We start from the raw sequence: 72,089 nt of genomic DNA on the forward strand, positions 1-72,089 counted from the left end.
ATATTTCTGTGTCCTAGAAAAAATTCTCCTTGCAATGGTCAAATAACCAATTTTTCCATACATGTCTATGAGTGTGTTGGCTACTGAGACATTTTCATCCATAGAAACCTTAATTATAAAGCAATGAAGTGATCGGCCAAGATGGATTGCTCCCGTCTGAAAACACGAACAAATCACAGATATCAAGCCATTCAAATCAGCTCCAATGCTTTGATGTTTCATCTTCCTAAACAGTTCTATGCATTTTGTATGCTGTCCCATCTTACCATAGCCATAAAGCATAGTGTAACAAGACTCTTTGCTCTGGTGCTGCATTCCGCTAAAGAGCTTCTCTGCAAGAGTCAACAACTCAAACTTGCAGTACAGGGACAGTAGTTCACTATGAATATTCTGACTCAATGCATAATTTTGCCTCATGACTAATCCTAGGAAGGCCTTTCCTTCATTGACATTGGATGAATTTCTAAACCCTGAAAGCACGCAACTGACAACAATTTCATCTGGATATATATCACTATCGTGCATTTCCCGAAACAAACTTAAGCATTCAGTCATTAACCCAGATCTAGCATAAACACCAATAACTGACGTCCAAGATATAACATCTTTATTTTCTACATCACAAAATGAAAGATAAGATTCTTCAGGTGTCCCGCATCTGGAATACATGGACAAAAGCAAAGATTTAACATCTCCAGAACACCCAGTCCCACTTTTCACTACAAAACCATGCAAGCATCTACCTTCTACTAAAGCACCCAGGTCCCCACAAGCTTGGAGCCCAACTTCTAACGTTCTGAAATTTGGCCTCTCACCAATGCTACCAACCCTATGCATCTCACAAAGATACTCCAAACCCTTCTCGCCCTCATCATTCTGCACATACCCAATTATAAGCGCGGTCCAACAAACCACATCTCTCACAGTAATTTCATCAAACATAAGAGATGCATCCTCCATTCGACCACACTTTGAATACATATACACAAAAGAAGACCCAACTGCCGAATTACCCGCGAAGTTCCCGAGTTTCTTAGCCAACCCATGAACACTGCTACCATGGTCAAGCAACATCAACTCGGCACACGAGGCAACCACCATCGGAAGAGTAAATTGGTTAGGAGAAAAATCCGAACACCGCATTTGGAAAAAGAAATCGAGGGCTTTCGAGTAATTGGCATTTGAGAAATGGGTTTTGATTATGGAGTTCCAAAGAAAGGTATCTTTGGGAGAAACTGAAGCAAATAATTTGGTGGAGAACGTGGGTCTGGAGAGAGACGCATAGAGAGAGATGAGCTTTGCGGCAATGAAGATGTTGTTTGAGTTTCCAGACGATACAATGAGAGCGTGGGACTGAGAGAGATGCTGCAAAGTTGGAAGTTGGTCAGACAGGAAAGAATCGAGATGGCGGTTAAGGTAGTTAGAAGAAGAGAAAGAACAAAATGGAAGAGAGAAGGAGGGAAGGCGTTCGAACAAGTAGAGGGGTTTATGTCTGAGCACGAACATGGGATTCTCTAAGAGCAACTCCAGCCATCCTTGTTGCTCGGGGGACAGGCTCCAGGAAAGGGCCTGAGGGCTGGTGGGAGGAGGTCCAGCGGTGAAGGGCCCGAGTGAGGGTGGGAGCCCGAGTTGCAGGCCCGTGGAAAATTGACAGGCCTGGTTCCCGAGCCTTGTGACGTCACGCTGACGCCAGGGCTGGGTCCGGCCTTTTTTTTAATTTTTTTTGTGTTAGGCGCGTGCCCCTCACTCGCGCGTCGCCCGACAGGATTTCAGGGGGGAGGGCTCGCACGCTTAGACATCCCAGTTACCGTTGGGAAGCCACGTGGCTTTCCACGGTCCGTTCGATCCCAACGGTTCTTTAATAAGAACCGTCCGATTTGCAACGGTAATAAAAAAAAAAACTGATTTTATATCAACCGTTCGATCTAAGATCAACGGTTGATATTAATCTGCTTTATAAATTAAAAAAAAATAGTTTTAAAATTAAAAAAAGTTACCGTTGTGACACGTGGCACAATCTGGAGTGTTGGAATTCAAATTTTTTAAAATCCAACGGCAGAGATTAATTTTTTGAATAAATGGAAGAGAGAGGGAGGGAAGGCGTTCGAACAAGTAGAAGGGTTTATGTCTGAGCACGAACATGGGATTCTCTAAGAGCAACTTCAGCCATCCTTGTTGCTCGGGGGACAGGCTCCAGGAAAGGGCCTGAGGGCTGGTGGGAGGAGGTCCAGCGGTGAAGGGCCCGAGTGAGGGTGGGAGCCCGAGTTGCAGGCCCGTGGAAAATTGACAGGCCTGGTCCCCGAGCCTTGTGACGTCACGCTGACGCCAGGGCTGGGTCCGTCCTTTTTTTTAATTTTTTTTGTGTTAGGCGCGTGCCCCTCACTCGCGAGTGGGGGCGCGTCGCCCGACAGGATTTCAGGGGGGAGGGCCCGCGCGCTTAGACATCCCAGTTACCGTTGGGAAGCCACGTGGCTTTCCATGGTCCGTTCGATCCCAACGGTTCTTTAATAAGAACCGTCCGATTTGCAACGGTAATAAAAAAAAAAACTGATTTTATATCAACCGTTCGATCTGAGATCAACGGTTGATATTAATCTGCTTTATAAATTTAAAAAAAAAAAGTTTTAAAATTAAAAAAAGTTACCGTTGTGACACGTGGCACAATCTGGAGTGTTGGAATTCAAATTTTTTAAAATCCAACGGCAGAGATTAATTTTTTGAATAAATGGAAGAGAGAGGGAGGGAAGGCGTTCGAACAAGTAGAAGGGTTTATGTCTGAGCACGAACATGGGATTCTCTAAGAGCAACTCCAGCCATCCTTGTTGCTCGGGGGACAGGCTCCAGGAAAGGGCCTGAGGGCTGGTGGGAGGAGGTCCAGCGGTGAAGGGCCCGAGTGAGGGTGGGAGCCTGAGTTGCAGGCCCGTGAAAAATTGACAGGCCTGGTCCCCGAGCCTTGTGACTTCACGCTGACGCCAGGGCTGGGTCCGGCCTTTTTTTTAATTTTTTTTGTGTTAGGCGCGTGCCCCTCACTCGCGAGTGGGGGCGCGTCGCCCCACAGGATTTCAGGGGGGAGGGCCCGCGCGCTTAGACATCCCAGTTACCGTTGGGAAGCCACGTGGCTTTCCACGGTCCGTTCGATCCCAACGGTTCTTTAATAAGAACCATCCGATTTGCAACGGTAATAAAAAAAAACTGATTTTATATCAACCGTTCGATCTGAGATCAACGGTTGATATTAATCTGCTTTATAAATTAAAAAAAAATAGTTTTAAAATTAAAAAAAGTTACCGTTGTGACACGTGGCACAATCTGGAGTGTTGGAATTCAAATTTTTTAAAATCCAACGGTAGAGATTAATTTTTTGAATAAAAATTTAAAAAAAAATTGTAAAAAATCCGAAAAAATTGTAAAAAATCTGAAAAAAATTTGTAAAAAATTGTTTTTACTTTTCTATAAATACCACTTCTTCTCCATCTACCTTACACCACAATTTCATATTTTCTCAACTACTTTCAATCAAATTTCTATCTTTCTCTCAAAGTTTCAATCCAATTTTTTTCCACAAAATGACTACCGATGCAGGTACAAATTGGTCGCTTCTTGAAGATGTTGCGTTGTGCACTAGCTGGGTTGAAGTTACTCATAATTCCTTTACGGATAACGACACGTGGCACGATGACATTGGATAAAAATCTTATCGAAATCCATCACTAAATAATTGTTTTTTTTATAAAATAACACGTGGCGAAACGAGAACGATTTAAAAAATCTTATCCGAAATTACAAATAATTTTATTTTGTATTATTTAAACAAACAAAAAAAAACTAATATTTTATTGCCTATTGCCAGGGGGAGGGCTCTAAGGATGGAGATGCAAATGATAATTACTGTTCATTAATGGCAGTTACTATTCATTAAAGGCAGTTACTGTTCAAAAGGGTTGATTCAATAGTGGATTGCCAGGGGGGAGGGCTCCATGGGTGGAGTTGCTCTAACAGTTTATTGGGTCTTGGCCTTTTATTTATCAAAATGTTATTCTTACAATCTATTTGTATCATCTATTTAATAAAGATTGTATGGTATCATATGCGTTCGTGGGCTATATCCCTATTAACCTAATACAAATAAATGGTAGGTCTAACATTACTCCTTATCTATATTAGCAGATGCCTGTGAACCATTTGATCTTAATTTGTTTTTTGTTTTATTTTATAAAAGAGTGTGATTGGATTTTAAAATTCTTCAAAAAACAAATCAGTTATGAAAAAAATAGTACAATGATGGGACAGTTTCTTTTATGGTGTTATAATCATTGTATTAAAGTGTGATTGTATAAATTCTAGATTAGATTTGATATTAGTTATTCTTCCCTATTAGGACTTGTATTCATTGGAGGAGAAGGATTTTTCCCTCCCTTATTACCATGATTCTAAAAATCCCCGCCTAGCGCCGCCTAGGCCCCACTTAGGCGCTAGGCGGCTGACCACCGCCCCGATTAATGTCTAGGCGTTTGAAACTTAAGAAATGGCTCCTAGACCTGTTGAGATGTCTGCCTAGACCGTCTAGGCACCCGCCTAACCCGTCCAGACCCACCTAGACACTTGCCTAAGTTGCGACTCACTTAGACAGAAAACAAATAACTTTCATTTTGCATTTTATTTTTTCAATAAATTGTAAAAGACTTGTTGAATACTTAAATGAACACACATTATATGCTTGTTCCTCATTATGTTCCAATACTTTATAATATATATGTCATTCTATTATGTAGTTTATGATGAAATTATATGTATTTTAAGTATAAACTGACATTTATTTACACGAAATATAATAGATTTACTTAAATCTGCCTAGTCCACCTAGGCACTAGGGCCCAGCCCGTCGCCTGACTAGCGCCTAACGTCTTTTAGAACCTTACTTATTACTATAAATAAAGGCAATGTGTAGAGAGAATAACACATCCTCTAAACAACCTTACAAACACATCTATTTCCTTACTCTCTCTCTAACGCACCTTTTCTCTCTCTTGTCAGATTAAAATAAGCCACAGCACGTTATCAACACGCTCTTACCACTGCGCTTAGGAATCTAACGTGAAAGTTTTCTGCATCAAACCAGTTCATTAATATCATAACGCAATCAGATTCTTCCAAAACAACGGTTTTTATCTCGACATTTTTGCAGCCCTGATAGCATATGAACATTCACCATAATGCATTACCCAACTTTACGTTTTTTTGAATTTTAGATTCTACATAAATTGTGTATGCATTATATTCATAATTATTGAATTATGTGAATTGATATTGCCATGAATTGCATCAAATATATATTCATGCATTGAATTATATGTTGAATATGCATGATTATACTAAAAATAAATTAATTAATTAAATTAGGATTTCGATTGGAAACCCTGTTTGCAGTGGCTTCGAGCCAAGTCGCCGTGCAAGCCACCAACACTAGGCCAGTAACCAACGTCGGCTTGGCGAGCCCAGCCCAACCACGAGTCACAAGGCTGCAAGCCCAAAGAACCAAGTGGTACGTTTTGGCACCATCATCCCTAGCCCAAACCCTCGGCCTGAAGTCGAGACCTCCTCTATCGAATTTTCTGACTAGATTACGACCTGTAGTCATGAAATTTGGATGAAATTCATCATTTTCAATAACAATCTTAAAAAATTCCAAAAGAATTTTGTGAGTTTTTCACGGGATTCACGTTGAATCCCTTTAGTTCACACACCACTGATGTTGAGGCTTTACCTTCATTGCCAAAACTTGGTTCTCCGATGAACCATGGCTTGCCTTGACCAAGGAAAAATCCCCTGAAGTGGTGTCGTTGAACGTCTCCCGCGGATTCCTACACCCAGCGCCGCTAGAATGGCCTACAAATCCAACGCAAGCCCTGACGGGCCTCGGTTTCCTTTTATCCATATAGCACAACAACTTTTTAGGCTTGCTTGTGCTTGCTACTTTGACCCACATCACCAGCCTTTTAAGCTTTAGTGATTATTGCCCAAGAACCAATGCCACGCACGATCACAGCCTTATGCTGGTGTGTATGTGTGCCTGCGCCACGTCGGAGCAAGCCCTTTGTCTAGGGCCTCTGTGTCTGGGCCTACGTGAACATGCCCTCCTCTGTACAATTTGGGCCCCCTTGTTCGACTTGACCCGTGACACCATCATGTGGGTTATAGTGTCCCTGTATCTGCGACACACTAGATCCCAGCCTTGGCTAGTGCATCCGTGTACCCATCTGCACATGATCCCAGCCCGATGCTGGAGTATTGGTGCACCGTACCACGTTGTACTTAATCAACAGCCATCTGGGCCTCTGGTTTATTGGGCCTGCAGCCCACCCGTGTTACCATCGGCCTGCCTGGAGCTAGGCCCATGCCTATCATAGCCCATTTTTAGGCCTGGACCTCACATCATCAATTTACTCAACCTACCCATGGGCTTCGGCCCACTATTTTGGGCCCTGAGTTTTAGTCACCTATTTTTTTAGACCCTTTAGGTTTATAATTTTTCGTCTGAACTTTAATTTTGGCCCGAAGTCCAAATAATTAATTCAATTATAGTTATAGGCCCCGAAGACCTATTTGCATATTTTGGTTGCATATTTATGTATATATATTTGTGTTTGTCTACAAGAACATATGAACCTGAAGTTCATAATTCTTTCGAAACCTGAAGTTTTTTTAAACATGCCTTGTTTGAAAGCTTGAAGTTTTTCTTAAAACATCACCCGTGAAAACCCAAAGCTTTTCGTGTAACTTTAAACCAATAAATGTCTATTAGAACCTGAATGTTCTACTCCTATGTGAATGGATTGATTTGTCTCCATTAGACTAACCACATTCTTGTCCATTTACTTTGTGATAGGGACATGTCAAATTTGAACAAACTCGACTTCACCGCTTTAGAGGTATTTAGAAAAAAAACTACCTCAAGTGGGTCCAAGATGTGAAGCTCCACCTCACCGTAAAGAATTTGTGCCCAGCTATTAAAGTTGAGATAGATGACTCGGTTGGCGAAGCTAAGAAAGCCACTGCCATGATCTCCATCTGGAGGCATATTCATGATGCACTATAAGTCGAGTACCTTGCTGAGGAAGATCCATAAGCATTTTGGGTCACTTTGGCCGATCGTTTCAATCACCAAAAAGACATCTTCTTGCCTGAAGCAAGACACGACTGGCAGTATCTGCACTTCCAAGACTTCAAGTTTGTGAATGAATATAATTATGAAGTTTGTCGAATCTGATCACTTTTTAAGTTCTGTAATGAGGACTTGAACGAAGAAGATCTTTCTGGAGAAGACCCATTTGACCTTCTCTGCTGCAAATATTGTCCTACAACAACAATATATGGTTCAGAAGTTCACTAAGTTTTCAGATTTGATATTTGTTTTACTTATTGCTGAAAAGCAAAATCAGCTGTTGATGAAGAATCATCAAGCTCAACTTACTAGGGCGATCGCTCTGCCTGAAGCACACTATAGCACAAACCAACACCCAAAACGCCAACATAGACGTGGCAGAGGCGACCAAAAGCCACCCCGTCAAGGTTAACCTCGCTCTTAAAGCCTCGAACTTCAAGAACAAGGGCAAAACACCTGACACCATGGATGCAAATATGTGTTACCGCTCTAGTTCAAAGGACCATTGGTCACGTGTTTTTCGTGCTCCTCCGAAGGTTGTTATTGAATGTCATTTTCATCGTAAAAAGTTTGAATCAAACTTTATGCAAGTGGATGAACCGAAAAGTACCTAGATGGAGGTTTTTTATTTTCAAGAGGCTGTTACCCCTATGAAAGATTAAAATCTTAGACATGGACCAGTTTTTTAGTTGAATTTTAGACCCCTGAGGCTGAATTCCACTAAGTGGGCGAACCCCCCCTTGTTTTTTTTTGTTTAAGTTTGAATAATTTTCCTTTATGTTTGGATTATTTGTTGGTGATTTGTTTTAATTTTGGATATTAAGTTTTTTTAATTACCATCCTCAAATACTTAAATTATTTTGAATGGATATTTGTTTTTAGAACTTTTATATATGTGCCCTATTCAAATTAATTTTACTTTCTAGGTATGACTACTGGGAAAGTTAGTTGTTTGGAAGACAATGCAACCACGCACACCGTTTTACGTGAACGCATCTGTTTCACTAACTTCGTATGTAAGAATGCATATCTGACAACCCTCTTAGGCCCATCCAACCTGATCGAAGGATACGATAAGACATGTACAATGTTGTCCAATGGTACGATCTTGACCATTGATGAGGCACTTTATTCTCCACGTTCCAAGAGAATGTTGTTGAGCTTCAAAGACATATGAGACAATAATTACCACGCTTAAACCTATGTAGAAAATATAGTTGAATTTATGTGCATCACTTCTTACAAATATGGCCAAAAGCATATTCTAGAGAAGATGGAGTGTATCCCGAGTGGTTTGTATGCTACAACCATACGTCCTATAGAGAACCACTATGTGGTATGCCCTACCTCAAGGACTGCACGTGAAATTATACTTTGGCATGATCGTTTGGGACACCCAGGATGAACAACAATGCATCGTATCCTCAAATCTTCACACGGGCATCCAATAACCCAAAGTTTAGGTTCGATTCAAGGAATCGCATGCCAAACCTACTATTTGGGAAAGCTTATCATTAAGCCTTCCTATGACAAGATTTGCTTAAATCATCCTCATTGCAGACAATTTGGTTGACGCTTCCACATGTTGGTCACACATGTGTTTGTTGTCCACAAGGAACGCTGTTTTCTCTAAATTTTTGGCTCAAGTTATCAAGCTCAGGGTTCACCATCCTGATTATCCAATCAAATATATTCGATTGGATAATGTTGGAGAATTCACATCTAAAACTTTTGATGATTATTGCATGTCAGTTAGGGTTGAAGTTGAACATCATGTACCCCATGTTCTCACCTAGAATGGCCTACAAAGGCATTCATTAAGCACTTACAAATGATTGCTCGATCATTGGTCATACGTACCAAGCTCCCGATCATTGTTTGGGGCCCTGCAATATTGCACACAACCATGTTGGTCTGCTTGAGGCGTGTTGTGACCCAACCATATAGTGCCCTTCATTTGGTTAATAGATACAAACTTAACATATCGTATATGCCCGTTTTTGGTTGTGGGGCACTATGTGCCGATTTCGCCGCCCTTACGTAAAAAAATTGGGCCTTAGCGAAGGATGAGAATCTATGTTAGATATGATTCTCCTTTAATTATCCGTTACTTAGAACCTTTGGCAGGCGATCTTTTTACTGCTCATTTCGCGGATTGTCATTTCTATGAGATAATCTTCCCATCGTTAAAGGGAGTTAAGAACGTCCCCGTTCCTGAAGAATGAAACGAATTATCATGGACGATTCCCACTTTGTCTTATTTAGATCCCCGCACCGTTTTGTCTAAAATTGAAGTGCAAGGCATATTAGATCTTTATAGCGTAGCTCAGAGCATGCCAGATGCTTTAACAGATCTAGTGAGAGTAACAAGATCGCATATTCCAGCTACAAATGTGCCTGTAAAGATGGATGTACCAAATGTACGACAGATTTCCTTTCTAGAGGCATGGGACACCCTACATGGCTAATCCACGTACATTAGTGGCTAGACAATCTTTTGCCCCTACATAAAGGCGTGGCAAACCTCTTGGTTCAAAAGATTCACACCCTCGAAAGAGGAAACCCATGGCACAGGCCACTGAGCCTATTGTGAATTTGACCATTGCTTACTCATTCTATCAAACTCAAGAAGAAATTCTAGATTACAAAAGCGCCATTGAAGAGACGAATTCACCCTCCGAGAATCGCAAAATTTTGGTCCATTATGCTAGCTTGGATGATGTTTGGTGTAGAATGAGATGATAATCGACGATGCATTAGCGTATGTGGTAGCTACTGAGATCATGTTATGCGATGACACTGAACCATGTTCTATTGATGAATGTTGATATATAACTGATTGGTCAAACTGGAAACAAACAATCCATGTTGAACTTGATTCGCTTGTGAAACGTAAGGTGTTTGGACTTATAGCTCCTACTCATCCACATGTGAAGCCAGTTGGCTACAAGTGGGTTTTATTCAGAAGCATAATGAGAAGAACAAAATTGTGCGTTATAAAGCTCATGTTGTTTAAGACTTCTCACAACGCCCCGGGATTGACTATGATGAAACTTTTTCACCCATTATGGATGTGATTACTTTTCGCTACCTAATCAGTTTGGTAATTTCCAAGAAACTAAGCATGCAACTTATGGACGTAGTAACTGCGTATCTCTATGAGGAGCTTGATACAAAAATTTATATGAAAGTACCTGAAGGACTTACTTTGATTAGATCAAATAGTTTCAAACCTTGAAACAAAGTCTCAATTCGACTAAGGCATTTACTCTATGTTTTGAAGCAATCTGAAAGAATGTGGTATAATTGTCTAAGTGAGTATTTGACTAGTTAGGGATATGTGAATAACAAACTATGACCTTACGTGTTCATTAAGAAATCACATTCCGGTTTTGTGATTGTTGCAGTTTATGTCAACGACATGAAACTCATCGAAACTCCTGAAGAGCTCAGGAGAACTGCCAAGCACCTGAAGTCAGAATTTGAGATGAAAGATCTTATCAAAGACTCGATATCGAGATAGAACATCGTTCAGATGGAATCTTAGTACGTTAATTGAACTACACCCAGAAGGTGTTACACCGCTTTAACGAGGATAAGTGAAGCATTCGAGTACACCTATGGTCATTCAATTGTTAGATGCAAAATAACATTCCTTTCGTTCGAATGAGGATGAAAAAGAGATTTTGGAACCCGAATTTCCTTATCTTAAGTGCGATAGGCAATTTATTGTACTTAGCTCAATGCACTAGACCCGACATCTTCTTTGTTGTTTATCTTTTAGCAAGATACAGAAATACACCAATATGCAGACAATGGACTGATGTTAAAGACATCTTCTGTTATCTTAAGGGTACTATGGATTTGGGTTTGTTATATCTCTACAGATCCTTGAGTGATGCCACAAGCGCCCTCGATTCTCAAGTCAATTCCCGCCTTTTTGGTTATGTCAATGTAGGTTACTTATCTGACTTGCATAAGGTGTGCTCTCAAACAGGTTACATCTTTACCATTGGAGGCACTGCAATATCTTGGAGGTCAACAAAAAGACCTTAGTTGCCACTTCTCTAACCATGCTGAAATACTCGTCTTCCATGAAGCTACTCATGAATACTTCTTACTGAGAATAATTATGGGCTATATTCGAAGCTTTTGTGATCTTTACCCCATCATTAACATCCCCATAAAGATCTATGAAGATAATGTAACATGCATCAAACAACTCAAGAAGGGTTACATCAAGAAGACAACATTAAGCACATTGCGCCGAAGTTTTTTTTTCACATCAGCAACAAGAGCATCAGAAGATTGAAGTCATGCAAATTCGTTGACAAGACAACCTGGCAGACCTCTTCACAAAATCACTACCGAATGCGACGTTTCAGAAGCTTGTTCAAGGAATATGTATGTGTAAACTTTCTGAGTTGTAACATTGTTAGTTCTCTTTGGAATTATGTCAACCTTAGGAGGAGTATCCTAAAGTATACTTGCTTGATCTTAATATACTCTTTTTCCCTACGATTAAGAGCATTTTTCCCTTTGGGTTTTTGCTACCTATCAAGGTTTTGATGAGGCACTTACCTTAGGTTGATCATTTCCTTGATGACGTCCCCTAGACGTTTCATTTGACTATGCATTTTCTCACACATGTTTCTTTAGACTATGGGTTTTGTCCCTACTTGGGTTTTACCATTGTCATTGGGTTTTTTTTTTTTTTGTGAGACTTAGTTCCATATGCAAGTTCCTTCTTTGTTTGAGATTAGCGTGTTTCTAAAATCATTGTCGGCGAGTCGACTTCATCAACTCTACATGATGCTGAATCTACTTGAGTATTTACACACTCAAGGGGGAGTGTTATAAACATGGTATTAAAGTGTGATTGTGTAAATTCTAGATTAGATTTGATACTAGTTATTCTTCCCTATTAGGACTTGTATTCCTTGGAGGAGATGGATTTTTCCCTCCCTTATTACTATAAATAAAGGCATTGTGTAGAGAAATAACACATCCTCTACACAACCTTACAAACACATCTCTCTCCCTACTCTCTCTGCCGCGCCTCCTCTCTCCCTTGTCAGATTAAAATAAGCCACAATAGTGGGCATATTTTTTTAATTTTTAAATAGGGGTGTTAAGCTTACATGGATGTGAGGTTGGTGTTAAAAACAACAGAGTTTATGTTGCATGTACTTGCTCAATGACTTGTGTATTTTATTTTTACATCCTTTTGGTGTGAGGTCAAAATGGTAATTTCATGAAATTTTGATTGACAAACAAGATTGTATGAATAAGTAGTTTAGATAAGATAAATTAGAAAGAACAAAAATGGTCAAACAATCAACATACCAAATTTCCCTTCTCTTAACTAGAATTCTATCACTTAATATTAACGTGTAGTGGTATTTCTTTTTTACTTATAAATGAGAGGTCTTAGGTTCAATTCTCACCAAAGGTGTATTTGAACCATATTGCTAAACTATTGTGAGGCTAAGCTCACCCTCTCTCCCTTAGAGTAATTATCGTTTGTTAAAAAAAAACCAAAAAACAAAAAACCTAGAATACCAAAAGGAATTTTTTTTTCAGTATGTTGAAAATACGACTTGATATACCAAGTTTCATAATACATTGTTAGTTTTTTTTTAATAGATATGACATTGTTAGTGTTTTTTTTTTTTTTTTTTTTTGAACAAGACATTGTTAGTTCTTAAACCTAGGCCTCCACACGAACTATCATGCTACCTTTATCTCTCCCTTTTTTCATGGTTATTTTTTGCCACTGTCCTAAATTTTTCATGATACATGAAAATCTGGCTATTCCACTATGGCAATGCCTTAAGGTTGTTTCCTCCCATTTTGGTAAGGTTTTTTATTTAATTTAGTTTTAACTATTTTATAACTTTTCATTTAGGGTGGTGGCATCCACACTCATTTTTACATCTTACACATTATTTTAATTTTTATCCATCGGATCAAATGAATTGAAGAATATCAGTGTAAAAGTATTAATAAGGGTGTGTGGGAGGTAAAATGAGTGTGTTAATAGACTACCCTTCGTTTATCTTTGTTTTTCTCTGAATAGAAATTCATCGTTTTCAAATGGTTAAATAAATATGAGCATCTCCAAGCGAGTCTACAAAACTAAATTTGAAGCCATGTAGGGGTGGGCACGGTTTGGTTCAGTGTGGTTTTTGAGTAAAATTGAAATTGAAATTTATTTTGGTCCAAGTTAGTTTGATTTTACGATGTGAACCTAAATAGAACCAAATTTGGTTTTGGTTCAGTTAGGTTTCAAACAGTTTTGGCTTCAGTTTAGACCTAACAAGTATTCAACATTCAAACAAACTCAGAAGTCCAAAACCTAGTCATTTGTAAACTAAATGCTTTATGACATTAATACAACCTAGCTAAAACAAAGTTCAACATCAAAATACCTTATGGCATTAGTTTACCCCGTTGAAAGTTAAATTTACCATACTGAAATTAAAGTTCAAACAAAGTTCTTCAATATGCTTTATGGCATTAGTACAACCCGAAGAAAAAAAATTGTTTATGCAATTCAACAAAAAAGTTTTGGTGCTTCAAGTCACTACCTCAACATTTTTCTTTCCCTTTCTTTTTGGACATTTACTCTTTGAAGGTTTAGGAGGCCTTTGAACTTGTGAAAAGATTTGAGAAGGCATTGGAACTTGAGAAAGCGATACGTAGAAAAGCATAGTAACACTTTTTATAACATTAACGAGCATACAACATTGTTGTTTACATCAAAATTTGATTGTTAAATCTATAACCTTTACAATCCAGCTAATTGATGTACTTTTTAATTGAAGTATTGCCACAATTGTTAAAATTGACTCTAAAAATAAAGAGTAGTGAGGACTACATATGATCCAATGTTGCAACAAATTAGGTTTGACTCTCCTTTGCTAAAAGTTTATCTTTTCCCGTTATCTTACCATTTTCCCCCTCTCCAATCCTCATCCCTTTGTGGTAATATATAACATAAATTACACGTCTCCATTTGCTCTCTAATATTATTTCATTAAATTCAAAGAAAAAAGAAAAAAGATGAGAAATTGCGTCAAACCATCTCTAACTTTTGGGTTAAAGCCTAAATTTAGGTTTTAAACTAACCCAATGGAGATGTGTAGTTTGTGTTACCTTTTGTTGTTCTCCCTCCATTGGTGTTCTCTTTTCTCTAATGGTTTTTCCCTCCTAATGTAGGTAAATGGTTCTTCTCTAGGCTTTAAGGGAATCTCCCTTTGTGGCTTGGTCTTCCCCTCATTTCTCCCTAACTTTTCTATTATTCCCCTTTTGGGGTAAGATAGCTACACTATAACGACTTGCAGTTTGCTTCTTCCTGAGGCACGACTTTTCGCAAGTGCTACTTTTGGTAGCACGCTTCATGACTTTCACGCATTGGTTGTCTGTGCAAGCTAGGAAGGGAAAGTCAACGTTGAATGCCTGACTTGTTGGGTTTAGCATGCATTTAATGCAAGAATCTAGTTTAGTTTTAACTAAGGGGGTTGACTCGCTAGGGAAAAGGGTAAACTAGGCTAGTTCTTTCTCAATGATGCCTGCATGAAATGTAAAAGGTCTAGGCTTGGATCTTTGGGCCTCCAACCATCCTAAAGTCTTCCATGACCTCAATTCCACGTAGACCTAATAACCTTTCGTAACCATCCATACCATAATCTAGCCCCAAATATATGACTTGGGATTAGCATGAATAGTGACTAGCATGAGGAAGCATGGCGTGATGAATAGGCATGAGCATGGTGTGAATATCCGGGTTAATCACTATGGCATGGTATGTATTTGGGCTTGAATGTAGGCTTTGCATAACGATTGGCTCTTGAGACTTGGTTGGATTGGTGTGCAACATTTCTGGGCCCCAACATTAGCCCCCTTGATTATTTAGGCTATGAGAAACCTTGAGTGGGTTGAATAATCAACCCCAAGCCCAAGGGATTCTTTTTTTTAACGTGGGCTTCCTAATATGACTCTTCCTCTTCCCACGTGGCAGCTGATAACTCCCTATCGTTGTGCTCCCTTACTTCCCATGCATATCCAATCATATGGAGAAACTCTAGGTATTCCCTCGCATCCACTTGGTAATCATTACAAATTGCTCTTCTCCTTAGGACAAGTATTTAATTTGTCCTTGATCTTCCTTCTCATCTTTTAATTCTCCTTCATTCTTCAAATTTCCCATAACTACCTTTCTTTCAAATTCCTCTTTACTTTCTGTGTTGGGTTGTGCCATCCCGTTCGTGCTTCTCTGTGCTTTGCGACAAGGCTTTTTTCAGGTGAGGAAGTTCTTCCCTTGACCATTTTTTAATTTTTCTTCCCTTTTTTGCCTTCTCTATTTGCCCTGGTGATGAAATTAGGCTTCAGTTCTTCCCTTTGATTATGCTTTCCAAACATTTTGGGGCTTCAGCATGGGCACACAAGGGGTGCGGCTTTTTCCTTTGAAATCAAACTCCACTCCTTGGGTTGCTTTCTGTGATTTCTTTCCTGCTTTTCATGTATATTATGCAATTGTCATCGAGCTTGGCTTGCTTGCATGTTGATGCATGCTTGAGTGGGATCAATCAATTAATTACATCGATCTACTTAGCATGATTAGTTTGAATGCATATAGCCTGTTTTTGCTAGATTATGCGTATAACATACTTTCCGTGGCTAGATCTTATAGGGCTTTGATAGCATGGCATGTGTAGGGAAATGTGCATGTGTTTTGTGTGATAGCATGTAGGAAAAATAATCCCATGTTAAAGTCTTCGACTTTTGCATGAAAGGCTTTGAATTTTATGAATGTACCGTTTTGCTTTCCCGGGGCGTGCTTGCTTGCTTTCCCAAGGTAGATTCATTGTCATGCTTCACTTTGCATGCTTGCATATTTCTTCCTGCATGTTGCACTAGCTTGTAGTATCTATGGTTTGACGCTTGCTTTCTATAGGTGTGTTATGGCTGCGAAATCACCAAAGTGCTTAACTGCAGTGGATGGGTCCTTCACTACCAAGGACTGCCTTCAGCGAGGTAGGTCACCGCCTCCTCTTAGTTCTCAGAACAAGGCTTTCAAGAAGGATGAGCCTTCCTTAAACTCGTTCCCTTCTATTGATCCCATGCCCATTTCCTAATGCTGCATCGAAAGTGGGTTGTTTCTATGCCATGTCGATCCACTTGAGTTCCCTTACAATGAGGCCACTAGCTGGGCAAATTGGGTGGTTACTGAACTTGGCTTTGCGAACCAGTGCATGACCTTGACAAGGGTCAAGGTTTTGGACACCTTCATGACCAAGAAACAGGTTGTTCGCCTTGAGCTCGAACTTCTTCGCCACATGGTTAGGAGGTGGAGCTCAGAACAAGAATGTCAATCACCCAAAAAGAGCCCAATGACTCTTTTTTGATCTGACGGTTTTAATTATTAAACTGTTGGTTGATCCAAGAGTCAAAATTAAAACCTAATTAATTTTTAAATACAATAAATCCAACAGTTGAGATCAAATATGACCAAATCTAACGGTAAAAAAGAAAGATCTAACTGACAAAAAATAACCCCAATGGCTAAAACAATTAAAAAATTCTTTAAATCCAATTCACCCAAAAACTCAATAAATACATGTTTAGTGATTTTCAACTTTTATTGGAATCTAATATTTTTTTTTATTAAAATGTTCATAAAAATAAATATGATAATCTAAAATAAATTATGATAATCTACATCAATTTTATTTTCAAAAAGGTTACTGAAAAGAAAATCTAGCTTAAATTCATTCTTTAATATTCTCAGGCTAAAATTTTAACCTAGAACCATTGGAGAAGGAAAACTATTTATGGTTAAAACTTAAATTTTCTAGGTGAAATACTTTAAGTTTTAACTCAAGAGTTCGAGATGGTCTAAGGCATGAATCGTCTATGAAAATGGCAAGAAGGATTCATGTTGTTCTACACGACAACTACAACTAGTAGTAAACAGAGATGAAGATCAAGATCACAAGGATCCCCTTTTACTTGATTCAAATAAACCCTAAACCTAAAATTGATCACAAATACACAAATATTATTCACAAACATATAACTGTGGTAGTCAATTTTCCCCGTCTTCAATCTTGACGAAAAAGTACTTACAAAACAATCAACACCTCTGATCAAAGACCAAAGCCTCACATGCCCACGAGGAGTTGGAGGAGGGGGTGGTTTGGCCAATCGATCTCTGATGCCTAAGTCAGTAACTCTGAATAAAGTGGGTGTTGAGATTTTTCTGTATAGCAAAAAACTTACCAAAATTTGGTGGAAATAATGGTATATATAGGAAGTAATGGCCGACCATCTGTGTAGGGTTTTGCCTTACACATGGTGGCTTCTTATTGGCCAAGTTACGTCATACATGATATGCGCAAGGAAACAATATTTCCAAGATATTAATTAGGAGATAACATCTTGGAATTATGATGGGAATAGCCCAAATTGATTGTGAAAGAGATTCTTACTTGGTGTGTTGGTCTTCATTTACGATTGTATTAAAGATAGGATTTGGTAGTTAATCCTTATCTTTAATAGCTTTGACTTTTCCACTTGAGCACCCACTGCTTCAACTTCCATGGATGTTGAGTTGCGCGTGGGGAACTTGAGAGCCTTGCCTATTTAATGAGGGCAGTCATATCTTTCTTAAGCTAAAGTCCATGTGTCACTTTGTGGATTTTTGATTATTTTTTGGCTCCACAAATGCCCCAAATCCTGCTGGGCTGCTCGTATGAAAGGGCAATAAGTGTAGAAATCCCAAGCTGCTTAGATAAGTAGAGACTTGTTTCCCAATTTGATGTAGATCCTTCAATTTGATTTAGAAATAAAGTCTTATATGAAAGGGAAACCAATTGCTACCAAAACCTATTTAAGTTTGTCTTAAGTAGGGAGTTAAATAAATATGGAGAACAATTTGTATCCTTAAAAGAAAGAAAGAAAGCCAGAGGAAATTTATTCCTCTTCCCCTAGCCATCTTCTTTGCTTACCCTTGCAAAGAGTTGTTCATCACCGCACCAAGGTAAGAAGATCTTCTTGCTTGTTGTTTTTTTTTTTTTTTTGGGAGTTGCTGCGAGGCAGCTATCGTAGATGGCTGATTGTGGCACCATGAGCTTGTAATGACCCAAACTTATCTGGAAGCGATACTCAATGATAGGTCAAAAATAAAGTCATTGTGGATTCACAATCCACTGCCTTAATTCACTTGGCTACATCCGCCACCTGCGTATTACAAATTAAATTTTTTCCTACCATTTATCATTACTTGTTAGATAAAATACAACCTACATTAAAATTTATTTGGTTTACTTTATGGCTGCATCTAACCTTCTTGTTAGACTGCCTACATATCCTTAAACGTGATCAAGCCATTTGAAGTTCACCACTTTATTTAGACCGTTTATTATAGTTTTCAAGTATCGAATGTTAACGATACTAGGTTCAAACGATCGAATCACATAAAACAAATAGAAAATATGAATTCAGAATATCAAATTTAATGTAAAAAGGCAAAGTCGGCCCACTGGCCACACGCCGCCGTAAGCGGCAGTTTCAGGCTAATGGAAACCAAATTTTCCAACCAACACTAAAAATTACCAAATTTTAAAAGATTGTAGAACACACCACAAGGAAGAATTTTCATACCTGGGCCGAAGTCCAATTCGGTCCGAAAAACGCCTGAATTCACCTCGATCCGCCAGAAACCCTAAAATGGGTGTTCTTCAAATTGCTGCTAAATCAAGTCCTAACACTCCAACCAATGATTAGGCATGGTTCTTGGGTTCAAGGGAAGTAATTTGGTGGTGGTGGTCGAGGGTGGTAGTTGTAGGAACGGCGGATTGCCGCTGTGACACCCACGACGCCATAACTTTGATTCTCACGAAACAATAGCCAAAATGACTCAAATTCTTTTGGAATTTGAAGTTGGGACGACGGTGATTCATTTCTATGTGGGTTTTCGACGAATTCGTCGAAAAAACTGAAGAGAAACCGTTAGAAAATTTTAAAGGAACCGGGTCGGGTCACGCGAGTCAAGGAGGATCTGTATTGCCCGGGGTTCCCTCCTCCCTCATTTCCCTACTTTCTCCTTTCCTCGATTGGTCCCTTTTCCCCTAATTTCTCTCATTTTCTTTTCTTTTCCCAACCACAACCACACAGGTGGCAACATCACACTTACATGCATTTCAATAAAGTTGGAGCCTTCTGGAATCAAAGGGTCAAATGATCGAAATGCCCTTGACTTTGTTCGTTTATATCTTCTTCGTTGTAACTTAGTTTCATGAACGATTTCTGGCTACGTGCTCGTAGGATCGACCTTATCCAGATATGCCAAGAAATACTACGTCCTCGTATAATTATGTTTAGCCAACTAGGGGCATTTTCATTTTTTCACTTATTGAAAAATTATACGACATAAATATAAATATGTCGCAACTCCGATTATGACTACAGAATGTTTAATAATAAAATTCAGAAACGGGATTTCACATTTTCCCCCATTTGAATTTCATAATTAAATCACATATTCAAAAATAATCAGGCTACTACAGAGTTGCCTGATGGTGATGACATGGCTTGGCAACAAGCCTAGGATTGGGCAACGTGACATGATGGATGGCCAGGGCCAAGAGCCATCTCGGTGTTGGCCGAGGAGCGTTGGGCCGCGAAGGGAAAGGCCAGAAGACTTAAACGGAACCGTGGAATTTTTTTTTTTTTCAATTTTGAAAAAAAAAATAACTAAGGTTAAGTGAAAGGACACGTGACAGATAATTAGGTGCATAGTAAGCATACACCATAGTTTACGGTAATGAGCAAAAATACTCCCAACTTCTGGAATTGGATCCGCTCCGAACCTTAGTGTCCAGAGCTTAAGGATAAACACATTTGGACCCCTAATTGGTGTGTAAAATAAATTAGAGTTGTTGGTTTATGTGTGGTGGGGTAGCAAAATAAGTTAATGGAGATCGTCAGATTCAATTTGTACGGTCTAGATCAGCTGATCCTTAGGCTTCGAACACTAAGGTCCGGAGTAGATCTAATTTCCCAATGTATCATGTCTGCTGGTCTCTATTCAACAAATTCAACAGTTACAAACGAGTAACGCTAAACTTACCACCTATTTGAACCATCATTTGTACCATCTCTCTAATAGATGTAGGACCCGCCAACACATGTGGGTCTCATCATCATTATGGAGGCGGTACAAATGGGATATAAATAGGTAATAAGAGTAGTTTTTTTGTTACAAACAGCCAATTGTCTCTCAATAATTAGGTGAATAAGTAATTGATACGGTTTTATGACTCTTGCTTAACCAGAAGACTTGAACGGAACCGTTACACAAGCAGCAGCAACAACATTGCAACCACCAACCAGTGAGAGAAAGTAGTTAATTAATGGGTAAATTACATTTTACCCCTTTAAGTTTGGGGTCGATTGCAACCTCATACAACATCTTTAAAACATTTCAATTTCATACATTGTTAGAAAATTCGTTAAGTGAACCTTTAAGTAATGACGTGGTAAATATGTGATTCACATTTGTGCTGACATGACTACCAAATTTGTGTCACGTGGTAAAAACAAAGTTTCTATGCGTTTAAAAATAATAATTTAATCAGAATATTAAATACTAAAATAATTAATTAAAGAAAAGTTTTATTTTTTATGTTTTTTTAAACCCTAAAACCCATGTCTTCCCCTTCCCCATCCTTAGCCGCATTCTCCCTCTCCCCCTTCAAACCCCTTAATCCCCTAATCCAATTTTCGAATCAGCGTATGCCCACCACCGAAAGAATGAAAAGAAAAAAAAAATGAAAATTGCATTTATGGCTTTAGACCTGCTCTCTTCCATCTTCTTTCAATCTTTGAATCTCTCTGGAAAACAAGAATTCTTCCTTCAATTTAGATTCAAATCGACTGAGAAATTGGGGTTGGGTTTTGGGTTTTGGGTGTCTGTGATGGAGTTTCCGGTCGGGCCTTTAAGAATAAGAAATGGCTAGTTCTAGTAATGGTCGTAGCCTTCATTTGGTGCAGGTGGTGGAGCGAAGAGGTCTTCGTCCTCTGCCGTTGCTTGTCGGAGTCGACAATCACGTTGGCCCTCGCCAGGTTCAGATTTGACATAAAAAGCTAGGGTGAAGGGCACCACTTAGAAGAAGAAATCGAGGCAAGAGTTTGAGGTGGTGATGAAGGTTAGGGAAAAATTAGGGGTCTCTCGGTTGCTCGGGGCTTTGCGGATGAGGAAATTGATAGTGGTGGTGGTGTTATAGGGAGAAGCTTGGTGTGGAAATGATGGGGGAAGGGGGGTGTTGATGGGGATGATGGTGGTGCTAGAGGGAGAATCTTGGTGCAGAAGTCATGGGGAAGGTGGTGGTGATGGGGGATGGTCGTGGTGCTGGAGAGAGAAGCTTTGTGCGGAAGTGATGGGAGAAGGGGGTGGTGGTGGGAGAAGATGTGATGAATGTGGCTGGGGATGAGGAAGAGGAAGACATGGGTTTTATTGGGTTTTGTTTTTAAATTTTTTTAATTAATTATTTTAGTATTTAATATTCTGATTAAATTATTATTTTTTAAATGCATAGAAAATTTAATTTTGGCTTATTATATTAACACCCCACATATTGTTGAATAAACCCCACATACTTAATACACCCCATATTTACTTTTTCAACTCAAAATTATCTTCACACACCCCACATACTTCTCCATAATACCCTCACACCCCACATTCTCAACATATACCTTACATTTTCACATACACCCCACATTCTTTAAATCTTATTATATTAAAGTTCTATTAGTTGACGCATCTGTTACCTTAAATAAAACATTATAAAAATTGATCTGAGTTTATATTTTTGCTTATGTGGTTTTCATTATTTTCGATGGAATGATCTTTTGTTTCCTTCTTTTTGTCCAACAGATAGTTTTGCTACTTTGGCTTTCTCCTTTGCTTTCATTTAACATGTTGAACTATCTCTCGGTGACTCGTGTTAACGTAGGGGACTATGTGTTGGCATCTTGGTTAGGGATGGTGGTATTCACTTGCTTTGTTTTAATACCAATTTAGCCATGAAGATCATTTTTTTTTTACAAAAGCTCATAATTTACTAATCTATCTAAATGTCAAATCCGAAAAGTTCAGTGCCCACTACCAATTTAGCCACGAAGATCATTTTTTTATTAGAGACCATTTATACCCTATTGTTCCCAGGTTAAAAATTCGGTTATGCAATCATGCTTGAATGATATTGCAACCCCACCCATCCTAAGAATTAAACAGCAAGCATGCTTAAAAAAATTTTAGCAAAAGAAAAAAAATTTAGCAAAAGAAAAAAAAAAACCACTAAACTATCTCAAAGATTTGAATATTTCAGAATATATCTTTGTTTGTTATGTTGCAGAATACTTAACAGTTAATAAAAAAGCATAATGAAGAATTAAACCTTGAATATTACGTTATGCATTTTTTCCAAGGTTTAAACCTTGAATATTACATTAATAAAAAAAGCATAATGTAATATTCAAGTTTATTTATCCAAGTTTTAATTCTTCATTCTTCTATTCCGTTAAATTATTAGCGTGTCTGACTTTTCGGAGATTTGCTTGCTGCTACTAAGAATAACCAGAGCCTCTGAACTCTCTCTTCTCAAGTCTCACAGCCAACTCGGACAATGGAAACAGCTAAGAAGATTGTGAGTAGTTAGCTTCACTCACTCTTCCAGAAGCTCTGCCATGTCTTGCTGATTCCTCCTCACAGGTACTTCTCTCTGTCCTCTTCTTCTCTTTTCAGCTGCATTTCTTCTTTTTTTGATTATTTGCAGACATGGGTTTTGCTTGTTTTTCACTTTTGTTTGGTTGCTGGGAAATTTGATGGGATCGTGGGGAAATGGAAGTGACAAAAGTTTGAACTTTTGAACATTTCATTGGGACCTGAAAAAAAGAATAAACTTTTTCCTGGAATGAAGATTGAACTGCAATTTCCCCCATTTTTTATGTATTGGTTTGGGTTGAGCTGAATCTATGATTCTTTCGATTTTCAAGTAGTTTCTACCTTGTGTGATAGGAAGTAGTAATATTTCTGCTACTGCTTGTAATATATGAATGATTGTTGAGAAGCGAACAGCCAAGCCAACAACATGATGTGGTAAAAAAAAACTAGACCCCAACAAAGAGGGAAGCATATCGAAAATTGAATCTCTTACATTGTGCACTTCAAAATTTAAACAGCCAAAGGAAGACAATTTCCGATTTTTTCTCAAGTATGAAGTTCATTGTGGTATTAAAATTTGCTCCTTAAGAAATAATCTGCTCCATTAAATAATTGAGGCTTTGTACACAAATATAGACTATGGCTCCCAAAAATCTTATGCACATATTGGTTTCCATTAAGTTGTTCGTTTCTCGCAGTTTTGTTTTCCTGACTGAACTATACTTTGATAGCATGGCTACTAGCAAACTGTAGAGGATCTTCAACATAGGCTTGCCTCGAATTTATTATTGTTGCAGTTCCTACTTTATTGTTGTTGTTGCGGACTCCAATTAGTGGGATAAGGCATTGTTGTTGTTGCAGTTCCTACTGTGTATTTGAATATTTATAGCTCACTGAATGGGTGTTTTCCCTTTATGCAGATATGGAATTGTTTCAAGTGCTCCTTGATCAACACCATGCATTTCATTGCATCCATCACTAGAAAGAATGATGCTGTTGAAAATGGATCTAGTCTTTGCAGTTTTGGTCTTGGCTTGCTTACAGTCTTTTGTATTGCCTGATTCACAGGGTACGGTTCTGAGGTTTTGCAACATTTAATTCATTCGGACAGCATCTGGGATATGTTAATCACAACAATCTTTGCATTTTTTCAGTTACATATCATAAGAAACAAGACTAAGGCAAACAAGTCTAGTATTGATTAATGCTATATACCCAATATTGTAACCTCGATGCAATTAAAACATTCAAACATTGGGGTTCCTCTCTGCAACTCTTTCTTTCTCTCTTCTCTTGCTCTCTCTAGGATATTATAGAATGAACACAGACCCAGGGTGTTAGTGGACTGTCTTGAGGTTTTTGTATGTTAGAATTTGTTCACTATCTTTTACTTTCCTTTGTTGTATCTATTCCTTTTCTAGTATTTATGTAATGTGGTAGTGAATTTCTGTTGGCGAATTTGTCCGATTAGGTGATGAATGTTGGCATTTTCGGTTTCAGGAGAGGCACTGTTTTCATTGCGGAAATCTTTGAATAGTTCACCCAATCAGCTCAAGGACTGGAACCCCAACCAACTCAATCCATGCGGTTGGCTCAATGTGGAGTGTGACCCTAACAATAATGTCGTTTCTGTGTAAGACATCCTTTGTTTATCCTGATGTATTGTTGTCAACGGATCACTTCACAATACGAAATTCCTCCTTGCATAGACTAAGGTTTTTTTTACTTGTCTATGCTTAGTTTTTGTCTTTTCATTTTGTAGAATATTGGCAAATATTGGATTTTCTGGCATCTTGTCTCCGGAATTAGGATCCTTGAAAAATCTTCAAACACTGTAAGCACGGAGAATACTGGTCCTGTTTATCATAATTTCTATACACTACATTTTCTGGAGTCATTTCTAAAACTAGGATTGTCACCACAAATGCTGGATTCTCATTGGGATGCATTGAAGAATAAATAATGTCATGCATCATTGGGATGCATTGACAGTGACCTGGATTATGTACTTCAGTTATTGAAGTCAATTTATTTGTTTTTAGCTTAGTCTCCAGACGCATGCATTAGAAGTAAGGTAATTGTTAAGATCGTATGGTTAGACTTGTTTGTAGAGTATGACAATGTCAACTTTTCAATGATTCAAAGTCAACTCACCTAAGCGTTACAGATTAGTTGAGGATTAAAAAAACTTTGATCCAACTTGTAGCTAATTTGGTTAGCTTCATGTGTCTTCACTTGTTATTTTCTGTTTGACCGCTTGCCTGAGACATTTAACTTCTTTAATTGAAGCTTGCAAGTGAGGTACCTCACAAATGGTTTAGTATTGAAAATCATGAGTTTGAAGTACTGCAATTGCGACCTCCCAAATAAGTTGAATCCCACATATTGGAATATGACAGTGGAGAGAGACCTACATGTGGGGAGAACTGTTAGAATATAAAAGAAGTGGTGGATCTCTTCCTAACAACTGAAGCTTTCCCGATTTGTGGTACACCAACATACTTATGAAGAACAAGTGTATACATACATACATACATATATATATAGTTTTTTGGATTTCTATTGATCACCATAAGATGTAACAGGCAGAACAGAAAGGCAATGAGAATTTCCAAAAGCCCATATGTACCATTTTCGTTTGTTAACACGTGCAGACTAATCCATTAGGAGCTAAGCTTTAGATGACTGAAAGCATGGTGTAGCACTTCACTTCTGTATTGTACATACTGCTAATACATGTGTCCTATATTAGCTTAGGATGAACGGAATTTGAGATGAATTCTTACTCACATGAGAGACCATTGTTAACATCTTTAGAAAACTATTTTTTAGGGTAGCAATTAATTTTTTGGTTCTGTATAAAGCTTGCGCAGCAGTTCCCATTTGTCTGATTTTTTTAGCCTCTTCTATTTGTAGACATATATATATTTATATGCATTCCATATGCCAACGACTCTAATACGTATAAGGTGCATTCATCTTGCAGTTCATTACAAGGAAATGGCATAACTGGCGAGATACCAAAAGAGTTTGGAAATCTGACAAGTTTGTCCACCTTGAATTTAGAAAACAATAATTTAACTGGTGAAATACCAGCCTCACTTGGCAATCTGAAAAGTCTTCAATTCTTGTAAGTTGTTTTGTCCACATTGTTTAATGTTTTCACTAATATCTAATGACTCTGCATTATCCTTACTTTTATCTGACAGTGCTTTCTTGACGATGTAAACAGGACTTTGAATAACAATAATCTGAGTGGTACTATCCCAGAGTCACTTTCAAGTCTTTCAAACTTGATTAGTCTGTACGTTATTTTTCATGGACAATTAATTTGGCACTCCATCTTTTAGAATTCTGAACGTTATCTGTGTGAAGTTGTATACTTGGGGCTCAGTTCTTCAGTATTTGATGCCATACTTGAAACTTTGTTTGCAGTCAGCTTGCCTCTAATGCTCTCATGGGTCAAATACCCGAGCAGCTGTTTAGCGTCAAAACATACAAGTATGAACAACTTGTTACTGTTAGTGTTTCTATTCTTGACAAGACTGCAAGCCATTCTCTCTCTCTCTCTCTCTCTCTCTCTCTCTCTCTCTCTCTCTCTCTCTCTCCACACACCCACATATTCAAAATATGTTTATCTAGTCTTGATTTGGCCTGTGTTGCTTGTTTCAGTTTTACAGGAAACCACCTAAACTGTGGCGTGATTCTCCCTCACAATTGTGCATCTGATATTTATGGTTCAGGTTAATGAGTCGAACAAACATCTGAAATTGAATTGTTACCCTTTCTTTTTATAAGCTTACACGATCGGGTTTTCCCACTCTTGACAGGTGCTAAAAGTAAGCCGAAGCTTGGAATCATAGTTGGACTTGTTGTGGGGCTTATCATTTTATTATTACTTGGAGGTTTACTGTACTTTACCTGCAAGCGTAGACACAAAGGCTTCAAGCATGAAGTTTTTGAGGATGTTGCAGGTACGCATTGCTTTCTAGTTGTAGAACTGATTAACAACTCCATCATCTGACCAATCAATGGAACCTTGATTTTAGTTGAGTCTTTTGACCCATCATGCTAAAGTTATTCAACCAATTTAGGATTATTATTGAATTGGTTTATCGCAATGACTGAAGTTAAGTAAGGGGTTCCTCTTTAGGATAAATATTTACATGTTCGTGGTATGTTATGCCATTGCACATTAGGTAAGGTTGACCGTTGAGAGTGGTGGGGGTGGCCAATATCTTGTAGTTTCATAAAAGAAATATCGTTTATTTTCCGGTCAATGTTAAAAAGTTGTTCTCAAATACAAATTTGGAGGGCTAAACTTCATGAATAACAACATTTTGGTTGGGAGGCTTGATTTGGCCTCTGGCCCTTGCCGTTAAAAACGTTATGTATCTGTGAGAAAATTGATTGGAGCCAAAAGGGCCTGGATGATCCCTGCCATGCATAACTTAGCTCATTTGGGTTTTTTTTAAGGTGACCAAAGAATTGCATTTGGCCAGTTAATAAGATTTTCATGGAGGGAACTGCAGCTAGCAACAGACAACTTCAGTGAGAAACATGTTCTAGGACAGGGAGGTTTTGGAAAAGTCTATAAAGGAGTGCTATCTGATAACACAGAAGTTGCTGTTAAGCGTCTCACTGATTACGAGAGACCTGGGGGTGATGCAGCTTTCCGGCGCGAAGTTGAAATGATAAGTGTAGCTGTTCACAGGAATTTATTAAGACTGATCGGATTTTGCACGACTCCAGCAGAACGCCTTCTTGTGTATCCCTTTATGCAGAATTTAAGTGTTGCCGATCGGTTGCGAGAGATTAAACCTGGTGAGCCTGTCTTAGATTGGCCTACAAGAAGGCAGGTGGCATTAGGCACAGCCTGTGGGTTAGAGTACCTGCACGAACATTGTAATCCTAAGATTATTCATCGAGATGTTAAGGCTGCTAATGTATTACTTGATGAAGATTTTGAAGCAGTTGTTGGCGACTTTGGCTTGGCAAAGTTGGTGGATGTTAGAAAGACTAATGTGACAACTGAAGTTCGTGGCACATTGGGTCACATAGCACCTGAATATTTGTCCACTGGGAAGTCATCAGAAAAGACGGATGTTTTTGGCTATGGGATTATGCTTTTAGAACTTGTAACAGGACAACGGACGGTTGATTTTTCACGCTTGGACGAAGATGATGATCTTTTTTTGCTTGACCATGTAAGATAAACTCTCTGTATTTGGGTCTTTCTTTCTCTTCCCAAGTCCCCCTCTCCCTACCTCCTCCTAGTGTGCATTTATCTTAACTTTTTTTGTTGCTTGACCATGAAAGATAAACTTGTTTTCGTGCATGTTAAGATAACTCAAAGAAATGGCATGATTTTTAATTTTTACTCGTAACAATTGCTTCTTTGATATTGGGAGCTCTGCATGCTCACAAATGATTTGTAGTTGTATGGTCAAAAACAGTTTCCGATTATATGTAGGTATGGTATGGAATTTTGTGCCTAACGTATGCTCAAAACAAATTGAGATCACGCTTAAGGAAGAAAATGCGGTGTTTGTTTTTTACTTCCACTGAGTGCATAATTTTGCCTGAGTTTGTGTTCACTGTGCTAACCTTCTTTGCCTATCTGCTCATGAAGGTCAAAAAGCTGGAAAGGGAAAAGAGACTGGATGCTATTGTAGACAGAAATTTGAATGATAGTTTCAACGTCCAAGAGGTAGAAATGATGATCAAAGTTGCGCTTCTTTGTACGCAAGGATCCCCTGAAGACCGCCCATTAATGTCGGAGGTGGTACGGATGCTACAAGGGGATGGTCTGGCCGAGCGCTGGGAAGAATGGCAGAATGTTGAGGTTACTCGTAGGCAACAGCATGAAAGACTACAAAGGAGATTTAACCAAGGAGAAGATTCTGTATATAATCAGGATGCTATTAAGTTATTTGGTGAACGTTGAGGTAATTAGTAATTTTGTACTCGTTTCCTCTTACACCGTCTGCATGTAGTATTGTTTTTGGTAGTTTAGCTCGGTTAAACCCTGAATTAAGCATATCTGTATTTCCAATTCAAAATAAAACTACATGTTGTAAATATTTATGTCTATGTGGCCGTCCGCATTAGTAACCAATTATGTAGTTAATCTCTTATTGATCATTTATGTAATTAGAGGCACTTGGGCTTCTCTTCCAAGTTACTCTTACCCTATATAAAGGGGTCTCATGAATCACGATAATATAAGGATGCACTCGTATTTCTCCTCCCAATCTCTATGTTCTCTCTCTCTTGTCCATTGTATTTCTTATACTTCATTTTTTAACACGTTATCAGCATGCTCTTTTTATGTTTCTTTTGAGCTAGAGTCATGTAGTTTAGAGTTTCTTATACTCAACCATTAGACTCTACCATGCTCAAATTTGTTCGTTCCTTTTTGACAAATATTAATCGAGCGTTGAATTATTTTGAATTAATACATGACATAAACATGTTATGCCCTCTTATATTCCATATCGAAGGCCACTTCCATACACGTTTAAAGTTACATATTTTTTGGATATTAATGAGATGGATACAAACTTTTAATATGCTTTCCTTTATTAGTAATACCTATTAATATTGGAACTCATGATTGCCAATTTATGTAATCTTAAATGGAAGATGATTCATATTTGTTCAGAGTTATTAGTTTCCATTTAATCACTCACTCATTTATTATTTATGTGAGTTTATTTTTATTTTTTTGAGCAAACGAAGGGAAAAGAGATGGGCTTAGCCTTACAACGGGTCAACAATAATATTTGGCGAGATTTGAATCTAAAACCTCACTTACAAATGAAGAGAAATATCACTATATCGTAGTACTAACTGACTTATGTGAGTTGTATGAGATCAAAGAGCCAACGAAGTGTTGATCCTCAATCTATTTGAGTTCTTTGGGATAATGAGTTTTAATGAAATCATGGCATATAGCTTTTCAAACTCTCATCATGTTACGAGACATTCATCTGTTGGTCTTTCGTTCTCATCCAATATGAGTGGGAGGCATGTAGCCCCATATATCATGAATTCAAAGTTCATATTCAAGCAATTATAATGGAGCATATAGCTCACTGTATTCATACTCCAAATGAGTAAATTAATACGTCGGACTCGGTGGATGTAAACACTTCGCCTTGAGTTTTTTTTCTTGACACTATGAGATAAATTTTTCTAAGGACTAGGTATGAAATAGCACATCTTAAATTACAAATTATTGGACTGAATCGGAACCTAAAGTTCTTTGATTCTAAGTAATTGAAGGCCTAAATTTCCTCGAGTTTTAATTGTGTAACTAAACTATACAATTTTTTTTTCTGTGGTACTTATTATATTCAAATTGGCATCGAGCACGACCCTGCCATGCGCTAAAACATTTGGTGTATTTTTACCAAGTCTTGATTAAAATAAGAAAAATGATTGAGAAAATTTTTACAATTCTCCCATGAATTTGAACTTAGTGGACATAGCCCACTCTGAGATATAAGACTTCTCAATACACATGGAAAATCATTTTATTCCATTCGTAGGGGTTGAGTTTATTCTCCATCCTTGAGCTTACAAGCAATTAGCAATTGAGTTATCTCCCATATATAGCTTGGCTCTTTATTTTATTTATTTTTTGGCACTTTTATTATTTTAATTTTGATTTTGTTTATTTCAATTATTTTTTATGTTACTATGAATTCATTTATTCAATTTATTATCATATCAAATTGTATATCGTTCCATTCATTTTTTCAACGGAAACTCCTACTTTTTTCTTTTATGAATTGTATTACACAATCATTGAAGTAGTGTATGCTTTTCATGAACTAGAAGTTCAGTGACCCAATCATGGGATAATTATCTTGGCCATTCTCCATCCACAATGAGATGTATAATTATCTTTGATATATTTCTATGCCTTAACATAGTGCATTGTGCATGTCCTTCCAAGAATTGCTCACACGGAAACTTGGTCATCAGACTATCTAAAATTTACTTTGGATCCTGTATTTTTTCTCAAGAATTTATAAGTGTATTTGTGAGCTTATTCAACATCTTATTGTGGATTATTTGACCAATGACTTAGATGTATCTATGGTCATTATATTATTTACTCGCAATTACAAGTGAAATTCCCAAATTTGGTAGGCCATTTCATGCCATTTGGGACTAATTTTGAGCACATAACTCTCATGGCTTACCACAAGCTTTATGTGTTTTGTTCATTACAAATTTTTGCTTGGGAGATGCATTTTGATCACATGCATCATCATGATCATTTCGGTTGATTTTTATTTTCCAACCAACAAGTAATTGTGTACACAAAGATGGTTTTAAGCATTTAAAATTGGGATTCAAGTCAATTTGTTTTAAGTTTTGCTCATAGTTACCACAGTTTTGTGGACCGTCACTTTGGTGAGACAATATTCCCGACGTTCGGGGGAGAAATGATAGTTTTCAAAGAACGTCGAGAATTAGTGTTGATACATCTGCATTTGTCTCATCCAAACTATATAAAGTCATAAGTGACATTGATTAATTTGTTGCATGCCTAAAGCATGACACATATATAGGTTCTAAACTTTGAATTCCTCGTAAGTAAAGATTAATAAAGTTCAAACCCTAATTGAAAATAACGCTCCATAGGAGGTTATCATCCAAATCTATAAGTAATTCACCTTAAGATGTTTGTCCTAAATGTGACAATAGAAGCCCTAAAGAGGCATTGTACCCAAGCAATGAAATACTTATAAAATCACGCATGCCCATCGGAATGGGAGAATCGTTAGATCACAAATTGAAGATTATAGTAGTTACTCACATCATCAAGGGCTATCCAAACCGTTTTCCCATCAAGGGCTATTCAATCACAAATTGTCGACATATTGTAAAATGGTTGGCCAAATTGGAAAGAGGTAAAATCCATTTTGAGAGCCATTAAAAAACGTGAAATAAGGGAACCTATAATTTATACCCCTAAACGTTATTCTTGTGTGTTTGTAATGAAACAAGCTCACTAATTACGGTATGGTGCTCCATAGTAGAGACATGAGTATTTTTTTGTCACCATATATGCAACCACATTTCTACAAGTACAATGTTATTTTAATGTGAGACTCATAGCATGTGGAGACTGCATACTACTTAAGATTTTTAAGTTTTGGTCTCTCCATTGAACCACTTTTATAAAGAATAGAGAATGTCATGAAACTCTTTATCAAAGATTTCAAATGAAGAGCATAAAACTCAAAATATGCACTCAATACCTTTTCTAGCTAAATTTGGTATATATTGCCTCAATGAGTACTTTTTTTATTTCGAATTGAACTATAATGTTGCAATTATGGACATACAAGCGTGCTGTGTTCTTTGCCCTCCGACCAAGTTTTTATCCCATTGGGTTTTTCCTGGCAAGGTTTTAGCGAAGCAGCAATATGCGCGTCCAACACCTTATCAGTGGTTTCAAAGTTGTACTTGATTTTTCTCCTTCGCTTTGGTTTTGTCCCATTGGGTTTTCTAAGCAAGGTTTTTATTAGAACAACTATCATCAATGGTGAACATAAATTTATTAATGCACGGATATCCAAGGGAAAGTGTTGTATATATTTATGCCTATGTGGCTATCCACATTCGTAACCAATTGTGTAGTTAATCTCTTATTAATCATTGATGTAATTAGAGGCACTTGGGCTTCTCTTTCAAGTTACTCTTACCCTATATAAAGGGGTCTAATGATAATCAAATGATACACTCATATTTCTCCTCCCAATCTCTATATTCTCTCTTGTTCTTTGTATTCCTTATTTATTTTTTATACTACATCATTTTTTCATGTTATATTATTCTCTCTCTCTCTCTCTCATATATATATATATATATATATATATATATATATATTAAAACTTGCCTACTAATTCACCTATACAAATAATGTTACCCATATTGTAAGGTGCGGACCGCAAAAACACACCTTGTGTGCGTACTGTAATCGAATGGTGATGTTGCTGAGCTCACGGGTAGAACCAAGTTGTTGTGATCCAGTGTAATTAAATATTTATTTTTTTATTTGGTGGGTATGTGTTTATCAGAGAAAAAGTTGAAGGGAGCTGAGGGATATGTTTGCGCATTGTAGAGGGAAAGAAAGAGAGGCAGAGACATGGAGCTAGGGTGAGGATCAATTCCAGTTGGGCTAAAGCTGCGTTGCGACTGCGATCGATTCCAGTTTGGGAGAGTAATCTTATATCTTTATTTTTTTTTTGTTTGCTTGAGGTGTTCGTCGATGAGAGACGGAGCTGGTGAGGTTGGAAGGGTTCGATTTCAGGTCGATTGATTGGAACCCGGTAAAATCCTATACCTTTAAATTTTTTTTTTCACCAGGTGTGTTTTTATCAAAGAGAAAGATGGGTGAGGGTTGTAGTCGGGGTGAAAGAGAGGCAGAAAGGGAGTTTGTGAGCTGGTGAAGGGCTCGATTTCATTGGGTTTTTATAAATTAGGGATTTGAATCTATAATGGCGGGTGGTTTGGACTAGACCTGGTTGAAATAGTGAATTTGGAATTTAGATATATAGGTGCAAAACTTGTGATGGGTTGTGATACATTGTGTTGTAGTTGTGAAGACATTGAAGTGTAATTGGATGGGGGATGAACTAATATTTTTATGTGGGCACGGTTGTTTTAGAAAGTTTCAGTGCCACACCAGTGTTGGAAATTGTGCTACACAAACTGTGACATATATTGAATGTATATGAATATTTGTGACAGCTAATGAACATTTATGACAATAACACTTGAGTCACTTAAAAAGCTTGACATTACGATATACTTAAAATAGTGCGCATAATGTACATAACAACGAGTCGTAAATTTATAAGAAGGCAAACTTGACCCTAAGGATCCTTTTAGTGGCTTGTTTGAGTCACTTTTACGTACTCATACTCCTTGTAATCATCACTGTTTCCTACGATGTCTTCCACGTGCGACGACAAAATGAAGTCCCAATCATATCCCTATGGTTACGATGGAGATACGAATGAAATTTCTTAAACTCATCAAAGAAACTGGAGTCACACTCTTGTTAAAGCTGGTTTGTCACCCATAAAGTGATTGACGTAGGACGTACATCTTCCTCCTCATTTAGAACTAGTGCATCATATTTATGCTTTGGGCTATGTATTTGGCATTTGTACTTGGCCGATTTGTACAACGCTTTGTACAACTTTTGTTGTAACCCAACCAAGATGGACTCCTGTTCGTTGCATTTTTTATGCCACACAATGACAGACCGTGAGCAATTTTCGAATTTGATATTCACTTGTACAATTTGATCGGTCGGATCATCGAAATCAGCAACATTCCTAAGGTTGCCATGGTTGTCGACGAAGTAAATGTTGGGACCTTTATTGTCCTTGGCTTGTGTTTAAAGGAGATCAGTTTAGATGTCATTAAATTATTTACACCAACAAAAATCTGGATGGACATGACAGATATATAATGGTCTGTTGTAGGTATATTGGTGCGAATTTTACTTAACACACAAATTAAACCCTCTTGTATCAATTGTAGTAAAGAATGTAAGTAGGGATCGTTCTGGACCGGGGATTAGGAGGGCTTGCTAATAACCTCTAAACTGACTTAAAAACATAAAATTAAGTTTAAAACACCAAACTAGACTCAAAAGATGCAATACAAACTAAAAAGACTCAAAACTAGTTTAAAAGACTCAAAACAGCTTAAAACAATGAATTAGACTCTAAACTGACTCTAGGGATGGTTTTGGACGAAATTAGGTTCTAACTTGACTCAAGACACTTAAAAACACAAATCAAAATAGATTTTGACTAATAAAACATTTTAAAGTAAAGGGGGATTTGATTTTGACGAATTTGAAAACAAAACAAACAGATTGTAAACTAAAACAGATTTTGGACGAATTTGGGTAAACTATGGATGATGGGCTAGCTAGAGGGTTCTTCTCCACACATGACACACTTGCACATAAACCAATTTTCAGTTGTTCTTTCGATAAATCATGAAACTCAACACCCCAGGTTAATTAAGTCTGCTTAAATTAACCTTCAAGTTCTCCTTAAGTTATTGAATTGGATGGGAAAGTGCATACAACAATTCAAGCATTCTTCAAAAGTCTTTTTCGTGAACAGCACAATAAAGATACAATCAAAGATCATTAAGTATTATGAAAACTATAAGTATTGACGAGGCATTCGTTACTATGATGAGCATGAAACTCCTGCCAAGAATTCATTTAACGCGATCGTTTATAAGCGACCTCCACTACTTGTGAATATAAGTTTGTAACTATTAGGTGAAACTCCCTTATACTCTAGCATCATATTCATGCATGCAAACTAAGTGTGCACTCTTAATAAACATACACGAATAAGTTATGAATCAAGCAGTTAAACAAATTGAATTCACAACTTATGAAATCACAACTGAAGGTAATCAATTCATATTGCAAGTATGTTCATGGCTTTGAATTCCCCCTAGCTAAGGGGGGTTTAGTTCCTCATACTCACAAAGCAAAGATAAACAAATTTAGACATTGAAAACAAAAGAATGAAAACACCTAAAAATGCTCCAACAATCCAACTTGAATGGCAAACACGTCCAAGGGTCCTCATTCTTCTCTTTGTTGCGGCACAAGGTGTGGTTTGATGGATGCATATGGATATATGGAAGGGAATGGCTGAATGTGTTTAGGTTGGATGAAGGTCACGGCAATGGCTGAATGTGTTTAGGTTGGATGAAGGTCACGGCAAGGAAAGGGAAATGAAGGTGCATGGAATGGTGTTTTTGTTGTGGGAATGTGTAGAATGGTTAAGAACAAAAGACTTTGCCTTGCGGCAGAATGTGTCTTCCTCCCTTCTCCCTAAATTGTCCCCCTGAATGTGTCTTGCAAGTGTCAAGAACACACCTTTCGAAGGTGTTGTAAATTGTTCTTGAAAAGTTCAAAACAGTTGGCTCTTCTACTTGAATGCTTGATTCCGTATTAGTAACTATGTTTTACAATCGTTGTAAAAGTGTGGCTAATAAGAAGTAGAAGATTAATGAGAGAAGAGAAAGTGCTTCACATTTGGAACGTGAATCAAATGTAGATCTCTGCGAAAGCAGTTAGTACTTACTTCCTCATATGAACTACCAAAGAAAATGGAAAAACAAAGATTGTCTTTACATTCCAATTGAATAAAGGAACTTAATTCCGTATGAGAAATGGATAAATGTTTTGTTCGACAAAACATTGTTCTTTATTAATGAATGATTAGATTATTGTAATCTAATTGATTATCTCTATAGTAGAGATGATATGGTAGTGTTAACTGTTTAGAATATAACGATGCTTAAAACCCAAAAGGTTGCAAGGTGGTGACTAATCCCAACTGAGTTGTGATACCTCTAAAACATAAATTACGAGTTGGTCATAGATGGATGCTTTGGATCGTTAGATCCGGATCCAATGCCTTCTTGTTAAAATTGTATAGAGGCAAAATGTTTGAATCTTTATTCTTTTGGAAAGGAAGAAAGAATCACAAAGTTATTGAGGTTAATTCACTTAGATGTTAGTGGCACTTGTCCACAACATAATAATACTCATGTTGTATGACATTCACCGAAGATCACTCTCGGTTGGACTATAGTTTATTTTTGAATAAACACAAGTCCGAATACTTTGCAAAAGGTTTCAAAGAATTCAAGAAATGTAAGTTGATGAGTAAGATGTCTAAAGTATTTATCTCCTTAGATTTGATCCAAGGAAAGATAACACTTTAGAACAGTTTCCTTGAAAAATATCAAGGAAGGAAGTATCATAAGATAATGGATTTCTCTATTGAGAAAAAGAACGAAGTCAAATAAGATTTAGTTCGTTGGATGTTATCAATTACCCATATATAGGATATATATATATATACTTCTAAGACAATATGATTGTCAATTAGAAGATCTTCCAAAGTTTTCATGACTCCATAGAATGTAGTTGGAAAGAAAGACAAATCTTAATCATGTTAAGATTAGGGGTTGTGTGCTAATAAGCAATATTTGTTTGAGAATTATCTTGTGGATATCCTTAAATTAACCTTTGGATATCACTTCTATAAACCAACTAACAAATATTGTTTGTTGGGTAATTCATCGTAATCCTACACTAGGATTTGCCTAAGATAGAGCAAATGAACGAGGGATAGAACTCAAAGAATGGGTTCTTTGAGAAACAAGATAGTGATCAACAAATATAACAACCTAGTTCCTATACCACAAGCTTCAAGGTAGTCAAGAAAGATTTATAAACCGTCTCAGTTGAATGGTTTGAACTTTATGACTATGTCATAGAGTTGCACCTCTTAATTCGAAAGAAATAAGAATGAAAAATCCTTATGACTACATTGAGTGTATATACGCCATATACTCAAGGAAATGGTAAAGTACCATTTAACCTGAAATAATGAAACCTTTATAGCTAAATGGTAGCTTAAGGTGACTACGATCAAAGAGAATGGTTGACTTTGAAGAAACCATCTTTGACGTAGTCTTAGTTTCAATTAATTCGAAGATTGCTAGCGACAACTAAATGGTGATTCAATGTTTTGACATAATATGGGTTTCCGAAACCATTATTAAGATAGTCTTAATAATATATGTCTAAAACTATGAATCACAAGACATATAAGTTGTAGAGATCCACCATCATGAATCTTAGCAAGCTAGTGGGAGCTATAAGCGTCTTATGAGAGAAAAGATCAAATCGTTTGATTTCTCATAAAGATGTAAATGAATCTTTTGTTTACTAGGTTTACAAAAGATTAGTGGGAGTTAATCATATTCCTAAATTTGAATATATATATATATATATATATATATATATATATATATATATATATATATACAAATATATGATATATTAATTTTGGAAATGAAAAAGAATACTTCTTCGTTAAAGTTATGACTTTAAACATTCTATAACGATAGAATGTATATGGGAGACATAGTCTATAAACATGGGATGTAAATCTATAATGATAGATTTCAGGATATAATTGGATTATATCGAGCCCTAATGATAGACAAAAGATGCTAGGAAGTTTCTCATATGATGATAAACTTCAATCAGAAGAACAACTCTAGTAAGACTAGGAGGTAGCTCTTCTCAAAGGGAATGTACCCTTTGACTCCCAAAGAAATAATGCGTAAATAGAATCCTTTATGCATACGCAGAAAGGTGATTCATGTATTTCATATTGTATGAAAAACGTTGATATGAGTTATACCTAGAACGGTACAAGACGATATCAGTGCAAGCCCAGGATCATAACCATGGCAACTGTCAAGTGAGTCCTTAAGTATTTAAGAAATACTAAAGGATAGATTCCTCAAAGAATGAGGAAGAATTAGAGTAAAGTAATGGAAGTGTAAATGTTTTAGATTATGAATCTAATCCATCATTGGATATTTCTTCATTATGAATGAAGAGATAATCAGGTATCTCTTTATTATGACTAAAGAGATATTTGGATGGAAACATTAAAAGTAATGACTTTAGTGTGTTCCATTATGAATGAAAAATATATTGCCATATAGAAGCTTACAACAATGTTGTTTGGATGGGAAAGTTCATTTATGAACTCTCTATTCGGTTCTAACCAGAAAGTGTCTCTAGTGTACCGACACTACGACACTAATGGGGCGATAGCTCAAGCCAGGGAATCAAGGTCTTACAAGATCCGAACTCCAATGAGAGACTTAACCACATGATTGAGAATCATGTATAATGGTGACGTCGTTGTTCTCAAGGTTGCTTCTATGGATAACATATAGATATCCATTGTCTAGGCCTACTACTTAGCCATTTTTGAAATGACTAAAGAAGAGGTATCATCACTGATGACCAATCTGATTGGCTCTAGTGCAAGTGGGAGATTGTTGGAAATGTGCCCTAAAACCAATCATATGATGATACTTTACGGACATTTCACATGTTAAACTAATCTAGTTTAATATCAAGGGCAAAGATTATTGTTTTAAGCCGTCTCATATAAATGTTATATGCTTAAACGATAAGTCCAAGGAATATGTAATTAGGAGAATGTAATTTAAACAAGTTAGATTTATGAGACAAATCTCTTTCGTATACATATCCTAAACGTTCCTGATCATAGGATTGCCAATTGGGCATTGACAGTCCGTTAATATCAGTACGTGTTGTGTCTTCTCTCAGGGAGAGTGACTGGTCTCGAGTCATTGGTGTGATTGACACCAAGACAAGCATGTAGGTGCTCAATAGAGAATGAGTCCACTGAACACGATCAACGATGAGTTCTCATACTCATGTCACATGAGAACTCATAGTTGAGATAATGCAAAGTAGTCCTTTGACCTGAGGCATCATAGTTGTCTTGTGGTTAGGTCCTTGATCTTTGACTATGTCAAAGTCACCCCATCAGAGGGTGTCCACGGCATAGTTGGGGTTAAGCCACTTAACCATGGAGGCAAGTGAATGCGCAACAAGGGATCTCTAACCTTCAAACCGTTTGAGGGAGAATACTCTATGATATGATTAAGAATCTCTGGCCAGAGTATGAATGAGATTTAGGAAGTCGTTCCAAATCACATTCAAGGTAATCATATAAGTAAATGAATCACATTGGATAGTAGACATGAATAAACTATCAAACCAAACAATGTGGTCAAGAGTATTGTATTAGAGAAAAACCGTACTGCATTGTAATCTTAAACTGAATAGGTTCTCCACCTCTTCTGATTAGCTTGGGAAACCATGACATACTGCTAGGTGTCACTCATGGTTTGTGGAAGCCCTAAACGTGTATAATCACTAAAGGGAGAATTGAAAGTAAGTTTCAATTCACAATCGATTTGAAAGAGTTCTAATCGCCCACTGCCTCACTAAAAGGAACCTAATGGATCGTACACCGTGTAAGGTAGAGATTGAAGAAACAACGGAGATGAGTAAGGATAATTAAATGGTTTAATTATTTATGGCAAGGATTAATTAATATGATTAATTAATCAAACGAATAAAGTTCGTTAAAGACCTCGGGTTAGTTTTGGGCCTCAAGGCCCAATGGGCTTCGAACGTCAAGCCCATTGACTTAAGTTGTTTGACAACTTAATGACTAATAATTCACAAAGGCCCAAATAGCCCAATAAAACCCTATGGCCGGCCATATTGATAAAGGAGTGGGTTTTGGACTTATTACAAGTTTGCCACTCCAATGAATGTAGGTATAAATATGACTTTATAGCCAAAATTCATTTAGGGTTTCTTTTGGGAGAAAAAGATGAGAACAAAAGCTCTCTTTGCTCTCTAAGAGGCCGGCCACCCTAGAGGAATATAGCTAGCAATCTTACTTCCTCTAGGTCACTCATTTCTTCATCAATCTTTCCTTGGTGTGGAGACTTAGAGGTTCTCAACTTTGAGAACTTGGAGAAACCAATTCTTCCATCCAAATCCATGGAGCTAAGAAGCAAGGAATGAAGGCCCTATCTCTTGGGTGATTATCCTTTGCTTATGCAAAGAGGAATCAACAAAGGTATAAATTTCTCAACTCACTTTATTTTGAGTTGAGTCTTGGTTCACCTAACTACTAGGCTTTAAATTTCATGGGTAATGTTTTGTTTTGAGTGCATACAAGCATGATTCCGCCTTTAATTTGTTAATTGCATGCTATAGATGTTGCTCAAATGAACATGTTTTTCACAAAATTTCCTTCAGTAATGAGTGGATGTGTTGGGTGAAATGAGTGTGCTAAAATGATTATTTATAGGGAAAGGATGATGCACAAACTTCAAATTTCGTCCATTCATTTTGCTCCAAGCATATGCTATCCATTCCATGCCAAAAAATGCTCCAAAATGCACTTTTTTGCCACATTAACCCTTTGGACCTACAAACACACCAAAATAGCTTAAAATACTAAAATAACTACGAACTAACAACATAAATGCCAAGAAACAAGCTAACTAAGTCGCATAAATATGCTCCTATCAAATTCCCCCACACTTAGCTTTTGCTAGTCCTCGAGCAAAACAAAACCTAGACCTTCCAACAATTGCCTCAGGGATTTTTAATGAAACATGACGTGTTAAAAATCATCATTCCTTTGGTCATCCTTACACTTAAGCACATACTTAATCACAGTCACCACTTACTAGTTCACAATTAACCAATTAAAACGATGTTTTGAATGTAGTAACATGCCTTAGAGAATTTGCTCAATTCCTTACAAGATACTCTCTATTTTCACACACATTTTCTGACTACACACCCTCTACTAGTATATGTGAGAAAATTGATGTAAACACGAAAGATTAGGACTCACATATGTTATAACAAAGAAAGCAATTTTCTGGAGTTATTAAGCATGTTTAGATATGATCTCATGAATGGAATGCTACTACTTAGATGCGAGAAGCAGTGACACCATATGCTCATACCAATTCTGAACTCCACAAATTGAAACACACAACACTCAAGATTGAAGTCAAGGGTTGTAACAGGGCTTGGGGGTAATGACTAACAAAGAAAGGATAGGGATAACAAACGTTCTTAAAGCAATAGCAAGTAAAGCAATGAAATAGACACTTGGAAATCACTTTAGAATGCAGAATCAACTTTTAATTACAAAGGGAAGATTTATGCAACACTTAGGGCCGAATTCAATGTTTTGAACCCTTTCCTTAACAAAAAACACTTTAGAGCTCTTTTTCATACTTTTTTTTTTCAATTCTTTTTTTTTTCTTTTCTACCCATGCCTTATTAAGGACTTTGGCACACACACACACACAAGAATCACTTCCCCCACACTTGCTTTTTGCAATACATTGATAAAAAAGGAGTTCATTTTAAGTCATGCTTTACTATGCTTCAAGAACAAGGGTATGGATGGTCCTAACACTAGGCTAGGTAAGGATAGTGTGGGTTAACAAAGAACATAGGCTTAACAAGGCTCAACGGGGTTAAACTTAAACACATAATGAAATAGGGGCACAACAATTTGGCTTTGCTGGTCACTACACAACTTCATCTTGAATATGTGTTATGCAAATCAATAGCATGCTTTGAATGAAATAGGCATGAGTTCTAGCATTTGGAACTAAATGATGAAACGCCTTCTAAGTAGCAACCAAGCAAAGAATAATGAGATCATGCAACGACGTTAGAAAACAATGATGTACAGATTATTAACTCTCCAAATAAACGTTTAGGCTCAAGTCTCACAAGGTTGTAGCGTTCATTTGAGTTCCTTCTTTCAAGCATGTTACAAAAACTGATTTTTCCTTTATGATTGCATGTGAATTCATAAATTATAACCACAACCAAGCATACATCAAAGAGTAAATCAAATTTTCATCCATGTTGATAACTCTCTTTAACAGTCATGTAATTAAAAACTAAATCCTCATCATTGTGTTGGAAGGTACCCTAAGACACAAACAAACACACAAAAACAACTCTTTTTGGGTTTTTCAAAACAATTTTTCAAATTTTTATGAGATTTTCGGATTTTTATGTCAAAACACACTAAAACACTCCAAAACAGCATAAAACACTTAAAAATAGCAAGGAACAACACTAGAAGTAATGGGTGATAAACTCCCACAAATTTCATGCAAAACAACTTGGTTACCCTCCCCACACTTAAATCGAACATTGTCCTCAAGGTTTCAAGCATAAACTCACACAAACACAAGCAAACAATCAAACAAACAACGAATAAACATGACAAGTATGGCAAAGTAAAAACCAGACAGAGTAGAGTTTAAGAACGCAAATCTGGTTTTGGAGATAGATGATCTTGTTGTCTTTCCACAGCTTTGATCTCAAACTGGTTCGGAATTCTGAGCGAGAGTTCTTTCGTTTCAAATCAGACTCCTTCTACTGGGTTGATTTGATTGTGCAATCTGCATTATTCTCTGCTTGTTTCTTCTGCACGGCAGGCAGGCACGAGGTAGAGGTGATGGTCTGTTTCTTTCTTCAATCTTTCCATGTGCCTATCTCTTGCTTTCTTTCTCCTTGTCCCTAGCTGAGGATGAATTAGCACATTGTCTCCACATGCTTCGAGGTATCATTTTCACTTCCCTTATCTGTTCCCCAGGCAGATGTGGTAGACGAAGAGGAAGCATAAGATGTTGAAGATGAGTACTCGAGAGCAGGGCTAGGTAAGCAATCAGGAAGGGGTTCCAGGCAGTCGATTCCAGATCGGAAGATTGATACCAAGTGCTGGCTGATTGCTCTCTTTCTCCTTGTCCCGCAGATGAAAACAACGACAAAGAGAAGGACAGGGAGATAGCATGATATGAGATATTCTTGCTTTTAACCTTCATGATATGAAATACTTTTGCTTTGGATGAGTTGTTTGCAAAGGTACCCCAAGGAATAAGGAACACTGAGTGACTCGAGAGGCTTCGTTGGGAAGACATTCTCGGAGATGACGGAAGGTTATGTATGTCTACTTTGCTATGGAGGGTGAAGGTCGACATTTATAGGAAATAATAACCGGTACTATTCTTTCACTCTTGTCGGCAATCGTTTGATGATTGAACAGTAAACTTCACGTGTTTTCTACTTCACCAGAAATCTTTGACAGATTACCCGTAATTTCCGCAAGGCTGAGTGTGTATGTGACAGATGCTGACACGTCTGGATAAAGCTGATGCCTCTTCGATATCTGGAATCGGCGCTTCGACAAACTGCCCGTGATTTCCGCAAAGCTGAGTGTGTATGTGACAGGCGCTGACACGTCTGGAAAAGCAGATGCCTATCCGATTTATGAGCTTGCCTCTTCGAGTTCTAAGCTCCGTCGAGTGCAGAGGTTGCATGTGACAAGTGCGGACAAATCTGGAAAATAAGATTGACCCGTGGTTTCTGAGCAAGCCCAGCTTTTGAGAAAGCTAGCGCCTCTTCAATTTTTGAATTGGCCTCTTCGATTTCTGAGCTCGCCTATTCGATATCTGAAATCCCGTCGAGTGCTGATTTTTATAGAGGTATGCAGTACGTTTCAAAGCACACTTGAATTTCTACTTGTAGTGGTAGGTGAATGTGTTGGGTGGATGTAGTGGTAGGTGAATGTGTTGGGTGCTTGTAATGAGTGGATGTGTTGGGTGGTTGTAATGAGTGGATGTGTTGGGTGAAATGAGTGGATGTAGTGGTAGGTGAATGGATGTGTTGGGTGAAATGAGTGGATGTAGTGGTAGGTGAATGTGTTGGGTGGTTGTAATGAGTGGATGTGTTGGGTGAAATGAGTGTGCTAAAATGGTTATTTATAGGGAGAGGATGATGCACAGACTTCAAATTTCGTCCATTCCTTTTGCTCCAAGCATATGCTATCCATTCCATGCCTAAAAAATACTCCAAAATGGTCCAAAATGGACTTCTTTGCCACATTAACCCTTTGGACCTACAAACACACGAAAATAGCTTAAAATACTAAAATAACTACGAACTAACAATATAAATGCCAAGAAACAAACTAACTAAGACGCATAAATATGCTCCTATCATATATTTAGTTCGTATACAGTTTACAACCAATTGGTTCAAAATTCTATCCAAATTTGTAACCTTTTTTATAACTACATTAAGGGTGTGTTGTGGTTGCTAGGAATTATTCAGTTTGTATAGTCACATTTAATGGGGTGGTTTTGGTTTTGTGTGGGTTTATGAGCAGTTATGAATATTTATGTCCGCTCCGTTGTATTCTTGTCAGTTAGGTCTTTCCAAAAGCACAAAATAGATATTTAAAGGGATCATTGATACAAAATATGAAAAATACACAGAAACATATCACCACTCCCATAGGCAATGCTAAACACATTGTTTGAACATTTGAGAGCCAAAAAAACATGTTGTCATCTAACCCCCACACCCAATGTTAAGGACATTGTACATACATTTGTGCTCCAAGAAATGTACTTATCCCACCACCATATCTATTCTTACAGGCATTCTAGAATGAGTTGAGAACCAAAAAACATGTACAAATCCCACGCACGGAAACTTAATTTAGTGAATTGTTATCAAATCCAAGGACCTTGGGTATGGTTACATTATGAATGGGTTGATCATTGGGTAGCACATGGTATAAAACTTAAAAGAATTAACCCCTTCGTGCACAACAAGTTTTCCTCAAGGGGTGTGATATCCACACACCCCATTTTACTTTTCACACATCTTTTTAATTTTCGACCGTTAGATCGGAATGAATATAGAAGATCAACGGACATAAATTATCCAGGGGTGTGTGGGAAGTAATATGGGGCGTGTGGATAGCACATCCCTTTCCTCAATTCCACTTCCTCCTTAGTGGGGGTGCATGCTTTGGATTTCTCTATTGGTTGAGTTTGTTCAAGTATTTCAAATGGTGGAGGGAGGCAATAATCTCTGTTGCCTATGTTTTTAATTATTGGTTTGCCTTTTCAATAGTTCTTAACTCACGACGAATATGTTCCATTTCCCCAACCAACTGAACTTGTTTTCTCTTGTAAAAGAAAAGAGAGTGCTTTAAGTGATGTATACCTGAAAACAGAAGGTTATAATGAAGTCTACCACCTCTAGGCCCTGAGTGTGGCTGCTTGTTGCCAGACTTTGGTTCTTTGCCAGGGGTGTATTCACAATAATTGGTTTTTGAGATTTGGATTTGGGTGTAGGACAAACATATGTGGGAGTAGGAGAATAAAATAGGACTGGATTGGTTTTGGGAGGTGGAGTATTAATGATGATTGGAGGAGGAGTTATGACTATTGGTGTATAAAAGAGGATTCCGCGAGGAGTTTTTGGTGTTGGTGTATTCAATAGGGTTGGAGGAGACGACTTGGGTGGTATTTCCATGATTGAATGAAGTTACTGATCCATCACAGATGTAAGGAGAGTTGGAAATTAAAGAGAGGGAATTAAAGATGTAAGGAGAGATGGGAGATGGGAGTTAATGAATTCTGTTGACAGTAATTAAGGGGGATTTAGGTGAAAACTTGAGATTAAAATCCTCTTTTTGCTGCCTTCTACAAAGACCGAAGGATTTGGAGGGAAAAGGTTCCCCCAAAATTTGTATTTCCCTCCACTGCAACTGTCGCCTCAATTATCCACATGGTGTGCTCAGATAATGCCACGTGGAAATATGTTAGGAATATTTAATTTTAGTAATAAAAAATAATAATAAAAATTAAAAATATTAGAAATCCAAAAATATTATGAAGACGATTAGGATCACATTCTCTATGTCATGGTCATAGGGCGAAAGATTGTCGTCTCTATTAATTTTGTCATTTTCATTCCTCGGATACGTTCTAACTTCCTCTATAGTCATCATCGCAGGTAATGTGGTCATGGTAAACTATGGTAATCTTGTCAAAGCAGTTACTACTTTCCCACGACTTTGGTAAACTATTTAAAAGTACAGAGACTTGTATTTCATTAGAAACAGGATGATAAACATTAGAAAGATCTCTTGCCATAATCTTGATCTTGGTAATATGGTCCACCATGGTATCATTCTCAGACATATGTCTCGTTGTACTTCTCAAAATGTAATTGAATATAAGTTTGAAATTGGGACTGTACTTGTCTTCAAGAATATCCATGATCTTCTTTACAGTCATGTACTCCTCATAAAGAGAAATCAAATCATCTTTCATATGGTTCAGAATTGTGGCATGAGCCATCTCATTATCCTTTTTCCCATACTATATAAGCTCGAGTAAACGAGCGTCTCATCTTGAATTATATACAAAGTTTTCTCATGAGTAAGAAGATAAGTAATCTTTCTCTTTCATATACGATGATTAACATTATTGAATCTCTCAGTTTTGATTGACTCAAACTTATTAGCCATTTCACAAATTAAAATAAAGCTCATAACTACAAATATTAATTTATGCCACAGCCAATAATAAAAATAAAAATAACTCAGAAAAAATACTGCTACTTGATAAACTTGATCAAAAGCAGTAATAATAACAAACATACAAATCAACTTTCAAGAACCTTTTTCCAAATATTTAATAATTTGGATTAGTGGTTGACTGAGACTTGGTTGTGATTTATGGATAGTGAAGATTTGCGGAAAAGCGAATCTATTGCACCATTTAGAGCTTGGAATGAGTGGCAAGTTTAATTGGTTTTAAATTCAAATATATTATCTTCTCTCAAACCAATTGAATTGTTTTTTTATTCATGTTGTGATGATCACGCTCCAAGAATCCCAGTTTGTCTTTGTTGCAGATCACGTTCGTAAACAAACAAAATACATGCGTACGATGCCGTGATACGTGATAGTGCCGAAGCCGCCTTCTTCCTTATGTGATACCACACAAGGGAGTGCTCGACATCACTTTAAGAAATCACAGGATGACATAGGATTGAGCTCTAATATCGTTGGACTATTAATAACTATGAGGTAGAGCCTGGAAAATGGCACATCAAAGAGAAGAGAAAATACATTAAATGATTTGTTTAGAGGAAATAATTCTCTTTTTATAGACTTCATCATACTTTTTCTAGATAACTTTGAATAAGCATTGTGAAAGACCTAATACACTTATTTTTTTTTTTTTTTTGTTTTACAAACAATATATTTACACCAAAAGGAGCAAACTTGTAGTACGTCTACCATCACTTCCCCTTGCATGTTGGCCGACCAGGTCTCTAGTTTTGTACTAATTCCCTATTTGGTTTTAGTTGTCATACAGCTTAAAATCTATGGGATCTTTATGGACCAAACACATTTGGGCCACGAAAATCGAAACTAATATAAAGCCCAATACGAAACATTTTCATATGGTTAATTAACCAATTAATTAGTCTTGACCAAGCTCAATTAAAATACTTAATTGATTATCCATCTCATCGATATTTCTTTGCATTCATCTATACTTGGTGTTCGATCCATTAAATTTCAATTAGCGGCGCAGTATGTTTTTAAGAATGGTGCAAGGAACAACTTGAAAGGAGTAAAAGTGGTGGCAAAGTTTCCAGAATGCAGGTGTGGTCGTCAGTGTTAGAATCATGCATGTAATAGGTCATCTCGAAGAGAATGGTGCAAGGAACGATACTCACGACTTTGTTTGATATCTAGGGGTATTTTTGGCCAAAATCCTTCATTTACTTTCTCAAAACAGCATTTAAGTTTTTAAGAATGTTGTGGGAACTTTGTTTACTATTTTATTTATTTCCTATTTAATTGTTAATCGATAACACGTTAAAATTTTTCACCTCTTGAACTCCATATATAGAATGATTAGTGTTTGTTTTCCAAAGAGCCAAGACTCGTATGACGACTTGTCATGTCTGCAGCCTGGTCTCCGTTCAACAAATTCAACAATTATAAACAGCCAATTGTCTCTCAATAATTAGGTGATAAAGTAACTGGTACGGATCTCTCTCTTGCTTCACCAGAAGCATTGAACCAAATTGTTACACCAGCAGCAGCACAGCCTCCAGCCGCCAGCAGCAGCACAGTCAACTGGGAAACAGCTAAGAAGCTTGTGAGTGGTTAGCTTCACTCAATCTTCCAGAAACCCTGCCATGCCTTCCTGATTCCTCCTCAAAGGTACTTCTATCCTTCCCCTTGTTCTCCTTTCAGCTGTATTTCTTCTTATTTTTATTATTTGCAGACGTGGGTTTTGCTTGTTTTTCATTTTTGTTTGGTTGCTGGGAAAATTTGACGGGATCGTGGGGAATGGAAGTGACGAAAGTTTGAACTTTTAAACATTTAATTGGGACCTGAGAAAAGGAATAAACTTTTTCCCGGAATGAAGATTGAACAGCAATTTCCCCCATTTTTGATGTATTGGTTTGAATTGTTTTGTGGATTGAGCTGAATCTGTGTTTCTTTCGATTTTCGAGTAGTTTCTACCTTGCGTGATAGGAAGTAGTAATGTTTCTCCTACTGGTTGCAATATATGAATGATTGTTGAGAAGGGAACAGCCGAGCCAACAACATGAATGATTGAATCTCTTACATTGTGCACTTTAAAGTTTAAACTTCCAAAGGAAGTACGAAATTCATTGTAATAATTAAAATTTGCTCCTTCAGAAATAGACTGCTGCAGGAAATAATTGAATTGAGGCTTTGTACTCAAATATAGACCATGGCTCCCAAAAAACTTAAGCACATATTGTTTTCCATTAAGTTGTTTATTATCGCAGTTTCATTTTCCTGACTGAACTATACTTTGGTAGGATGGCAACGTAGGCTTGCCTCGAATTTGTTATTGTTGCAGTTCCTACTATTTATAGCTCACTGAAGGATTTTTGTCCCTTTTTGCAGATATGGAATTGATTCACGCGCTCCTTGATCACCACCATGCATTTCATTGCATCCATCACTAGCAAGAATGGTGTTGTTGAAAATGGAGTTGGTCCTTGCAGTTTTGGTGTTGGCTTGCTTACAGTCTTTTGTACTGCCTGATTCACAAGGTACGGTTCTGAGGTTATGCTACATTTAATTCATTCGGACAGCGTCTGGGATATGCTAATCACAACAATCTTCCCATTCTTTCAGTTACATATCATAAGAAACAAGATAAAGGCTAAGAAGTCTAGTTTTGTTTAATGCTATATGTCCTATTCAGACATTGGTGTCCTCTCTGCACCTCTTTCTTTCTCTCTTCTCTCGCTCTTTCTAGGATATTGTAGAAAGAACGTTGAACCAGGGGGTTAGTGGACTGTCTTTAGGTTTTTGTATGGTAGAATATGTTTACTGTCTTTTACTTTCCCTTGTTGTATCTATTCCTTTTCTAGTATTTATGTAACGTTGTAGTGGATTTTTGTTGGTGAATTTGTCCGATTAGATGATGAATATTGGCATTTTCGGTTTCAGGAGATGCACTGTTTTCATTAAGGACTTCTTTGAATAGTTCACCCAATCAGCTCAAGGACTGGAACCCGAACCAAGTCAATCCATGCACTTGGTCCAATGTGAATTGCGACCCTAACTATAATGTCATTTCTGTGTAAGACATCCTTTGGTTATTGTGATGTTTTGTTGTCAACAGATCACTTCACAATACGAAATTCCTCATTGCCTAGATTAATGTTTTTTTTTTCTTTTTACCTGTCTATGCTTAGGTTGGTCTTTTTCATTTTGCAGAATATTGTCAAATATTGGATTTTCTGGCATCTTGTCTCCTAAATTAGGAGCCCTGAAAAATCTTCAAACACTGTAAGGAGAATACTAGTTCTGTTTATCATAATTTCTATGCACTCGATTGTCTGGAGTCATTTCTGAAACTAGCATTGTCACCACAGATACTGGATTCTCAGTATCTGTTGTTTGATATTGACTTGTAAGATATCTGATGTATTATATTTTGTGATCAACTATAATATTTTCTTCTAAGAATGTGGAAAACGCAATTTAGGGTAACTGAAGAATAATGTCATGCATCATTCCGATGCATTGACAGCGTCCTGGGTTGTGTAGTTGAGTTATTGAAGTCAATTTATTTGTTTTTAGCTTAGACTCCAAATCCCATGCTTTACGAGTAAGGAATTGTTAAGATAGTACGGTTAGACTTGTTTGTAGAGTATGACAATGTCAACTTTTCTGTGATTGCAAATTCAACTCACTTAAGCATTTTACGGATTAATTCAGGATTAAACAAACCTTGTTCCAACTTCTAGCTAATTTGGTTAGCTTCATGTGTCTACACTTGTTATTTTCTGTTTGACCGCTTGCTAAGACATTTAACTTTATTAATTGAAGCTTGCAAATGAGGTACCTCGCAAATTGTTAGATTATTGAAAATCATGAGTTTGAAGTCCTGCAATTGCAACCTCCCTTGTAAGTTGAATCCCACATGTTGGGATATGATAGTGGAGGGAGACCTACATGTGGGAAGAACTGTTAGAATATAAAAGAAGTGGTGGCTCTCATCCTAACAACGTGCTTTGCTGAATTGTGGTACACGAATATTCTTATGAAGAAAACAAGTGATATTGTTTTTTATTTTGTTTTTGGATTTCTATTGATTACCATAAGATGTAACAGGCAGGACAAACAGAAAGGCAATGCGAATTTCATATGCCCACGATTCTAATATGTATAAGGTGCATTCATCTTGCAGTTCATTACAAGGAAATGGCATAACTGGCGAAATACCAAAAGAGTTTGGAAATCTGACAAGTTTGTCCACCTTGAATTTAGAAAACAATAATTTAACTGGTGAAATACCAGCCTCACTTGGCAATCTGAAAAGTCTTCAATTCTTGTAAGTTGTTTTGTCCACATTGTTTAATGTTTTCACTAATATCTAATGACTCTGCATTATCCTTACTTTTATCTGACAGTGCATTCTTGACGATGTAAACAGGACTTTGAATAACAATAATCTGAGTGGTACTATCCCAGAGTCACTTTCAAGTCTTTCAAACTTGATTAGTCTGTACGTTATCTTTTCTTGTACAATGCACATGTGATATGAGAAATCAAGATTTGTCCATTCTTTATACTAGACGAATTAATTTGGCTCTCCAGCTTTTAAAATTCTGAACATTATCCGTGTAAAAGTTGTATACTTGGGGCTCATTTCTTCAGTATTTGATGGCATACTTAAAACTTTGTTTGCAGTCAGCTTGTCTCCAATGCTCTCACTGGAAAAATACCTGAGCAGTTGTTTAGTGTCCCAAAATACAAGTATGAACACAAGACTGCATGCCATTCCCTCTCTCTCTCTCTCTCTCTCTCTCTCTCTCTCTCTCTCTCTCTCTCTCTCTCTCTCTCTCTCTCTCTACGCATCCACATATTCAGAATATGTTTTTCAGCATGAATCTTGAGTTGACCCGTGTTGCTTGTTTCAGTTTTACAGGAAACCACCTAGACTGTGGTGTGAATCTCCCTCACCATTGTGCACCTGATACTGCTGGTTCAGGTTAATGGGTCAAACAACATCTAAAATTGAACCGTTCTATTTACCCTCTCTTTTTATAAGCTTACACGATTGGGTTTCCCCACTCTTGACAGGCGCTAAAAGTAAGCCGAAGCTTGGAATCATAGTTGGAGTTGTTGGGGGGCTTATCATTTTATTATTACTTGGAGGTTTACTGTACTTCACCTGCAAGCGTAGACACAAAGGCTCCAAGCGTGAAGTTTTTGTGGATGTTGCAGGTACGCATTGCTTTCTAGTTGTAGAACTGATTAACAACTCCATTATCTGACCAATCAATGGGACCTTGATTTTAGCTTTGACCAATCATGCTAAAGTGATTCAACCATAATCTTATAATGGCTCAGTGAGATTTCCTTTCTGTCAACCAAATTCGGATTATTATTGAATTGGTCTATCGCTGACTGAAGTTACATAAGGGGTTCCTCTTTAGGATAAATATTTACATATTCATGGTATGTCATGTCATTGCACTTATGTAAGGTTGAGAGCGGTGGGGGTGACCAACATCTTGTAGTTTCATAAAAGAAAATATTGTTTATTGGCCAGTCAATGTTAAAAATTTTGAGTTCTCTAAAACAAATTTGGAGGGCTAGACTTTATGAATAGTGACATTTTGGTTGGGAGGCTAGATTTGACCTCTGGCCCTTGCCGTTACCATTAGAAATGCTCTAATAGGCAGTGACGTTTGGGCCCTTTGTGTCACTGGGTGTCCCACAAGCATTAGGGAATCATCATCATTGTAACATGATTTAAGGAAACAGATAAAAAATGCTAGATCAACTGCTAGTCTGAAAGTTGTACACGCTGTAAATTATCGAAATAATGGATGCAAAAGGGACCCCTGAATAAGTTAAACAAATTTTTAAGTGGAAATCATTAATATGGGAATGTGATGAAAACTTGATTTTGATATAAATCAAATCATGAAACGTTAATCATTACAAGACAGATTGTGTTTTCTCCATTTGACTGCACAAGTCACTCAATGATGCAAGAAAAAAAAAACCTGAAGTATCTGTGAACAAATTGATTGGATCCGTAAGGTACTCATGACAGGGTATGGCACACGTCATCTAAAGCTGTGTATTTTAGATTTTGTTGTCAATGCACTTTTTATTGTCACCAATTTCGGTCTATAGGGCCTGGGTGAGCCCTGCCATGCATAATTGAGCTCATTTGGGGTTTTTTTTTAATTGAAAACCACCAGGTGAAGTTGACCGAAGGATTGCATTTGGCCAGTTAAAAAGATTTTTGTGGAGGGAATTGCAGCTAGCAACAGACAACTTCAGTGAGAAAAATGTTCTAGGACAGGGAGGTTTTGGAAAAGTCTATAAAGGAGTGCTATCTGATAACACAAAAGTTGCTGTTAAGCGTCTCACTGATTGTGAAAGTCCTGGGGGGGATGCAGCCTTCCAGCGTGAAGTTGAAATGATAAGTGTAGCTGTTCACAGGAATCTATTAAAACTGATTGGATTTTGCACGACTCCAACAGAACGCCTTCTAGTGTATCCCTTTATGCAGAATTTAAGTGTTGCCTATCGGTTACGAGAGATTAAACCTGGTGAGCCTGTTTTAGATTGGCCTACAAGAAAGCAGGTGGCATTAGGCACAGCCCGTGGGCTAGAGTACCTACATGAACATTGTAACCCTAAGATTATTCATCGAGATGTTAAGGCTGCTAATGTATTACTTGATGAAGATTTTGAAGCAGTTGTTGGTGACTTTGGCTTGGCAAAGTTGGTGGATGTTAGAAAGACTAATGTGACAACTCAAGTTCGTGGCACAATGGGTCACATAGCTCCTGAATATTTGTCCACTGGGAAGTCATCAGAAAGGACAGATGTGTTTGGCTATGGGATTATGCTTTTGGAACTTGTAACAGGACAACGGGCAATTGATTTTTCACGCTTGGAAGAAGAAGATGATGTTTTGTTGCTTGACCATGTAAGATAAACTCTTTCTGTATTTGGGTCGTTCTTTCTCTTCCCCACTCCCCCTCTCCCGAACTCCTGTATTTATATAAACTTGTTTTGTTCCTTGACCATGGAAGATAAATTTATTTTTGCGCATGTTAAGATAACTCAAGGAAGTGGCATGTTTTTAAATTTTTACTCGTAATAATTGTTTCATTGGCATTGGGAGCTTAGCATGCTCACAGATGATATGAAGTTGTAGGGTCAAAGACTGTTTCCAATTCTATGAAGCTAGGGTATGGAATTTTGTTCATAACTTATGCTCAACATGAAATGATATCACGCTTAAGGAAGAAAATGTGGCTTTTTTTTCTTTCACTGAGTGCAGATTTTTGCCTGAGTTTGGACTCACTGTGCTAACCTTCTCTGCTTATCTGCTCCTGAAGGTCAAAAAGCTGGAAAGGGAAAAGAGACTGGATGCTATTGTAGACAGCAATTTGAATGATAGTTTCAACATCCAAGAGGTAGAAATGATGATCAAAGTTGCACTTCTTTGTACTCAAGGATCCCCTGAAGACCGCCCATTAATGTCGGAGGTGGTACGGATGCTCGAAGGGGAGGGTCTGGCTGAGCGCTGGGAAGAATGGCAGAATGTAGAAGTTACTCGCAGGCAAGAGTATGAAAGACTACAAAGGAGATTTGACTGGGGAGAAGATTCTGTTTATAATCAGGATGCTATTGAATTATCCGGTGGACGTTGAGGTAATCAGAAATTATATACTCATTTCCTCTTACTCTGTCAGCATGTAATTTGGTAGTTTAGCTCGGTTAAACCCTCAATGAAGCATATCTGTATTTAAGAGATCAAACTCAGCTTAAGATCTGTAAATACATGTTTAATTTGAAATTGATGTCTAATCAGACGACTTTGCAAAACGTCTTGCAATAATGCAGATGCTCAACTTCAACAACGAAGGTCTTGTGCAACCATGAGAAGTTTGAGGTTGCATGAAAGGAAGTGTTGCTCATGGTTCCAATTTTTCCTTCACATGTGGTTCTTCTACCATCATCTCTTTCTTCTCATTCATTTGACTAGCGTTTGAGATTTTATACGGGTACAGACGTCTTTACTCTCGGAAGTCTGGTTGAATGATGTTGATATGTGGTACCAACCCCTTTGTGCAAAGCGGTTCACAGGTTTCATGTACAGAGAGTTTAAATTGTTAAATCTGTGACCTCAACCACTCTCGCTCTATCTCATTACTACAATTTAATCGAAGAAATATAAAGTTTGGTTAATATGCAATTATAATCTTGCCCAAATGTACCAATACACAAGTTGTTTATGATAAAAAGGAGTAGAGAATTTCTATATATTGTTTTTTTTTCTGAGGAATAATTCCAGGATAGGCCTGCCTCGACCATGGCCTTCACGTGGCTCCACCAATGCTTGAATTTTGCAAAAAATAAAAATAAATAAAAAAGGACCAATGCTTGAAACCAGCAATCTTGACTCAATTTATTGGACCATTTTACTCCATATTCTCTTTTATAAGTTATGGGATTCCAGAAGGAAAAATAAATTATAATTTATGGGAAAGTTAGATCAATGACACCAGAACTACATGCCTTGTTATAATTTTTTCACTTGCAAAAAAATTGTGTCAATGTAAAACCACATTTAGAATTTTATTGCAAGGTGTCACTTGCAACAAAATTTCGTCTATTTTTCTAGTCTCAAATGTTGTGTGTGAATTGAACTTGACCTTTGTCGAAGGGTCATCTGGAAGAAAAAATAGATGAAGTTCCTCGTTGTTGGCACGTTACAACAACATTTAGTTGGGTGAGATTGTTTAAAATTATCCTCAGCTTTTATGATACCTAATCTGAAGACATTTCCTTCTTGATTTTGGGTGAAACATTATAATCACGTCCTCACAGAAGCAACAGCCTTTTCCCATCATCCGCATATTTTGCATTCATCTGTTATACGATTGACAACTAGTATGACATCTTCCATGTTTTTTTTTTCATCAGTGTCAATGCCAGAACTTTGCTCGATCGGCTCGAATATTTGGCGTCGGTTTCATGATCCATAGTTATGCGTGATCCACGCCTGCCATTTCCGAAGGTTCAATCGACATTTTATGTCTAAAAAGTTTCGGTTTCCTTCTCTTTTGTTGACCCACTCGATTAACCTAGGTTATCGTAGTCTTAATTTCAAACCGACCACATTTGCTATGATTCTGTTTACGCTGCCAAAGTGCATGTCACTCATATATAAACTGCGAAAAAAAATCATGATTGGTAAGATGGCAACTTATGTTGAAGAATACAAGAATATAGCATCAGAAAATTGACGAAATTAAATATGACTTATATTGAGGGCTTTCACTTCTAATAATATCGAAAACTTTTAAGGTAAAAATCACACACCTAAACCTGGCCTAACTATAAACATATAGTATCAATTACAAATTCGTTAAATTTTGCAGGTCGGTTTGCTTTTCTCATGATTATCTTCTTCTTTCTTCTCAACTTCTTCCTCTTCTCTGCCGTCTTCATCTTCTGTTAGTAAATGGGGTGGAGTTGACAGCTCCAAGTCGCCGTTCTCCCTTGGTTGCAAAGATTTCTGTAAGGAAGGGTTCTCGGCACCTCAGCACAGCTCTCCAAGGGATTGACACTTTGGATGTATAGTCGAGCTCTTGCTTGTCGATGTGCTACAAGAAGAGGACAGAGTTATTTCTGAAAGGTGCTTTTGTGGGGCCTTAGGTGTAGGCCTTGAGGCTTGCAATAAAAAATAATTAAGTGCTATGCGTGCCACCACTATCTCAGTATAACAAATGTAGAACAATTGTGTTTTAGTTGATTACTTGCGCCCCAAGTTATTCGGACTTCTTGTTATCAAAGGATTGTCGTGGATGGGTTATGTCCACATTAAGTTCTTTTTCTTGCCTTGTGACCAAGGACTTTTAGTTCATAGTCTTGTATGTTCGTATGAAGGGAGTTCAAAGCTTTTTAAGCCATTCACTTGGTTCTTGGTTCGTTTTAACAATGACATATCCATTAAACTAACCAGATCCAAATACAAATTGCGTTCTCGAAGTAGGAAAACTGATGGAAATAACTTGAACACATACTAAAGAATGCATTAAGTAATATATCTACAAATGTAAGTACAAACACAAGGAAGTCGGGCCAGATTTCATCTTGTCTGTCAAGGTTGAACCTCTTGCAGTCACTTCTCTATGAGTTTACAGAGGTTTGTATGCTGGAAAGGGATGGATGGTAAACAGGTTTACACGAGGGAATCGATACTACGCCACTGAGGGAGGTAGCAGAGCTTTTAAACTAGAGAAAGATAGGCTTTCTAAGGAGATCTAAACAAAAGATAGCTTGTTGCTAAAAAGATCTGAGATCTTGGCTGATTATAACTTTTGGATGCAAATCTGGCTTGAGAGCAGAGTTTGTATATTTGTTTGTTTGATTGGTTGAGTGTCCTTGTCTCTGGGGTCTCTTCTTCATTTTATAGACCAATTAGCCTGACTTTTGTAGCTTTGCTCTTGCCTAAAAGCATCTAAAGGGTAGTGAGTCATCAGCTTTTTACTTAGAATGCCACTGAAAAGTTTTCTTTGGCTGGTAATAGGTTAGTTTCCATCAATTGTTACTTCAATGGAAAGCAAGTGGCTTATATTTGGCTGAGAAGGCTTCTGGGCTTGGCGCTGGGCTTCAGGCAAGTCCCCTTTTAGTTAGGCACTCTTGGGCTTTCCTTCATCTAAATCCAATGTTCAAATATTAACCCAAACAATGCCCCCTTTAATCATTTTTAAGTTTGCAACCCAGGATGCTAATAATGATTAAACAGACGTCACATGCACTTACTTGGGACTTACACCATTTAAAGCAGTTGTTGTTAACAAAACCTTTGCACTAACCCACGAACTCTATCGTTAACCATCCACTTACTATATAAATCTCACATAAACTCCTTGACAAAGTACCTTAGCCATCTCTAATCTTCAAATTCCTAGAACTTCCCAGAATTCTCCGAGCCTTCAGAAACTTCTCTTGTTCTTTAGTTCTTACCTCACAATTCCGATTTTCTTCCCATCTTCTCCTTAAAATCATTCAATGGCACCCAAAGTTGCTCGAACTCCATCTCTCTACGAGACTGATGAGGGGATTTCCACCATGTGCCGCTTGCTCAATGGCCTTCCTTATCCTCGGGTAAGCCTGCATACTGAACTTTTTTTTTAGGAGGGAAACGTGCACTCATTGGGACCTGCATGGACTTTTCTAGTCCCTATTGTAGTGGAAAAAAACATGCCCAAGGAGAAATGGTTTACCCTAAACCCATTTCAGGCTAAGTTGGGCATTTCGTCCTCTAAATGGTCAAACCACCGTCCTGATTTCCCACTTATAAAGGATGAGGCATGGACACAATGGGTCAAAGAGCTCGAGCCCATCTTCAAGCAGAAGTGGATGAACAAAGGAATTTATGAGCTGATAATGTTGTCCAAGTCGACTACGATTGCTAAGCCCGAGCTGCTCACTATTGCTCTTCTCTTTTGGAACTCAGGCACCAATACCTTCGACTTCAGGATGAGCCCCATGTCTCATAGCATCTTTGACATGGAGCAAGTCTTCAGGCTAAGGCCTTCGGTCAGAATTGTGGATGTTACCCATGACTGAGCTCTTCCTTCTTGCCCGACTGTTAAGAGCTCAGGCAGCTCCGGTCCCATGATTCAATTGGAATATAACTCTGCGACTTTCAAGGGTTATGGAACTTCCTTCACGGGTTTTATCCCGTTCGTCAAGAAAGAATTTGGCCCCTCTTTCTCCAATGCCAACAGAGATCAGAAGCACATGTATATTCTCCTCTACTGGCTTAACAAACATGTCTTCCCCAATAAATCTAAAGGAATGAAAGTAGAATGGATTCCTCTAGTAGAAGCTTTTCAAAACTTTTATGATGTAGCCATGAGCCCCTTCTTCCTTGCTCATCTCTATCATCTACTGTATGAGATTATAAAGGCTGAACCATTCGAAACCAACCTTAATGGTCCAACTTGGATGATCGAGCTTTGGCTTCAATGGTATTTCCTCGAGCTTCGGGCTCCTAACCTAGAATTCCCAGAAGGAGTAGCCCCTGCCGGAATCCTTGCTGAAACATCTTTCACCAATCACTCCACATTTGCTTGTCTCTATTTTTTCAGAGTCTGCAAGACTCAGGCAGATCTAGAATGGGGGGCATCTGTCTTTAGGAGATACCCTTGGTTTTTTTATCAAGCTTTTCAAGATGCTTTCGGGGAGGATGCCAGCCCCTTATGTAGGGAGAGATTTATCATTTGTATTCAACCGAGGGACCTAGCTTGGGGAGTAAGGACTGACCGCTATGAGCTTGGGCTGGAGGTTTACCACCCCAACTTCTGTGCTAGACAGTTGGGGTTCAAGCAAGCCATTTCAATCCCCTTCTTTGACTCTGTCCAATGTGGCACCTCATATCATCTTCACTTTCCACCCGAAGTCACTTTTTGAGCTGCTCGACGCAGTCTTGAGGTCATGAGCAAGGTCGCCTGAAAGCCCATGGCTTTGAACTTCAAATGCACTTCAAGCTTCTCATCTTGGTAGGAAGCAAAATGGACTAAGAAGTATGGAGAAGACCTGCATGAAGCTCATGACCGCCTCTTCAAGCAACTATCCATCAAGTCCCATCTAAAGCTATCCGAGCTTGAAGATTGGAAGGAAATGCTTCATCAGAAGAATCAGCTAATTCTGATATGTATTTCTTACTCCTTTAACTTGTAATTTTCATGAATCTGTCATCTCTAATCCTTTCCTTGGTTTCCTTGTACTTGTTGCCCAAGATAACGCTGCAGAAGTGGTCGTCGGGCAAGATGAAGATGTTCTAGATGCCTTCATCCTCCAAGAAGCCGCAGCTAAAGTAAAAAAGCAAGGTGTTGGAGAAAGCAGAGATGTCTCCAAGTTTCTTGGAGACTCTGAGGGTGAGGAAGAGCTTATAGTTGAGACTCAAGCTACACGTCGGACTCGGGCAATGGTAGTAGAGACTTCAGAGTTTGAGCCTGAAGAACGGCCGGTTCCATCAAAGAAAAGAACAAGGGCACAGCTCTCTAAAGCCTCTAAGTTTTCTACTTCAGTGGCTACAGTAGACGTGGGTATGAAGAAATAGAAAGCCTTTAGTGTGGGTGAAGAGGGGCTTCTTTGCATCCTTCAGCCTCAAGGTTATTCTTGACGTAGAGAATGCCATAACAAATATGTTCAAGGTTGATCAACTATCCAAAGCTCAATATGAATCCTTTCTTTCTTATTCTGAGAACTTGAGGCCTTTGAGGGATCAATATCATAGAGCTGAGAGGTAAGCCAACCGATTGAGGTGCTTTAAGGAGAAACAATCCAATACTTCCACTCATATTCAACAACTGGTGGATGAAGGTTCGGTGACAGAGGAGAGGATTAAGGTAGTGACTTTTGAAATTCAAAAGTTAGAAGAGCAACTCGTTATGCTAAAGGCTGAACATGTGACTTTCCTTGGCACACTCCAATAACAAATCGAAGAAGTGAAAAAGGCAAATTTGGAATTGGAACATGCTGAGTCTTAACTTGTTAATAGCAGCACTGTTTTGGCCAAACCTATAAAAAAATTTACCACTATGCAGACTTACTACTCCACTTTGGGTGAAGATGTAAATTTGACAGGCTAAGGCCATTGTAATTTTCTTTTTATGAAATAAAATTATTCTTTGCCTTTACTTGTTTCACTTCTTTCATTATATTGAAGTTCTTTTTTACACCATCTAACTTTACTTATCTTTGAAATCACTAACTCTTTTTAATATAACAATTTCTATAGAGTTGGATGATATTTCTTTAAACACTTAGTATTAACTGGATGTCAAGTAATATCCTCATTTATCCAGTGCTTGGTGAATGACAAAAGGTTCTTCCCAAGTAGACCTTCATTCCCCGAAGGCATAATTGCTTTCTATACTAACTCTCATTCCTTGAAGGTCTCTAAATTTACCTTCTTGTTGTATGCTCAGGCAACATTTCTCTCTTTCTGGCTTCTTTTCTCTTCCATGCACCAACAATCTTTTGATTAAGGACCTGACTGCAACTACTTGGTCCTATCATTTTTTTTTTTGACATTACTGGTGTTGAGGAGTTAGGACACTATGGGGCCTATCCTATTCTTCCTTTGTGAGGAACAATCCTTGCTCCAAAAGTTTTTGGACCGTCACCTTAGTCGGGCGGCCGTTCTCATCAGCTCCTAAGCATGGGAGAATCTCAACATTGGGATTGTAAACGCTGGCTTCTACTACATTGGCAGTGGGGAGGAATGGCCGTGATTCGGCCTCCATCATTTCCCAAAATCCTGGTCTCATGGCTTCTTCCTCGTGGTAAATTGCTACTTGTTGATGTAGGGTGTAAGGCATAGAGAGACTCTGATGAATCTTATCTCGGCCTAGTAAAGCTCCATAAGTGGAAGTGTTGTCCTCCACGAAAAAGGCTAGCATGATTTTCTTGGAACCCAAGTCCACCTCTAATGGCAGTATCCTATGAGTTCTAGTGATGACTCTAGAGAAACTGGAAACTGTTAAATCCGTGGGGATGATATCCTCCTCATTTCTACACATCCTTTTCATTTGCTTATATGGCAACACATTGACCGCAGCCCCTCTATAAATCAAAACCCTCTTGAAGGGTACTCCTTCCAAATGAGCAGTTACATAAATAGGCTTGAGATGGATAGTTAAGGTCAAGTTCGGGCGGCTGAAGACCATTATATTTGTGTACACCCTCTCGGGCTCTTTCTTTATGAGTTTAGGCAAACCTGTTTTGCCCGACTCCTCCCGCTTCTTCAACACTAACATATGCCATTATAGGTTTTGTTGCCAAGTAATCACCCTCCATTGTGGCAGGTTGATCATGGTTGGGACAAAATATGGTAGATAAAACATGTGTCATGTTTACGTGGAAGTTACTAGGTCCAGGTAAGTCCTCATTCTTGCTCCCAATGTGGCCCATGAATTCATCTAACTAGGCCTATGCTTCTTTGGGTAGCATTAGTTCGAGCATCACTTCTTCTTAAGTTATGCTAAAGTTTGGCATTTGTTCTGGGACTTCACAAAGACTATCAACCAACAATGGTGCGAGCAACCCCTTTTTAGGTGAGATAGTTCCAAAACATATTGGCTCTCCATCTTGGTGTTGGCATCATTACTATGTCTTCCTGAGCTTTCCTCAAGATTCTGTGCTTCCTAGGATGAGGGTTTTATGACACATGATCTCCTTCCCCTTCTGTTTTGCTATTAGCCTTTTCTACCTCCTTTTTGGTTCTCCAATGAAGTTGATTTCTTCCCCCATGAGGTACTTTCTCAAACTTCACATTTTAAAAAGTTTTTAAGGTAGTAGGGACTTTTAATGAGTTCATGTGGGCTTTGTGCTGCCTCTGAACTCTCCTGATCACGAAGGCTCCCATTTCTTTAACAGGTCTTCCATCATTTCCAACCACATACCATTTCTGCCCAAGTCGGGCATGATTTTTCTTCATGACTGGATTCGCTATCCTTTCCTTTATTCTGACATCTCCCCTGACATAGCTTGGTTAGGTGGCCTCACATCCACCCATCTTGGTATTTTGGCTTCTCTGTCTTCCCTTTCTTCAGAGGCTTCATAATTTCTGAATACCTCTGACAAACCTTTTGGTTAAGAATCTCCCCCTAACTGTTGGAAAACATTACTGGAAGTTTCTTTCTCAGCTGCCCACATGATGCTTTTGCGGATTTCTTTTTCTTCTTTCTCTTTTCTCTTGATCAGCTCTTGAGCAATGATAGCTCCTGATGCTGGGACTTCCAACTCACATTCACACTGGCACTTGCTACACAACACCAACCCTTTAATTATGGCTGTTTTGGGTTTTTTGAGCAACTTGATAGCTCATTCAATAGGCCTATCATTTGGTCATATTTCAGCCTTTACTTCCCACGTGGCTTTTCCTTTCCCTTTCTCAGCCCAAGTCAAGTTGATCATGTTAATTGAGGCTTCTGGGAAGAGATTTGTGTCAATCATCAAATTGGCCTGGGGTTTCTCCAATAGCAACTTTCCCTTAACTATGAGGTCTTGTATCCAATCCTTACACTGGACACAGTTGACTATAAAGTGCTTAAAAGTGTAGTGCAGCTTGCAATACTTATTTCCTCTCAATTCTTTGGGCTTAGGCAGTTTTTTAGTGCTGTCGGGCACAATCACTCTTGCCCTCACCAACTCTTCATAGATCTCCGAGGCCTTAGTAAAATCAAAGGAATAACTCTGGTATTTAGGAGGTTTCGTAGGGACAAATCCACCGTCATTCATCACCACTTTTTTATCCTTGACTGGTTGAACTAACCCCTTCACTATTAAAGGCTTGAAGGGGGTAGTCATTTCTACCGCACACATGTCTATCCCATGTATTCCATGGCCATCATTTTGCTCTGGCTTAACTTATTCAAACTCCAATTGATGAAATGCATCTTTACTTTTGTAAAAATGAGGAGCCTTAGATGAGTGCTTCACTTGCTATTCCTCAAGCAATAGCTTCTCATACTTTGTGGCAGCAATCACCAACTCTTGTAACTCATTGAACTGTACATCATAAAATTTCTTCCTCAATGGCAGCCTCAAGGCTTTTTGAGCAATGGATAAGAGTTGGGCATGATTGATAAGGAATTGGCATTTCATTCTTGTCCTCATGAACCTCATCATGAAGTTTTTTGTAGACTCATGTTCGTATTACTTCACCTCCACCAGCTCATTTATAGACATCTCGGGCTCTATCCTATAAAACTGCTCATGGAAAGCCATCTCTATTTGTCTCCAGTTAGCAATAGAATTGGGAGGCAACAGAGAATACCATTGAGATGCTAGGCCAACCAATGAGTTCCCAAACAATCTTAACTTATAATTAGGATTGTCCTCAAATGCCACATAATGGTTGGAGAACTTGAAGATGTGATCTCTAAAGGATACACTACTATCTTCCCTACTAAAAGTGGGAAACGCGGGCATCTTGAAGTTGAGTGGAAAAGGATTATGCTTATCAATATACTCCGGGTATGGCTTCTGGTAGGTGATCCTAAACAGCGGGCGAGCTTAGGGTTGAACATTTTGAGCCACCATTCTCCTTAACTTGGTTAGCTCATCTCTGAGTTGCTGGTTAACCGTATTGTTGTATAGGGTATGTGGGGCTTCCCACTTCGTGCTGCAATCATTACCCGAGAAAGTCTTTTTCCTTGGCTCGGCCTTTCTCCACTTGGCATCCCCTCCCTTACTTGCCAATGGTGGGGGCCTATAAAGATAAGGTTTGTCTGCCTTGGTAGGCTCACCTTTTCCAATGGATTATCCGATTAATTGGGGCATCTCATACTTCGTTCTTTCTTTCTCACTCTACCCCTTACTATATAGTGAAAATAATAGGAGGTCGGGCAACTCCGCTTCTAGGATCTCCTCCAACACTGGCTGACTGGCTCAAGATCATTCCTTGTTTTTTCTTTTATCCCTCATTTCCTCAAGCACATGAAATAGGGGAATAACTGGTTCTTTCTTTGGACTAACCTCTCTCATCACTTCCCTAGCATAAGAATTCTTTGGAGTAGAGAACTCTAGATCTAATCTTCTTTGCAAACTCCCCGTTAAATAACGGAGTCTGTTTACTTCTCCTCTGGTTTCCAGAATGATACTTTCCATAGTTTTCAGTACTTGCATCATAGTGGCGTGCAAGTCTTCATTGGTCACCTTCCCTCCTGACTTCTCGGATGAGCTCGGGCTTTCTAGAATAGCTGGTCCTTGGAGGGAAAGAAAATCCTCTAGGTGATTTGTCATGCTTGGTTTTGGTAAACATTGGGGTGGCCCGTATTCGGTGTTCCACCTGAAGGTTTTCTCCTTCCTTTTTCTTCTTGGTTTACAAGACTTTGAAAATCCCACCTGGCATGCCAAAATTATGTTGGTTGCGAAGATTTTCGTAAGGAGGGGTCCTCGGCACCTCAGCACAGCTCCCCAAGGGATTAACACTTTGGATGTATAGTTAGGCTCTTTCTTGTTGATGTGCTACAAGAAGAGGACAGAGTTAGTTCTGAAAGGTGCCTTTATAGGGCCTTAGGTGTAGGCCTTGAGGTTTGCAATCAAAACTAACTAAGTGCTAGGCGTGCCATTGCTATCTTATTATAGCAGATGTAGAACAAGTGTGTTTTAGTCGATTACTTGCGCCCCAAGTTATTCGGACTTCTTGTTATCAAAAGATTGTTGTGGATGGATTAAGTCCACATTAAGTTCTTTTTCTTGCCTTGTGACCAAGGACTTTTAGTTCATAGTTTTGTATGTTCGTATGAAGGGAGTTCAAAGCTCTTTAAGCCATTCACTTGGTTCTTAGTTGGTTTTAACAATGACATATCCATTAAACTAACCAGATCCAATTACAAATGGCATTCTCTAAGTAGGAAATGATGGAAATAACTTGAACACATACTGGACAATGCATTAAGTAATAAATTTACAAATGTAAGTACAAACACAAGGAAGTTGGGCAAGATTTCACCTTGTCTATCAAGGTTGAACCTCTTGCAGCCACTTTTCTTTGAGTTTATAGAGGTTTGTATGCTGGAAAGGGATGGATGGTAAACATGTTTACATGAAAGAATCGATACTACGCCACTGAGGGAGGTAGCAGAGCTTTTAAACTAGAGAAAGATAGGCTTTCTTTGGAGATCAAAACAAGAGATAACTTGTTGCTAAAAAGATCTAAGATCTGGGCTGATTACAGTTTTTGGATGCAAATCTGGTTTGAGAGCAGAGTTTGTATGTTTATTTGTTTGATTGGTTGAATGTCCTTGTCTCTGGGGCCTCTTCTTCCTTTTATAGACTAATTAGCCCGACTGTTGTAACTTTGCTCTTGCCCGAAAGCATCTGAAGGGTAGTGAGTCATCAGCTTTTTACTTAGAATGCCATTGAAAAGTGTTCTTTTGCTGGTAGTAGGTTAGTCTCCATCAGTTGTCACTTCAATGGAAAGCAAGTGGCTTATATTTGGTTGAGAAGGCTTCTAGGCTTGGCGATTGGCTTCGGGCAAATCCCATTTTAGTTAGGCTCTTGGGCTTTCCTTCATCTAAGTCCAATGTTCAAATATTACCCAAACACTCCCATCCTTCAACAGTTACAACAATTGAACGATAATCTACGCCAGCCATTGCTAAAGCTTCAAACGCTACGAATGACATAATTTATGTGTGCCAGCTTAAACTTGATATACTATGAATGTAATTACTGTGTTTGTGAATATTTGGAGATTCTTTGGAAGTGACTTCCACTGAAATGTTTTGATGATGAACTCGATCTCGGTTACATGGCGATGAATTCTCATCAAGGAGCTACGTACCAGTTTCAATCAATAAAAGTGATCACCGGATATCAAAGGCATAAATAGGGAAAATTCTCGTCAAACCTGAAAATTTCAAGGAGGGAAATATAGTATATGATTCTTTCAAGAGGCAATGTTCTCGTGAGCAATATGATTCTAGCTGTTGAATTAACTACTTTTTCTTATGAATCATCTTCTTCTATATAATTTTATAGTCTTATGCTCATGATCAAAGCCATGATGCAAACCTCGTTACGTAGCTACCATTTTCTGATGGATTTAACTAATGAAAGCAATGAGGCAACCACTCTCCAAAAAGAAAATACTTTACACTAACATCACGTGTGGTTCAAGCTAAGCCACATAATGAACAAGCAATAATAAAGGAAATATTTTTCATTATAGGGGTGGGAGTTCCTGAACCCTTCTCTCTCAGTGGTTTTTTTTTTTTTTTTAAAAGATTTTAACTTTGATTTTATACAATATCAATTGAAAATTTACTCGAAATATAGTGGAAATACAGTGTCAATCTACTTGAAATATAAAGGAAACATATGGGAATGTAAAGGCAACAAATTGGCAATATAGCGGCACTAAACTGTGAAAACAAATAACAGGACCAGGAATATACTAATCTGTTTCCTTGTCAAACCATCTCTTTAGTTTCCATATCTAATAGAAAAAACTCCCTAAACTAAAATTTTCTTCTTTTTGCCAATTATTGTGCGCTTATCAAGGATGAAAGAAGCCGAAACATATCATCTGAATTGGGTATGGTCGTTTGGAAACTTTTTAGGAGAGAACTAAAAACTATTTATGAACAAGAAGAAACCATGAACGAGAGATGTGACTCGTGAGAGAAGAAAGAAGGGTGACACAACTGGCATATAATTATTGGTTTCCAAACCACATGATATTGTTGGGTCTACATTCCGGATCCAAGAATTTATCCTATTATAGATTGGGGAGAGAGATATATCTTATCTTGTACACTTTCTTATTTAGGTAATTCCCAATTCCTTGCGTTCCAATAATTGAGTTTTTAACTTGGTTATTTAGGTAATTCCCAATTCCTTGCGTTCCAATAATTGAGTTTTTAACTTGGTTGGATGCATTACTGGGGACTGTAATTACAAATTTAAATGACGTTACCAATTCCCACTTAGTACTGTGGTTTAATAGTATTGTTCTTCATTTAAGTAGAGGTTAGATTCGATTCTCGCCAAAAGCGAATTTGAACCACATTATTGTTAACCCATTGAGAGGTTAAGCCCACGCCCTCTCCCTTAGTATATAGATAATATCCTTTGTACAAAAAAGAAAAACTACAGCAAGAAGCAAAAAACTGAAACAACCTTTTTTTTTCTTTAGAATAGTGTTATTTACACACCTATTTTTACCTTCCACACTCATTTTTACCTTTCACACACTCTTGTTAATATTTAGCCATTGATCTTCTTTATTTCATTTGATCTGAAGGCCGAAATTAAGAGGTGTATGTGCAAAGTAAAAATGCGTGTGTAGATAGCTAATATTTTTATATGATGGTACATGAAAGGAGTAATGAGTTTCAAGCAGTATCAACTATATCATTTCATCCATATTCAATGGTGTAGCCACCCACAAAGCTAAGGTGGGTTGTAGCCCAGGGAGGATTTTTGTAAGGGTAGTGTTATCCATGCACTCATTTTTAGTTCTTACACACTTCTCTTAATTGTCGATTGTTCAGATCGAATGAATTGAAAATGATCACTGACAAAATATTAATAAGGCTGTGTTGGAAGTAAAAATGGGTTTGTGAATAGATCTATTCTTTTGTAAACTCATGCTTATAGCCTACTCAATTTCAATACATATTATTATTTAATGTATATTTAGTAGAGGAGAGGTAGTAAATAATAGTTTTATGCTAAAAATTATAAATTAGTTCTATCTCTAGTCCCCCTTTATTCTATCCTTTAAAGAAAAAGACCATTTACCCTATGTAATTTAGCCTCTGTGCTTCTTACTCAAGCAAAGATTAATAAGTTCTTTAAATACACAATTAAATCCCTATCTCTACGATTCCTAACTTTCCGTTGCACTTTTTAAATGAATGTCACGTTTGGTATGCTCTTAATCTCTTTATTTACTTATTCTTGATTTAATTAGTAGGTTAATTATTTATATGGTCCTTGAATTTATCGGTTAGGGTTATGTGTAACATCCCACATCGCCCATGGGAGTAGATCATATAAGCCTTATATGTATATTCTCATCTCTACCTAGCGCGAGGCCTTTTGGGAGCTCACTGGCTTCGGATTCCATCAGAACTCCGAAGTTAAGCGAGTTCACGCGAGAACAATCCCATGATGGGTGACCCACTGGGAAGTTATCGTGTGAGTTCCCAGAAACAAAACCGTGAGGGCGTGGTCGGGGCCCAAAGCAGACAATATCGTCTCAAGAGGTGTCCTTTGGGGATGATGAAGCGAAGACTGAATGGCATTAGTTATAGCTTCCCCTAACTAAGCTATATCGGGGAAACTAGGCTCAACAGAAGGACATGGAGGAGCGGAGAAATGGATTAATCATCTTGAGAAGACTTTTCATGTAATGCAGAGTCAGGGGAATCTTCCTCCTGATAGGTGGGTCGAGGCGACTACCTAGTTTCTGGGAAGTGTTTAAACAGTTGTTTCAGAAAAGGTTCATTCCCCCTGAGTATATTGATCTCAAAAAACAAGAGTTTACTCAATTAAAGCAGGGGAAGATGACGGCAAATGAGTATTATAGGAGATTCACTGACTTGTCTCGCTATCATCCGGAGGTTGCTGCTAATCCGGTTGAGATGCTCCGTCGTTTCAGGTTGGGTACTAAAAAGAAATGGTGTTTTATAGCAACCTTGACTCCCTATGCTACTTACCAAGAGTTTTATGAGATTTTGTTTAGGATTGAGGACTCAGAGAATATGCCCAGTGAAAGTGAAGAAGAAGAAGAAAATAATGGGAATCAGAGGCGATATGATCAAGGTAAAGGTCAGTCTTCTCAAGGACCTTGCAAGACTCAAAGCTTTAAGAGGAGTGGAACTAGTTCCAATTCTTCTAGTGGAGGTTTTAGTGCCACTGGTCAAAGGAGAGGTGGTAGATTTTCAGGAGGTCCTAGATTCCAGAGGCAGGGATATACTGGACGAGGAAGTGCTCATTTGTGTCGCTGATGTAATAATAGGCATTATGCGGAGTGTAGAAGAGGCAGCAATGGATGTTTTACTTGTGGACAGATGGGACATAGAGCTATAAATTTTCCCCAGAGTCAGCAGAGGCCCTAGCTACCTTTTATGCCACCACCAGCGCCGATCCAGCAAGTTTCAGGGTCTGCTAGTTATGGTCAGATGGGTCGAAGTGGTGCTTACCATTATCAGGGCGATGCCGCTCCTTATGCTCTATGATCATATCAGTATTCGCAGAATCCTTATTATCAAAGTGGGTATTCTCAATATCCTGGATGGTATATGATGCCGTAAGCACTCAAATTAAACCCTCTTGTTGTCAAATTGTAGTATAAATGCAAGTAGGGATCGTTCTAAACCGGGGATTAGGAGGGCTTGCTAAAACCTCTAAACTAACTCAAAAACATAAAAACAAAGTTAAAAACGTTTGGATAGACTCAAAGGACTCAAAACAAATTCTAAAGACGCAAAACAATTTAAAAACACTCAAAATTGCCTAAAAACACTTACTGGGCAAATTTGACTCTAACACAACTTTGGATGAATTTAGTGTCTTGGTTTGAATCAAAACACTCAAAAACACTAACGAAATAGAAATTTAACACTTTGAAACAACAAAGTAAAAGGGGGATTTTGGTTTTGACGAATTCGAAACAAACAAACAACTTATAAAATTAGACAGATTGTAAAGCGAATTTAAGAAATGAGATGATGGATGGATTAGTTAGAGGTCCATTCTTCTCACATGACACACTTGTACATGAATTGATTTCCAATTGCTTTTCAACAAACTATGATGCTCAACACCCCAGATTAACCGTGATGCACAAATTAACCCTCAGATTTTCCTTTACTCATTGAATTAGATGAATGCATGCGACAACCCAAATCATTCTCTAAAAGTCCCCTATATGAATGCATACTAGAGATACAATTAGAGATCATTACGTTCAATGAAAATCATAAGTGTTGACGAGGCAATTATAACTATGAATGCATGATACAATTGCCAAGAATTCAATTAACGCGATTGTGATAAACAACCTTCACTACTCATGAATATAAACTTGTAACGATTAGGTGAAACTCATTTATATTCTAGCATCTAATTCATGCATGAAAAATAAGTATGCATCCTTAATAAACATACAAGAATCAGTTATGAATAAAATAGATAATTGAATTGCAATCACAACTTATCAAATCACAATTGGAAGAAATCAATTCAAATCTCAAGCATGTTCATTGCTTCAAACTTCCCCCTAACTAAATAGGGGTTTAGCCACTCATAATTGCAACAAACTTAGAAAATAACAAAGTAGACATTGAAAGCAAAAGAAAGAAAACACCTAAACGCTCCAACGATCCAAGTTGACAGCACGCACATCCAAGCACTTTCCTTTCCTTCCTTTGCTACGGCACAAGGTGTTGGTGAGTGTTTGAAGGTTTGTTTGTATGGATGTGAAGATGAATGGATGTGTTTGGATGAAGGTTGTATTGAAATGGGAGTGAATGATCTAAAAATTATGAACTCCATTTATGTTACACACACTTCCTTTTATAGAGGAAGTGCAAGGCAAAGCATGGGTAAAATGGAGTAGTGTTGAAATGATTCAAAGGTGAAAGTGGAGTAATGATGCAAAGCATGGGTAAAATGGAGTGGTGTTGAAATGATTCAAAGATGAAAGTGGAGTAATGATGCAAAGCATGGGTAAAATGGAGTGGTGTTGAAATGATTCAAAGGTGAAAGTGAAGTAATGATGCAAAGCATGGGTAAATGGAGTGGTGTTGAAATGATTCAAAGTAATGATGCATGAAATCTGAAATGATGGAGGGAACAAGGAATGGTGTAGCAATTAAGTGCAAGGAGGGAACATGGATGATGATAAGGTAATCTTGACTCATGTTTCTTCTTTGGTTGCTGAGCTCTTTGTCATTTTTACATTAATTCTTCTTTCTTTTTAACACATTCCAAGCCTTTTTAGTCTTCAATTTCGTCCATCCACCTTGCTCCATGCATGTGCTATCCATTCCAAGCCCAAAACTGCTCCAAAATGCACCTTATTGCTTTATAAGGCCTATGGACCTACAAACACACGAAAATAGCTTAAAATACATAATTAACTAAGAAATAACAACATAAATGCATGAGAACAAGCTAACTCAATCGTATAAATATGCTTCTATCAATATACACTGTATCATCCCGTGGATCTCAGTGGTATCAGGGAGGACAACCCCAGCAAGTAGAGATTGCTTCCAGTAGTGCAAGATCTTCAAGGCAATCTGGTCAGCCAAGTCAGGGGCGAAGTGTGCAGGGGCAAGGTAATCAAGCTAATAGAGGTCGTGGGGGACGACATCAAGCCAGGGACGTATTGGCAATATATCTCTGCAAGATGCTTAGAATCATCTGAACTTAATCATGGGTACGTTAAACATTCTTGGTCACTTTGCTAGAGTTTTAATTGATTATGGTGCTACACATTCTATCATTTCTCGTACATTTGCCCAAGTGACACAACCTCATCCTACACCTCTAGGGTATGATTTAGAGTTTGCTATGCCTAGAGGGGAGAGATGTTATGTCTATTGTGTATATCCAGGATGTCCAATGATGGTAGATGATGTGTTTATGCCAGCTAATCTTATCCCGTTAGATATTGTTGATTTTGATGTGATTTTAGGCACATATTGGTTGCATTATAATCGTGCCAACATAGATTGCTACAGGAAAACAGTTACTT

At 37.9% G+C, this 72,089-nt stretch overlaps 3 protein-coding genes across 3 annotated transcripts in view; 2 read left to right on the plus strand and 1 right to left on the minus strand.

The window, feature by feature from the left end:
- Positions 1–1,512, minus strand: part of LOC126603135 (pentatricopeptide repeat-containing protein At4g39952, mitochondrial-like) — a 2,984-nt gene extending 1,472 nt beyond the window's left edge. The window contains exon 1 of the mRNA XM_050269878.1: positions 1–1,512. This exon is cut by the window's left edge and continues 1,472 nt beyond it. Coding sequence (XP_050125835.1) covers positions 1–1,506 — 1,506 coding nt within the window. The 5' untranslated portion in view covers positions 1,507–1,512.
- Positions 1,513–22,768: 21,256 nt separating this feature from the next.
- LOC126603138 (probable LRR receptor-like serine/threonine-protein kinase At5g10290) lies at positions 22,769–29,149 on the plus strand. The gene is made up of 11 exons (XM_050269880.1): positions 22,769–22,943; positions 23,816–23,964; positions 24,396–24,528; positions 24,658–24,729; positions 25,882–26,025; positions 26,128–26,199; positions 26,331–26,396; positions 26,568–26,638; positions 26,726–26,869; positions 27,372–28,102; positions 28,528–29,149. Exons 2-11 carry the CDS (start codon positions 23,883–23,885, stop codon positions 28,840–28,842), a joined length of 1,830 nt encoding a protein of 609 aa, XP_050125837.1. The 5' UTR covers positions 22,769–22,943; positions 23,816–23,882; the 3' UTR covers positions 28,843–29,149.
- Positions 29,150–48,176: 19,027 nt separating this feature from the next.
- On the plus strand, positions 48,177–55,040 carry LOC126603137 (probable LRR receptor-like serine/threonine-protein kinase At5g10290). The gene is made up of 12 exons (XM_050269879.1): positions 48,177–48,481; positions 49,202–49,350; positions 49,754–49,886; positions 50,024–50,095; positions 51,000–51,143; positions 51,246–51,317; positions 51,503–51,568; positions 51,733–51,803; positions 51,896–52,039; positions 53,029–53,765; positions 54,181–54,496; positions 54,689–55,040. Exons 2-11 carry the CDS (start codon positions 49,269–49,271, stop codon positions 54,493–54,495), a joined length of 1,836 nt encoding a protein of 611 aa, XP_050125836.1. The 5' UTR covers positions 48,177–48,481; positions 49,202–49,268; the 3' UTR covers position 54,496; positions 54,689–55,040.
- The last annotated feature ends 17,049 nt before the right edge of the window (positions 55,041–72,089 follow it).

This window comes from Malus sylvestris, chromosome 15 (assembly GCF_916048215.2).
Source record: "Malus sylvestris chromosome 15, drMalSylv7.2, whole genome shotgun sequence".
NCBI lineage: Eukaryota > Viridiplantae > Streptophyta > Magnoliopsida > Rosales > Rosaceae > Malus > Malus sylvestris.

Bases quoted from the DNA above. Each gene is read 5' to 3' on its own strand.
- LOC126603137 (XM_050269879.1), top strand. From the start codon at position 49,269: ATGGTGTTGTTGAAAATGGAGTTGGTCCTTGCAGTTTTGGTGTTGGCT. The intron at 51,318-51,502 runs GTACGTTATCTT...CTTTGTTTGCAG, and splicing joins CTTTCAAACTTGATTAGTCT to TCAGCTTGTCTCCAATGCTC. The intron at 52,040-53,028 runs GTACGCATTGCT...GAAAACCACCAG, and splicing joins AGTTTTTGTGGATGTTGCAG to GTGAAGTTGACCGAAGGATT.
- LOC126603138 (XM_050269880.1), top strand. From the start codon at position 23,883: ATGATGCTGTTGAAAATGGATCTAGTCTTTGCAGTTTTGGTCTTGGCT. The intron at 24,529-24,657 runs GTAAGACATCCT...TTCATTTTGTAG, and splicing joins AACAATAATGTCGTTTCTGT to AATATTGGCAAATATTGGAT. The intron at 26,870-27,371 runs GTACGCATTGCT...GTTTTTTTTAAG, and splicing joins AGTTTTTGAGGATGTTGCAG to GTGACCAAAGAATTGCATTT.